Source organism: Chelonia mydas, chromosome 10, assembly GCF_015237465.2.
Source record: "Chelonia mydas isolate rCheMyd1 chromosome 10, rCheMyd1.pri.v2, whole genome shotgun sequence".
Lineage (NCBI taxonomy): Eukaryota > Metazoa > Chordata > Testudines > Cheloniidae > Chelonia > Chelonia mydas.
The window spans coordinates 64,593,652-64,665,740 of NC_051250.2; the positions used below are offsets into that span (position 1 = coordinate 64,593,652).

At 41.1% G+C, this 72,089-nt stretch overlaps 2 protein-coding genes and 1 long non-coding RNA gene across 7 annotated transcripts; 2 read left to right on the forward strand and 1 right to left on the reverse strand.

Moving 5' to 3' along the window:
• Positions 1-1,218: 1,218 nt before the first annotated feature.
• Positions 1,219-37,883, reverse strand: LOC114021093. 4 transcript variants are annotated; one of them, XR_003565763.3, is made up of 5 exons: positions 37,743-37,883; positions 36,817-36,904; positions 36,063-36,176; positions 4,673-4,783; positions 1,219-2,447 (listed from the first exon to the last, which is right to left on the reverse strand). It is a non-coding gene; the product is annotated as an uncharacterized LOC114021093 (long non-coding RNA). The 4 variants fall into 4 exon arrangements; XR_005227051.2 differs by lacking the exons at positions 1,219-2,447; positions 4,673-4,783 and adding exons at positions 33,178-34,275; positions 34,982-35,119; XR_005227050.2 differs by lacking the exons at positions 1,219-2,447; positions 4,673-4,783 and adding exons at positions 34,288-34,604; positions 34,982-35,119.
• Positions 37,884-38,648: 765 nt separating this feature from the next.
• Positions 38,649-57,464, forward strand: SPATA5L1 (spermatogenesis associated 5 like 1). Of its 2 annotated transcripts, XM_037910589.2 has the most exons (8): positions 38,649-40,042; positions 43,303-43,488; positions 47,022-47,180; positions 48,612-48,821; positions 49,273-49,500; positions 50,077-50,211; positions 52,659-52,784; positions 54,130-57,464. In XM_037910589.2, the coding sequence occupies exons 1-8, from the start codon at positions 38,966-38,968 to the stop codon at positions 54,280-54,282; spliced, it is 2,274 nt and encodes a 757-aa protein (XP_037766517.1). In that variant the 5' UTR covers positions 38,649-38,965; the 3' UTR covers positions 54,283-57,464. The 2 variants fall into 2 exon arrangements, 1 of the variants encoding a protein (XP_037766517.1); XR_005227049.2 differs by lacking the exon at positions 54,130-57,464 and having other exon boundaries at positions 50,081-50,211.
• A 2,971-nt stretch (positions 57,465-60,435) lies between these two features.
• Positions 60,436-63,931, forward strand: C10H15orf48 (chromosome 10 C15orf48 homolog). The gene is made up of 5 exons (XM_007066812.4): positions 60,436-60,668; positions 60,827-60,887; positions 61,223-61,311; positions 62,324-62,384; positions 63,000-63,931. Exons 2-5 carry the CDS (start codon positions 60,843-60,845, stop codon positions 63,066-63,068), a joined length of 264 nt encoding a protein of 87 aa, XP_007066874.1. The 5' UTR covers positions 60,436-60,668; positions 60,827-60,842; the 3' UTR covers positions 63,069-63,931.
• The last annotated feature ends 8,158 nt before the right edge of the window (positions 63,932-72,089 follow it).

The window sequence follows — 72,089 nt, forward strand, 5'->3', positions numbered from 1 at the left end:
AGCCAGGACTTGCACGACTGCCTGCCACAGAGCTGGGAGCCTACCAGCCCCCAGAGATCCAGCTCCAGCCTAAGCAGTGTGGGCTGGAAATCTCCTTGCCATGGAGCAGGAAGCCTAACAACCCCCATAGTTCTGGCTCCACCTGTTCCAACCAGCTCTAATCCACACAAAAATGGTGTAGCCACAGTAACATGAGCAGTAACAGCACCCCAAATGCAAACGTGCCTGCACCCCATTGGTACTCCTTCGGGATTACTAGCTGCTGCTGCCCAAGCTACCATGGCTACAGTACTATTTTTAGCATGCTGGCTCGGATGAGAGCTAGCACCAGTATATCCAGGTGAGCTGGGAATCACACCCCTAGCCTTTAGGATAGATATACCCTTACGGTAAGGGGGTGTGTCAGTGGAAAAGTGAGAGAAAGAGAGACTGACACGGCCCGAATAAGCAGCTCGTAGCACAAGCCTGAAAAAAGCTTAGAACAAGAGCTTTTGGGATTGCTGACTGAAAGAGTTTTTGGTATTGAAACCAAGGACACTGTTTCCTATTGTTGGATTCATCCTGTGTTCAGGGAAACAGGAATTTGTACATTCTTTGTAAATAAACAAGATTGCATCAAAGGTAACAGATTCCATATTCAATTTCTCCTCCTAGTTGGAACCCACACAAGGCCCTAAACTTTGACTAGCAGCTTGGGACAGAAAAGGGGTAAAAAGAGCATATATAGTTCAGGTCCTGACAATTAAAAAACAAAAACTTTACACAGCTTTTCCTCTGCAAGTGCTTGTTTTTCATTCGTTTAACTTGTATAACATTTTTCCTATCAGAAAAGGAGTATTTGTGGCACCTTAGAGACTAACCAATTTATTTGAGCATAAGCTTTTGTGAGCTATAGCTCACTTCATCGGTTAGTCTCTAAGGTGCCACAAGTACTCCTTTTCTTTTTGCGAATACAGACTAACATGGCTGCTACTCTGAAACCATTTTTCCTATCTAGCTTTTTGATATATGACATCATTCTGAACATTTCACAAAAGTATTCTTATTGATTTAGCGCACTGGAAGTAATCAGGCTGGAGAATGCCTCTATATATGACAGTAAATGACAGTGCAAGCATAAAGCAAATAATTCATAAACTAATACTGAATCAGATATAGATAAGGATTTAAAATATTTAGGGACAAAATCTGTGATCCTTAAAACTGAATTAAAAAAAACTTTTATTAAACAGTATTGCTTGCTCAACAGAGAATTTGGCCCTTGGATATTTGCAAATAATCTGCACTCTAGAACATGCAGTAATATAATCTGGTTTAAAAATAAAGTTAGTAATACAGAACAGTAGCATTAAAAATATATTAAAACAGACTTTGAAATTTACAACTCCAAAAGACTCATTTAAAGATTTTTCAAGTTAGATAAGTTTTTCTACTCTGAAATATTCAACTTTAGAAATAAACAAGGACAAGTTAATCCCAGGTGTAACTCCACTGAAGTCAGTAGGATTGCACAAAAGGATGAATTTAGCTCCAAATATTTATCAAAAATAGACTGACACAGAAAAGACTGCTTGATAATATCATGAGACATATAGATATCTCTATTAACACACCTGCTACATGACAGTTTCCATCCTGATTGGGAAATACTGTGTTTTACAATATAAAGAACACAGATACAATAATCTATAAAACAGCTATTTGTATTTTTAAGTGTGGATATTAATATTTAACACCACAGAAAATGAATTAAATATTGTGCTGACAGGATATATGTAATAGGTAGCATTCTCAAAAGCATAACACTATTCTGTAGCAAATTAAACATAGTTTAGTAACAAAAATAAATCACAATTTAGATGAAGAAAATATGTTTCCTTTGAAGTTTTAATTAGACATTTTTTAATTACAAACAATTATGGCATCATGTTTTTAAAATAATTTTGACATCCTAGCTGAGTTATAAAAGATGGCAAATCAATAAGTGCTGAATTTAAAGGTTTTATTTCTTCTGACCCCATGTATTTTCAACAGCTTGTCAATTGGCTCAGAAAAATATTAAAGAAAAAATATGTATTTTTGTAGGTGAATTACTGAGGAACGAAGGAAAGCATGCAAAACATTTACTACAAATGATTATCAAATTAGTGACCAGTGTCATGTATTAGAGTGAGTACCACTGAACCCGTTAAAAAAAATTTATACTGAAATGTTTCCAAAAGCAAGAGAGAGTTTTGTTAAATGGTTGCTGAAAACCGAAGAACCCTTCTGTTAGGAACAGTGACTTTACATGTAAGATTAGGAGATATAAGATGTAATCCTTCCATCCCTGTCACTGTCCCAACTTACCAAAACAATACAGTTGGCTCTGGCTCTCCTGCTTTGTTATATCATATCCCAAGAAAATCATGTTTTCTTTTTATCTCCTTGCTGCCAGATGTTCTACCCTAAAGAAAAAGAAGAAATAAAGTCTTCTGGCAAAAAGAATTTGGCTGTAGAAGTGAAGCCTACATTACTTATATTTTCAATAATAAATTAGAAGAACTATTGAATGGGTCTTGACAAACACATTCAACCATTCTAAGTGCTCCACTCTCAGGTAAAATCATTTCAGATTTCATATATGGTGGCCACAAAGCATGTCAATAGACTATTCATGTTCTCATCAGAACAGAAATTATTCCATTTCACGATATGTGAAGATACCGTGCAAGTCTGTAGCCATTTTAAGAGAGTTTATTTGTGTGGCCTTTAGTTAAAACAAACAAACAAAAAAACAAAAAACAGAAAAATGTAAGAACCTTTCTTTCAAGCCTCTGTGATTACACATTATCAATAACCAGAGCAAAGCAGCCTGCGCCACCTCCTGTTTAATAAATGCAGTGGTCCAACGTAAATTAGTCTCCTAGCTGCTATTTTTCTTCATTTCTCCAAAAGTACTGTACATGTATAGATAAGACATACAAAAGAGACTGATTTGTCAGTTCAACACTTACATGATCAGGTTTTTGTTCCATAGTCAAATTATGCCATTGCCATTATTCACTGCTCAAATGTCAAATACTTGAAAAATATTCCCTATTTTGCATTTAGGCTGTGATGCCACTAAACAATCTTTCATTCTTAACTATTGTGCCAATTGAAATTCAAATTTTTTCCACAAACAGGGCAAAGGTTTTCTAATATAGTTTAACTATTAAGCTTTCTGTTCTCTAAGAGCATTTGACATTTTTTTTAATCCATTGCCAATACATTTGCCCTATTCTACTATTCTCCAAATAAACTGGAGATCCAATTTCCCGTAAAAAAAAGAAAAATGCCTGCTGTACAATCTGGCATTACAAGTCTAGTGATTAGACTCTTTCTCTTCTCTAAAATAACACATACTATCCTGTACAAATATAAAAGCATATGCTAGGTAATTACAGATGAAGAAGAGAACGTCTAACGTTATACTGACTAGAGGGTTGAAACAAAGCCATTATCTGAACAACTGGCAACATGGCCACAGATGTTGCTTTAACAATACAGGGATTTAATGTAAAACTCATTTTTATATTAAATGCAGTTAAACTCTCACTTTTACACTTTGTCTTTATCTTACAGTTGCTATAGTGTAACAGTCACATAATGTAATATCAGTTACTATCAATATGAAATTTAAAAGATTTGAACTTTTGTAAAGTTCTGAGATAAGGACTGATAATAAATTCCGACCTGTCCTATAACACTATCAATCTAACTGGGAGCCTGATACAAATAGCTCATTAATACACCAAGAAGAGGTATGGCTTCCCTACAGAAAGCAACATGACCCACCACAAAATTTGAGGTTATAAAGACAGCTATGTTTACCCTGTCATGTTTTATTCATTCATAGTATCTCATTACGTGTCATTGGGAATAAGTCTGTGGATGTCCCATTTATTAGAAGAGACACTAGCTATTTCACCAGTTTTATTCTCAATCCCACCTCAAAATAGTAACTATAAATCACACCAGGAAGGCTTTGGGGTAGAAATTATATTACTCTTGCCCCATTTGATACTTTTTCCATCTACATTCCCCCTTAAAATGCTTTATTGGCCCTGGGCACGGGGGGGAACTATACCCAGCTCAAATATTCTGCTTTTAGGACAAAATTGTAACCATAGAGTCAAAAGTATGGCAATAAAACACAAGAACAGCCTAGACTAACAGACGTATTGGAGCATAAGCTTTCGTGGGTGAATACCCACTTCGTCAGATACGTCCGACGAAATGGGTATTCACTGACGAAGCTTATGCTCCAATATGTCTGTTAGTCTATAAGGTGCCACAGGACTCTTTACCACTTTTACAGATCCAGACTAACACGACTACCCCTCTGACACTTAAGAACAGCCTAGTTTCTCACCACTAAACAACTTCAATAAATCTTACCTATTGAGGACATATTTTAATAAAAGGAGATAAAAGTCACAAGTCACACACTTGGCCACTTACCACTGAAGGAGACTCTTAGATAAACAATCATATTCTTTCAACAGAAAAGAGTGAGGCATTGCGGGGGGGGAGGACTTTAAAGCAGAGGACTGAAAACAAAATAGTATACAGATGTGCAGAAAGGGCAACTTCTGCTTCTCCTCTTGCAGCTGCTGTCGCTGCTTTGTGGCTGCTTTCTCTACCACACCTGTTCACTGACACGGTGTCACAATCAGCGCGCCTTGGGACCCTCCTTTTGTTTCTCATCAAGAGTACAGTATATCATGTTCAAAGAAGACTTCCATGGAACCAAACAGACCTGTGTGAGAGAGGAAAATATGCTACCAAGTTATAAAGGAAAGCGTTTATCTTTAAAAGCTTTTACAACATTAAAATTAAAAACATGCTGGTACCGATCTTGTAATTAATTCAGTGAAATAAAAATGGCTAAACAAAAACAGCCTCAAAAAGAAGAAAAGCCAGGAACAAATACAGTAATGATATAAGTCAAATGAATTATCCTCCCCCTTTCCCCACCTACACACACACAGGAGAGCAATTATCCCTTTTCCTGGCATTAAAACCAGCGCCAAGGTGATGATATATTTTTAGAAAGCATTTTAATTCCTGGAATTACAACACCTATTAACCCTGGTAAAGCCAACTTACCAGTGGTACCACCTATACCAGAAAGCAGAGAGTGCTTTCCATATTATAAACAAATTATTTTAGGGTTCAATACTCTACTTACTTCAAATTGTCTCAGACAGCAGCTGTCAACTCTAAAGCAATGTTTTCTTTATTATATATTTTTAATCTATTCAATTATATTTTTAGTCATAGCATCAAAATATCCCATAATTTTAAAATCAGTTACATGGGTTTTTATTGGTTAGTTTTTCCACCAAGGTCAGTAGGATACATATAGGGGTACACATAGGCAAGCAGACTACCAGGCACCATGCTTCAAAATGAAATTAACAAAAGTCTCCTAAACACTTTACGGATTTTACCAAATTCACTTTGGTGTTCCACTCACAAATGGAGCTTGGAAAATTAGAGGAGAAGAGGTTCAGGAAATTGGGAGGAAGCATGGAATTCTGGGATTATTACTATGGCAAGTAAAGAATTATGAGGTTTTGTGAATGACAAGTGAGACACAGTAAAATACTGTTCCATACAAGTCAAACCTTATTTAAATATGATCTATAGATATAATGAAGCCCTTTGTGTAATGTTTTATTAATTTTGCGGACAGATAGTCCTGCAAATGGATTAAGCTTTTGCTATTTTGAGACAAATCTATTTAAACAGCCACGTTTTTTAAATTCCAAAAATAACTAATATAATACAATGCTATTAAAAAAAAACTCTTGTGATGTCATTCCATCCATCTCTCTAGGGAACTGTGTATTGTCACATTGTTGGAAAGGAATGGAGGAAATGAGAATGGGAATCATCTAAATTAGGGCAGGGTGATCAGTACAGTTTGTCAGAATTTTAAATTAACAATAAAACACACACAGAAGGTTAAAAAAAAACCTGTGAAAAACCTTTACTGAAAATTAGGGCTGTCAAACAATTAAAAAAAGAATTGCAATTAATCACGAGATTACAAAATAGTCACAATTAATCGAAGTTTTAACTGCACTATTAAACAATAATAGAATACCAATTTAAATTTATTATAAATATTTTGGATGTTTTTCTACATTTTCAAATATATTGATTTCAATTACAACACAGAATACAAAGTGTACAGTGCTCACTGTATATTATTTTTATTACAAATATTTGTACCGTAAAAAAGATAAAAAAATAGTATTTTTCAATTCACTTCGTACAAGTACTGTAGTGCAATCTCTTTAACGAGAAAGAGCAACTTACAAATGTAGATTTTTTTACATAACTTGCACTCAAAAACAAAACGATTTAAAAAACTTTAGAGCCTACAAGTCCACACAGTCCTACTTCTTGTTCAGCCAATAGCTAAGACAAACAAGTTTGTTTACATTTATCGGAGATAATGCCGCCCGCTTATTTACATCACCTGAAAGTGAGAACAGGTGTTCGCATGGCACTGTTGCAGCCAACATTGCAAGGTATTTACGCGCAGGTATTCATATGCCCATTCATGCTTCAACCACCATTCTAGAGAATATGCTTCCATGCTGAGGACTCTCTTTAAAAAAAGTATGCATTAATTAAATTTGTGACTGAACTCCTTGGGGGAGAATTGTATGATTCCTGCTCGACACTGTAAATAAGAAGCAGGCAGCATTAGCTCACGTAAATATAAACAAACTTGTTTGTCTTAGCTACTGGCTGAACAAGAAGTAGGACTGAGGGGACTTGTAAGCTCTAAAGTTTTACATGGTTTTGTTTTTGAATGCAGTTATATAAAAAAATTAATTTGACATTTGTAAATTGCACTTTCACAATAAAGAGTTTGCACTACAGTACTTTTATGAGGTGAATTGAAAAATACTATTTCTTTTATGTTTTTTACAATGCAAATATTTGTAATCAAAAATAATAAAGTGAGCAATGTACTCTGTATTCCGTGTTGTAATTTAAATCAATATATTTGAAAATAGAGAAAACATCCAAAAATATTTATAATAAATGTAAATTGGTATTCTATTATTGTTTAACAGTGAGATTAAAACGGTGATTAATCACGACTTTTTTTTAAATCTAGTTAATTTGTTTTGCATTAATTGCTTGAGTTAACTCCAATTAATTGACACCCCTACTGAAAACATGTTCCTGTTTCCCCCAATCAGCACAGTGATCAATTAGGTTTCAATCCTCCAATGGAATCTGCTAATATGAATGCTTTGCCCATGTGTAATCGCATTGGCCTTAACTGAATCCCACACAGACACAGGAGTCCACGTTATTGAATTATAATGCAGGACTAGGATCTTAAAAAACTAGCAGGAAAGAAGAACAGGAAGAAAGATGGGGGAGTTGCAAAAAAAAAAAAAAAAAAGGAAAAAATAAATATCTGATTTGGACATGGGCGGGGAGGGAGAAGAACTATGGTACATGAAAATGACATGGAGGGAGGAAAGTCTCAAAGTTCTCAGAAACTAAATTTAAACATCCAAACTTTGGGGGCAGGAGTTCTACTGAACTGTCAGTTTCATACCTCAGTACTTCACTTTTTCCATTCCAATGCACAAACAGTTCTGCCTGTGTGATAGCAGAGATTGGACATCATTTATAAATGCAGGTTTCAGAGTAACAGCCGTGTTAGTCTGTATTCGCAAAAAGAAAAGGAGGACTTGTCGCACCTTAGAGACTAACCAATTTATTTGAGCATGAGCTTTCGTGAGCTACAGCTCACTTCATCGGATGCATACTGTGGAAATTATTTACCACCAATTACAAGGGGTCCAAGTTTCCCTTGTGCTACAAGGATTATTATATTTAAGGATAGGAAAAGCTTTAATTTCTGTAGTATGAAGCCATCCGTAGCCCACTACCAACTTTAGAAGATGGCTTTGCCAGTGTCCTAAATAGAAGCTGAATGTTTACGTAAACCATCATATTACTTGACTTGATAACCATTTTGGGCCAAGTAGTCATAAAAAACAAACAGTTATTAAAATTTGTGTGCAAATAATATGCAAGCTTCAGAGTGTTCCGCACTTCCCAGAATCAGGCCTCGTGTCAGAACTGTATTTAAAAAATTATAAAGAAAACGAATGCAAATTATTCATCTGCTCTTTGGACAATTTACACCAAGATAACAACAAAACTACATCTAATTAAAAAGGCTATCCTCATGCTGACTGCTTTCCTCAGTGACCATGAAGCCAGCAAAGGAAGGACACACAATCTTTCAGATTAATCCCACAAGAGAGTTATTTTTAAAGCATTTTAAGGCAGCAAAGTCTACAGCAAGCAAAACAGTCTCGTGGATGATTAAATCTTAATAGAAGCAATATTCCAAATGTAAAATACGTTGACAATACAAGGAATGGGGTCTTGTATTAGTGAACGGAATAAGATAACTTTATTATTTACATCTGGCAGCAATTTATATAGGGCCCAATCTTGTAAAGCCAGAGTAAGAATTTAAGGCCCACAGCAAGTAACAGAACCAAAGTACTAGACCTTCTTCCACTGTGAGAAATGTTTGACTCAAATTGCAAAAACATTTTTTTTAAATCAGCCTTGATTGGACTTCAGTGAGAGTTTGTATAACACCAGTGGTTAATTAGGAATTTTCTTTAACCCACAAACTGAAAGTCAAAAAGGATTTTGTTACATTTTATGCTTTCATTGGGTTCTCAAACTTTAAAGTAACACATCCTATTTCTATCACAGCAAATTAGCTCAGGCTTCACATCCAGATGTGCTAGAGACAAAATTCATAGCCACTGTTGGTCATCCCAGGTTTCCAAAATGATGTGATCCCACCACACCTTGCTGGTTCTCCTGCATCAGAAGCGACAGTCCACCAAAAGACATACCATGGTAATACTGGTATTCACCATATCCATACCATGCGAACCGAATGGTCATTGACCCTCAAGGTCAGATGTCTTCAACATGTCACAAAGTTCTGCCCAAATTCTATTCAGCATCCCATCCAGTCACCTATTCCACTGCATAACTATTTGTCCTGCAATAAGGAGCAGAACCACATCAACATAGTCCCATTGCTCCATATCTTTCACCCAGTTTGGCAGGGAATAAACGAGAGGAGATGTGATCAGGAACTGCCATTGCAAATGTCTGAAGGTGGGGGACTGTGCCAACAATACAGAGCAAAGCAGTTCCTAGAATGTCTCCTGTGATGCACAGAACCCTGGGATACTGCTCTTGAAATGGCAGCACTAATATCATGTAACAGAAGAGGTCATGAGATATGGGTATATGCTTTTACACAGTGTTATACTTGTGTCCAGCACATCATATATGGACACGCAGTATGGGTACGGGGAGCATGTGCAGACATGAACACGGTCCAGTAACTGAGTATGTGCACCATTGTAGAGATAGCCTAAATCACACATGCTCCTGGAACAGGAGCTGGGGCGAAGGGGTGTCACACTTGGCCCCTTCACTCCTGTTCATGGAATGAGTCTTGAATTTGAGAGTTTAGTAGACACAGTCCAGACCAGTAGAGATTGTATGACCTGCAATGATCTTCAGAAGAGATAGATGGTGTTTAGGGAAGAAAAACAGGTACTGTATATGCTGCATGAACCCTTACACATTCAGTTTAAAATAGATTTATACATTCTTTTTGTGTCAGAATCTTGCATTTAAAAAACATTGTAACAAAAATAATCTACATTTGTAAATTGCACTTTCAAGATAAAGAGATTGCGCTACAGTATTTGTAAGAGGTGAACTGAAAAATACTATTTTGAAGTGGGTTCTAGCCCTCGAAAGCTTATGCCCAAACAAATTTGTTAGTCTCTAAGGTGCCACAAGGACTCCTTGTTGTTTTTACTATTTCTTTTGTTTATCATTTTTACAGACCAAATATTTGTAATAAAAAATAATAATATAAGCGAGCACTGTACACTTTGTAGTCTGTATTTTAATTGAAATCAATATATTTGAAAATGTATTTATTAAAAATATTTAAATAAATGGTATTCTATTATTGTTTAATTTTTTTAATAGCTACACAGCCCTACTAAGAAGTGGTCAGGGACCACAGGTCTTGAACACTGGTCCACAGGACACTTAGGAGCTAGTAAGCTCCAATCTGCCATCTAGTGAACTGTTAACAGTTGCTAGGGCAGAAGCTGAACCCCGACAGAAGATTCCAGTCCTGGAACCAGATTGGCAGAGTGCTGGGGTTCGTGATAGGTCCACAGCTTCTATATAAACACAGCACAGGAACAGGAATTGTGCATGCAACTGAGATCCACCCTTCTCTAGACTGTGTGCCTTATGCTTCCTGCTCCCCAGCCTGATTTCCTGGCATCCCGACCTGGATTGGCTTCTGGCATCCAACTTGTGATTCTGATTTCCGGTTTGTCCCCGCCTCTGACTCCCTGGCATCCCAACCTGGCCTGACTCTGGTTACCGATTCATGGTTCTGCTCTCAAATTTGTCTCCTGCTTCTGATCTCCCTGATCTGACCCAGCCGACTCTTGACTGCTGGTCCGTGACTCTGATCTTGGCTCCGACCTCAAGGTCTGGCTACCCATTACCCGGCCCTAACAGTTACTACCTTTTGTAATTCTCCCAGTTATTGGGAATTCTTATTTTGGCTCACATAATTATATCTTAGTTCTAAAAGGAGGAGATTGTTTCACTAAGATCATATTGCTTCAAAGCTGAAGTTTAGTCTCAGTTCTAGTTCTGGGAAGCCAAGTGACCATACAGATGTGTGCTGAATCTTCTCTGTAGAACTGGATTTGATTGTAGGACATTCTTGTTTTTAAGAACTTTCAAGGCCTGCTTCGACAACCATTCCAGAGGACATGCATCCATGCTTATGATGGGTTCTGCTCGATAAAGATCTAAAGCAGTGCGGCCCGATGCATGTTCATTTTCATCAGAGTCAGATGCCACCAACGAGAAGGTTGATTTTCTTTTTTGGTGGTTCAGGTTCTGTAGTTTCTGCACTGGAGTGTTGCCCTTTTAAGACTTCTGAAAGCATGCTCCACATCTCGTCCCGCTCAGATTTTGGAAGACACTTCTGATAATTAAATCTTGGGTCGAGTGTGTTTTGTCAAATCTGCAGTGAAAGTGTTCTAAAAATGAACATGTGCTGGGTCATCATCCGAGACTGCTATAACATGAAATATATGGCAGAACGTGGGTAAAACAGAGCAGGAGACATACAATTCTCCCCCCAAGGAGTTTAGTCACAAATTTAATTAATGCATTATTTTTTCGAGTGTCATCAGCATGGAAGCATGTCCGCTGGAATGGTGGCCGAAGCATGAAAGGGTACGCAAATGGTTAGCAAAGCTGGCATGAAAATCCTTTGCAATGCTGGCTACAGAAGTGCCATGTGAACGCCTGTTCTCACTTTCAGGTGACATTGTAAATAAGAAGCAGACAGCATTTTCTCCCGTAAATGTAAACTAACTTGCTTGTCTTAGTGATTGACTGAACAAGAAGTAGGACTGAGTGGACTTGTAGGCTCTAAAGTTTTACAATGTTTTGTTTTTGAGTGCAGTTATGTAACAAAAAAAGCTACATTTGTAAGTTGCACTTTCATGATAAAGAGATACAGTACCTGTATGAGGTGAACTGAAAAATACTATTTCTTTTGTTTATCATTTTTGCAGACCAAATATTTGTAATAAAAAATAATAATATAAAGTGAGAACTGTACACTTTGTATTCTGTGTTGTAACTGAAATCAATATATTTGAAAATGTAGAAAAACATCCAAAATATTTAATAAATTTCAATTGGTATTCTATTAATAGTGCAATTAAAACTGCAATTAACCGCGATTAATTTTTTTAACCATGTGACTGGGGTCCCAGTGGGGGCCAGCTGAGGTTACTTAATTAAGGTGAACTGCAAAGAATGGGCAGATAATCCCCAAAGCTAGTGGATATTTTCAATACTTAGATTTACCAAGACAGCATAAAACTGCTTCTTTATTACCTCACTTGTTGCCCAACAACACAGTTCCCTTGAAGTAGCCCAGCCTCAGGCCTCCATCCAAGTACCCAAGACAAATATGATGAAGTTTTCTGAAAATCTTATTTCATCATATAAAAGAAATGCTTCTATCAAACCCAAAGGATCAGACACATTGTCTCCCAGGTTAATGAATATTCCAGATCTTACCATCCTACAGCCAATTCTTATTAACTAAACTAAAATTTATTAAAAAAGAAAAGAGAGAGCGTTTGGTTAAAAGATCAATATACATGCAGACAAGAGTTCAATTCTTGAGGTTCAGATGCACAGCAGAGATGGTGACCTTTTAGTTGCAAAGAGTTCTTTCAGAAATAGTCCATACATTATAGTTTAATGTTTATATTTCAGGATGGTCCAGTCAGAACTGGGATCTCAATTCTTGTGGCTTAGGCTTCCCCTGCATGAAAACTCAAGCAGATCTGAGATAAACAGGATCAGGACCCAATTTTATACAGTTTTCTAGCAGCCACTTGACCATATAGTCCTGGCTAAACAATAGGCTTTTGATGTAACCTTCTGCTTCCTAAACACCACCAGCAATTAGTTACACAAATTAACACAGGACAATTTATTCATTAGGCAGTCTATCACAAACTTCAAAGAGACATATAGACAATGACATTACTTCACCCAAGATTCATCTAAATGTTAATATTCCCTTTTGATCTCTGAATTAATAGTTATAGTGACAGACAGAAACTGTCTGTTTACATGGCTAGCATCAAAGATACATACAATTAATATTACCTTTTACGTCTAACAATATAGGTTTGCATTTCAAAGTTCTAGCGTATCTACCATGAATGGCCCTAATTACCATTCGCATACCTTTTTAATATGACTTTAAAGGAGAGCTCTGGGTCATTCAGCCTGCAAGCTGCTTAACCCTTTCTGGCCATGAGTTGTATTTTGTATAAAATTTGCTGAAATTATATAATAGTTGTAGCAACAATGGTTTGCATAATTCTGTTTTAATTAGACAATGTCACAAACCGCGATTAATTTATTTAAGTTAATCATCTGAGTTAGCTGTGATTAATCGACAGCCCTATTTAGAAGTCACCTACTACAGGACAGGCCACTAGCTGTCCTGAACGCCACTAGCTGTCACCTTCAGCCCCCAACTAAAACCTCTCCAGCACATCATCAAAGATTTACAACCTATCCTGAAAAATGATCCCTCATTCTCACAGATCTTGGGAGACAGACCAGTCCTCGCTTACAGACAGCCCCCCAACCTGAAGCAAATACTCTCCAGCAACCACACAACACACAACAAAAACACTAACCCAGGAAACCTATCCTTGCAACAAAGCCCGATGCCAACTCTGTCCACATATTTATTCAAGTGACACCATCATAGGACCTAATCACATTAGCCACGCCATCAGGGGCTCGTTCACCTGCACATCTACCAATGTGATATATGTCATCGTGTGCCAGCAATGCCCCTCTGCCATGTACATTGGCCAAACGGGACAGTCTCTACGCAAAAGAATAAATAGACACAAATCTGACATCAGGAATCATAACATTCAAAAACCGGTAGGAGAACACTTCAACCTCTCTGGCCACTTAGTAAAAGATTTAAGGGTGGCAATTTTGCAACAGAAAAGCTTCAAAAACAGACTCCAATGAGAAACTGCTGAGCTTGAATTAATATGCAAACTAGATACCATTAACTTGGATTTGAACAGAGACTGGGAGTCGCTGGGTCATTACACCTATTAAATCTATTTCCCTAAGTTAAGTATCCTCACACCTTCTTGCCAACTGTCTAAGTGGGCCATCTTGATTATCACTACAAAAGTTTTTTTCTCCTGCTGATAATAGCTCATCTTAACTAATTAGCCTCTCACAGTTTGTATGGCAACTTCCGCCTTCTCTGTATGTGTGTGTATATATATATATATATATACACACATATATATCTTCTTACTATATGTTCATTCTATGCATCTAATGAAGTGGACTGTAGCCAGTGATGAGCTGCCAAAATCTTAACAACCGGTTCCTTCCTCATCCCACAAGGGGGTCGTGGCCCGCCCCGCCCCCGGGACTCCTTCCCCATCCACCCCCCTCCCCTGTCCCCTGACTGCCCCCAGAACCGGGCAGGAGGGTCTCGTGGGCCACCGTAGTGGGTGCCCACCCTGTCCTGCCCCTAAGAGCCAGAGGGACCTGCCGGGGGATGAGGTGGGGAGTCCTGGGAGTGCTTACCTGAGGCAGCTCCCAGGAAGCATCCGGCAGGTCCCTCTGGCTCCTAGGGGTGGGGTAGCATAGCTGGGGGGGGGGGGGAAAGCAGGGGGAGCGGCCGCTCCCCCACTGATCACATCAAAAGTGGCGCCTTAGGCACCGACTCCATGGGTGAGAATTTGATGGGTGCAGAGCATCCACTGGCAGCTCCCCACCCCGCGCCCAGCCCCAGCTCACCTCCGCTCCACCTCCGCCTCCTCCCTGAATGCACTGCCCCGCTCTGCTTCTTCGCCCCCACCCCGGCTTCCCACGAATCAGCTGTTCGTGGAGGAAGCCAGGGAGGGCTGAGAAGCAAGCGGCAACTTCGCACTCAGGCCCAGGGAGGCGGAGGTGAGCTGGGGTGGGGAGCGGTTCCCCTGTGCACCCCCCGGGTTACCTGCTGCGGCGCGGGCGGCCCTCCTCGCACCCCCCCCTCCCCCGCAGCTCGCTCCACTCCACCTCCTTGGGCCTGAGCACGAAACCACCGCTTGCTTCTCAGCCCTCCCAGGCTTCCCACACAAACAGCTGATTCACGGGAAACCAGGGGGAGTGCGGAGAAGCAAAGCAGGGCAACGTGTTCAGGGGAGGAGGCAGAGGCGGAGCAGAGGTAAGCTGGGGCTGGGCGCAGGGTGGGGAGCTGCTGGTGGGTGCGCTGCACCCACCAAATTTTCCCTGTGGGTGCTCCAGCTCTGGAGCACCCACAGAGTCGGCGCCTAAGGCAACACTTTTGGCCGGGCTTCTAAATTTAACAACTGGTTCCAGCGAACCAGTGCGAACTGGCTCCAACTCACCACTGGCTGTAGCCCACGAAAGCTTATGCTCTAATAAATCTGTTAGTCTCTAAGGTGCCACAAGTCCTCCTGTTCTTTTTGTGGATACAGACTAACACGGCTGCTACTCTGAAACCTATTTATTAGGTTCTTAGCTACCAAACTCAGTCAGACAGAGAGGCTAGGAGAAAATGTTTTTAATTTGATTTTACCAGATGAATAAGAGAGCTCAAATCAACCCCAGTTCCCCAAACAAATGAAAAAGGCTTCTGGGTAGCCTGAACTTCCTGATCACATTGGGTATGCTCAGCCAGTCGGAGACAGGAGACATACTATGTGACTTGCCCATGTGACGTACCCCTGTTCGTGCTTAAAAACTGAACAGCAGTTTTTTGGGAGTGGGGCTTGAAGTCATAGGTCTTCTGACAGAAGAGGCTCTCTCAAACTAAGAGTTGCATGCATCATAACTGGGGCCTGAACTGTGTTCTTTTATTTACAGTCTTTAAAAATGAGAAGGAGCAAACTGATGCCTAGGACTTCCTTTTAGATTTTTGGTTGGCTTGTTCCAGCTGAGACTAAAGCCTTTCCCATGTACCCAGCAGGGTGCAGGGATTGTTCAGTGTTTCACTTAAAGTGGCTCTTTGGTTCTGCCAACCATGCTGGTGCTAAAGGCAAAGAAATTTATTCTCCTCCTCCCTGTGGTCCCCCTGCTGGTGCCCAGCCAGAACGAAGTCACCAGAAAGCAATTGATAAAGGATATGGTGCAGTCAGAGTACTCCGATTTGCCACATGGTTTATTTGTTTGATCCCCACCATCCCAAAAAAAGTTTGTATAAATAAAACAGCCATTAAAGTTCCAGCCACCTAACTAGAAAAACCTATGCTGTGTGTGTAAGTTCAGAATTGGTCAACACAGTTTTGCTGGAAGTTAGGAAGAACCAGAGTTCCATTCAACCATGGAAATCTGAAGAACTATAAATTACTAAAAAAAATTCACCACTGTTCCCCATCTCAATCTACAGAGCCAAGTAAAACCTTTAAACCATAGAACTCTTCCTAACCAGAACATTTAAAAAATAATTTATGTATGAAAGAAAATCCTCTCAGCTTTTACATTTTATCAAACAGATGACACCAACAAGACAGCTGTAAATGGATTACTAACATAATGAGATACTGAAATGTAGAATTATTCACCTAGAAATTGTGGCTTCAGGGTACAAGTTTTGCTCTCACCTCTCGTTTTATTTTGTTTTTCTGGAACAGTCACTTAACCATCCATAAAAAGAAAAGGAGTACTTGTGGCACCTTAGAGACTAATCAATTTATTTGAGCATAAGCTTTCGTGAGCTACAGCTCACTTCATCAGATGCATACTGTGGAAAGTGTAGAAGATCTTTTATACACACAAAGCATGAAAAAATACCTCCCCCTACCCCACTCTCCTGCTGGCAATAGCTTATCTAAAATGATCACTCTCTTTACAATGTGTAGGATAATCAAGTTGGGCCATTTCCAGCACAAATCCAGGGTTTAACAAGAACGTCTGGGAGGGGCGGGGGTCTGGGAAAAAACAAGGGTTACCTTGTTACCTTGCATAATGACTTAGCCGCTCCCAGTCTCTATTCAAGCCTAAGTTAATTGTATCCAATTTGCAAATTAATTCCAATTCAACAGTTTCTCGCTGGAGTCTGGATTTGAAGTTTTTTTGTTGTAATATCGCAACTTTCATGTCTGTAATCGCGTGACCAGAGAGATTGAAGTGTTCTCCGACTGGTTTATGAATGTTATAATTCTTGACATCTGATTAGTGTCCATTTATTCTTTTACGTAGAGACTGTCCAGTTTGACCAATGTATATGGCAGAGGGGCATTGCTGGCACATGATGGCATATATCACATTGGTGGATGTGCAGGTGAACGAGCCTCTGATAGTGTGGCTGATGTTATTAGGCCCTGTGATGGTGTCCCCTGAATAGATATGTGGGCACAGTTGGCAACGGGCTTTGTTGCAAGGATACGTTCCTGGGTTAGTGGTTCTGTTGTGTGGTACGTGGTTGCTGGTGAGTATTTGCTTCAGGTTGGGGGGCTGTCTGTAGGCAAGGACTGGCCTGTCTCCCAGGATTTGTGAGAGTGTTGGGTCATCCTTCAGGATAGGTTGTAGATCCTTAATAGTGCGTTGGAGGGGTTTTAGTTGGGGGCTGAAGGTGACGGCTAGTGGCGTTCTGTTATTTTCTTTGTTAGGCCTGTCCTGTAGTAGGTGACTTCTGGGAACTCTTCTGGCTCTATCAATCTGTTTCTTCACTTCCGCAGGTGGGTACTGTAGTTGTAAGAATGCTTGATAGAGATCTTGTAGGTGTTTGTCTCTGTCTGAGGGGTTGGAGCAAATGCGGTTGTATTGCAGAGCTTGGCTGTAGACGATGGATCGTGTGGTGTGGTCAGGGTGAAAGCTGGAGGAATGTAGGTAGGAATAGCGGTCAGTAGGTTTCCGGTATAGGATGGTGTTTATGTGACCATGGTTTATTAGCACTGTAGTGTCCAGGAAGTGGATCTCTTGTGTGGACTGGACCAGGCTGAGGTTGATGGTGGGATGGAAATTGTTGAAATCATGGTGGAACTCCTCAAGGGCTTCTTTTCCATGGGTCCAGATGATGAAGATGTCATCAATATAGCGCAAGTAGAGTAGGGGCGTTAGGGGACGAGAGCTGAGGAAGCGTTGTTCTAAGTCAGCCATAAAAATGTTGGCATACTGTGGGGCCATGCGGGTACCCATAGCAGTGCCGCTGATCTGAAGGTATACATTGTCCCCAAATGTAAAATAGTTATGGGTAAGGACAAAGTCACAAAGTTCAGTCACCAGGTTAGCCGTGACATTATCGGGGATAGTGTTCTTGACGGCTTGTAGTCCATCTTTGTGTGGAATGTTGGTGTAGAGGGCTTCTACATCCATAGTGGCCAGGATGGTGTTATCAGGAAGATCACTGATGGATTGTAGTTTCCTCAGGAAGTCAGTGGTGTCTCGAAGGTAGCTGGGAGTGTTGGTAGCGTAGGGCCTGAGGAGGGAGTCTACATAGCCAGACAATCCTGCTGTCAGGGTGCCAATGCCTGAGATGATGGGGTGCCCAGGATTTCCAGGTTTATGGATCTTGGGTAGTAGATAGAATATCCCAGGTCGGGGTTCCAGGGGTGTGTCTGTGCGGATTTGATCTTGTGCTTTTTCAGGGAGTTTCTTGAGCAAATGCTGTAGTTTCTTTTGGTAACTCTCAGTGGGATCCACCTGCGGAAGTGAAGAAACAGATTGATAGAGCCAGAAGAGTTCCCAGAAGTCACCTACTACAGGACAGGCCTAACAAAGAAAATAACAGAACGCCACTAGCCGTCACCTTCAGCCCCCAACTAAAACCCCTCCAACGCACTATTAAGGATCTACAACCTATCCTGAAGGATGACCCAACACTCTCACAAATCCTGGGAGACAGGCCAGTCCTTGCCTACAGACAGCCCCTCAACCTGAAGCAAATACTCACCAGCAACCACGTACCACACAACAGAACCACTAACCCAGGAACGTATCCTTGCAACAAAGCCCGTTGCCAACTGTGCCCACATATCTATTCAGGGGACACCATCACAGGGCCTAATAACATCAGCCACACTATCAGAGACTCGTTCACCTGCACATCCACCAATGTGATATATGCCATCATGTGCCAGCAATGCCCCTCTGCCATGTACATTGGTCAAACTGGACAGTCTCTACGTAAAAGAATAAATGGACACTAATCAGATGTCAAGAATTATAACATTCATAAACCAGTCGGAGAACACTTCAATCTCTCTGGTCACGCGATTACAGACATGAAAGTTGCGATATTACAACAAAAAAACTTCAAATCCAGACTCCAGCGAGAAACTGTTGAATTGGAATTCATTTGCAAATTGGATACAATTAACTTAGGCTTGAATAGAGACTGGGAGTGGCTAAGTCATTATGCAAGGTAACAAGGTAACCCTTGTTTTTTCCTAAACCCCCGCCCCTCCCAGACGTTCTTGTTAAACCCTGGATTTGTGCTGGAAATGGCCCACCTTGATTATCTTACACATTGTAAGGAGAGTGGTCACTTTAGATAAGCTATTACCAGCAGGAGAATGGGTTTGTGTGGGCGGGGCGGGGGGAGGTGAGAAAACCTGGATTTGTGCTGGAAATGGCCCAACTTGATTATCCTACACATTGTAAAGAGAGTGATCACTTTAGATAAGCTATTGCCAGCAGGAGAGTGGGGTAGGGGGAGGTATTTTTTCATGCTTTGTGTGTATAAAAGATCTTCTACACTTTCCACAGTATGCATCCGATGAAGTGAGCTGTAGCTCACGAAAGCTTATGCTCAAATAAATTGGTTAGTCTCTAAGGTGCCACAAGTACTCCTTTTCTTTTTGCGAATACAGACTAACACGGCTGTTACTCTGAAACTTAACCGTCCATGTGGTAGTAAAGAAGCATGATTCTAAACACGCAGAAAGGCCACAACCACAAAAAGCACGAGAAATGACTCCTCCAAATGCCTCTATCTCTCACAATCATAGACTCAGTCTCAACTTCCGGAATACAAATAGACTGAAAAGTTGACCCACCCTAGTATTAAAACGAAACAGAGAGCAAAGTTTGGACACAAGTACTTCCATACAAACCAAAATGAAGATTAGGACAGATCCAAACATACAAAATGCCTTCAAAAGCAAACATAATGGGGTCTTATCCCAAGAGATGTAACCAGATACTTGATCACAGAGAAAACAAAACACCTCCATCCATCCCCCTACAATCAGTTATTTTGTATTTAGTTTAGCTCATCTTACACATATAACAGCAGCTTGTCTTTACTTTCAGCCAAGAGCGTCTAGCATATGTCCATTTTATCAAAATCTGCTGTATTGCAGGGCTATAAGAACTGTAATAAGTTACAAGTGTTACCTACCCAATTGGTTGGCCAAAAGGACAACCCCAGCAAGCCTCTCCAAATTGCTACATAATGAAAGGATAAGATAACACTCAAAAGAAATGGGGAAACTAATTCTAGTGCTACAGCTTTGCACAGACCCCTTTAAAGAAACGTGGGGAAAGGAGAAATCAACCTCCCTGCTTTATTTGTGAAAAAGCAAAAATCCCAATAGTGAACACAGACAGCACAAACTAAAACAGATGTAACCTAAAATGCATGCAAGATACTGTAAAAACAAAGCTGATTTTAAAATAACCTCTGCTAACTCAAAGGGTACGTCTACATTGCAATCAGAGGTGTGACTGCAGTATGCGTAAACAGACCCAAAGCTAGCTTTAACCTAGTTAGGGTGAGTACTAATAGCAGTGAAGCTGCAGCAGCACAGGTTTCAGAACAGGCTGCACAAGCGCACCCGATATCCCAAATACTAATTTGGTTAGTCCACACTGAAGTCTCATAGACTATCAGAGTTGAAAGGGACCTCAGGAGATCATCTAGTCCGTCCAACCCCCTGCTCAAAGCAGGACCAATCCCCAATTTTTTTTTTGCCCCAGATCCCTAAATGGCCCCCTCAAGGATTGAACTCACAACCCTGGGTTTAGCAGGCCAATGTTCAAACCACTGAGCTATCCCTGCCCCCCTGCCACTGTGGCTTCGCTGCTACTGGTACTTATTAAAGTTAGCTTGGATATGTCTACCCATGTTGCAATCTCACCTTCAACTGCAGGGCAGACATACTGTAAAGGCAGCTGGAGGGAACACCTTTTCCATCCCATGCACTCATAAACATTGTCTCCAAGCTGCATAACTGCAATAGGTCTTATTCAAATGAAACAAATATGCTTATCCTAAAAATCAGTTCGGATAAATGTGATATAGTGCATCTTGGGAAAGAGCAATGAAAAACAGAGATATTCAATCCTAGGAAAAAATCTCAAAAGACGTGGGGGGCCAAAAGAGATCTCCTGGGGTAATTGTAGACAGCAAATTAGGTAGGAATTTTCAACATGGTATATCTGAAGAAGAAAAAAAAGCCAGTGTTGTGTGGCGTTGTATATGCAGAGGAATCATGCCACAAATTAGAGAGGTGACAGTTTTCACTCTACGCACACAGCTTTGGCGAGATCACATTAGAACTGCATCAATATCAAAAGACGTGAAATTGGATTAAGTTCAGAAAACAGCAACAAAATGATTAGGGTGCTGAAAAGATTGATTTACTGAGAAAAATTAAATGAGCTAAATATGCATAGTTTGGCTATGCAATGATCAGGGTGGGACAACATAAACATCTACAAATATTTAAAGGGTATAAACACAAAAGAGGGACAAGAGGGGATAACTAAGAATAATGGATTAAATTAAGAAAAGAAAAAAATTAGGCTCTCAGAAAACTTTCCCTGACCACAAGTTCTCTTAGACTGTAGAACAGCCTGTGAACAAATTTGATAGAAACCCCACCATTTGGAAAATTAAAGCCAGACTGGACAAGACACTTGAAAATATATATAGGGCTTCTGATTTTAGGTTTTAACCAATAAAACAATCCCCAGTTTTTAAAAAAATCCAACGTCAGTGTTTAGCCAATAAATGCCAGGAAAAACATCAGAAATAGTTACTTGTAGCTATGGGCTTGTCTACACAGAGCACTAATGCAGACTACACTGGTGTGATTTTTGAAGCATGCTAACATGTTATGCATTAATTGGTCCGTGTAGACCCTGTTGGTGCACACTAAATATTTCCGAGTGTTCTTTAATGTGGTACTGTTGGAAAAAATACATTAAGGCACACGAGGGAACATTTACAGAGATTACTCATTTCAGTAGTACATATCATAATGAGCAAAGTATATAATCTATATTACTCATTACTAAGGCTAAGTTTTTGCCACGGATGCTTTTCGTAAAAGTCCTGGACAGGTCACAGGCAATAAACAAAGATGACCTGTCCCTAACTTTCACTAAAAGTATCCCTGACAAAAGGGGTAGGTGGGTTCAGTACCCACTGCTGCTGGGGCTCCCGGGTCCCCCACCGCTGCAGTGTGTGGGAGCTCCAGGGTGCAGGGTCCTCCAGCCCCCGCCGCGGCTAGGCAGCTGCGGGGGTCCCCTCACCACAGCTGGGCAGCTTCAGGGTCCTCTAGTCCTCTGCCGCCTGCTGCAGCTGCGGGGTCCCCCGACCAGGGCCGGGGCTGGGAGCTGTGTGGGCAAGGTTGGCTGGGAGCTCCAGCCCCAGGGCAGAAAATGTCATGGAGGTCAGTGGAAGTCATGGATTCCGTGACTTCCATGATCTCCGCAACATAATCATAGCCTTACTCATTACAATATATACAAAGAGAAAGCCCTGAAAATTCTTGATTTTTGGACATCTACATAAAACTCAAAAACTGCTAAAAATAAATTCGGAAAAATGAAATCAATAAATTCTGAAAAAACAGAAGCCCTAAATACACTTTATGAAACAGACTTACATTTAAATGGAAGGTACATGGGCTAGATAACTTAAATCATCTTTTTCCATCTATAATTTCTATGACTGACATTCAAAATGGTGAAGACCCTCTCCATACAAAATGTCTAGTCCACAAAGATTCTTATACCACATTAATCACCATAGTATCTGAGCACCTTCCAGCAGTGCAGTAAGCAATGTGTCTTAATGTCTGTCATGTGTTTTCTTCTCTCCTCCTCTTCCCAGGGGAGAAGTTTGAGCACTGGAGCGTTTTGTTTTTTATATCTTTTATATATACACTATATCAGGGGTAGGTAAATTTTTTGGCCTGAGGGCCACATCTGGGCATGGAAATTGCATGGCAGGCCATGAATGCTCAAGAAATTGGAGGTTGGGGTCTCGGAGGGGGTGAGGGCTCTGGCTGGGGCCAAAAATAAGGAGTTCAGGGTGCGGGAGGGGACTGTGGGATGGAGGTGGAGCAGAGGGGTTTGGAGTATGGGAGGGGGCTCCGGGCTGAGCCTGGGAGTTGGGGTGTGGAGGGGGTATGGGCTCTGGGCACGGATTCTAGGGTGGGGCCAGAAATGAGGGGTTCAGGGTGCAGGAGGGGGCTCCAGCCTGGGGCAGAGGGTTGGGATGCGGGAGCTCCAGGCTGAGACTGAGGGATTCAGAGGACAGGAGGGGGATCAGGGCTGGGGCAGGAGTATGGGAGGAGGTCAGGTGTGCAGGCTCTGGGTGGCGCTTACCTCAAACGGCTCCCAGAAGCAGCAGCATGTCCTCCCTCTGGTTCTTATACGGAGGCGCCGCCAGGCGACTCTGCGCACTGCCCTGTCCGCAGGCACCGTCCCTGCAGCTCCTATTTGCCACGCTTCCTGGCCAATGGGAGCAGCGGGGTGGCACTTGGGGTGGAAGCAGCATGTGGAGCATCATGGCTGACCCTACGCGTAAGGGCCGGCGCGGGGACATGCCACTGCTTCCAGGAGCCACACGGAGCCACGGTATGAGCGGAGCAGGGCAAGCCCCCAACCCCGCTCCGTGGCTGGAGCGCCGGAGCAGGGAAAGCCCCCAACCTCACTCCCCAGTGGGAGCTCAAGAGCCAGATTAAAAGGTCTGACGGGCCAGATGCGGCCAGTGGGCCATAGTTTGCTCACTCCTGTACTATACACACACACATACACATTGCTACATGTTTATGTTAGAGAAGGCAAGGTCAAAAAAATGCACTTAGCACTTGGAGTGGAAGGTGGTGACGTTTGTGACGGTCCTTAATTTCTGTGGGAGTTCATTCTGTAGTCTCAGACTGGCCCCAGAGAGAGCTCTATCTCCTCCACAGATGACCTTTACACTTATTGCAGAAAGTTCCATTGTGCCAGAGAAACGAAACTGTTGACCATGGACTTCATCTCAGAGCTTTATTAGAACTTTTAGATACTCTGGGCCCAAGCCATGGAGCAACTTGAAGATAAGGCCCATGACCTTGACCTTGATTCAGTATTCTATAAGAAGCCACTGCAAGGATGGAGGACAGGTTTGATGTGCTCACATCAGTGTTGCTAAGGAGATGTACTGCCATGTTCTATAACAGCTGGAGTTTCCTAAGCACTGAAAGCTTGATACCCAGAAATATTCCATTGCTATAGTCCATCTGAGGGGTGCCAAAAGACATGAATAAATGAAGCCTGGTCCCTGTTTGCCAGAATGGGATGGAGTCAGTAGTCAATACGGTAGATTTTTTTCACTTCTAAAAACTGGTGTTTCTTGAAACCAATAGAAGTAGAGTTACATCCCATCAAACGAATCTTCATAATGCTCTGGATCAGTCTCTTAGTCTGTGGAAGCCTCCAAGCCAAGGGGCACTTAAGTGGATATTGCTTAATAAAGACTTAAGAGAAGGAATTTCATTAGGCTGGAGCCATTCTTTTCATCCCAAACAAAATCTACATTAAGACAGCATTACAGATGTTACCTTATAACATTTGGTTGGGAGATAATTACAATATCCCTGTAATGTATTTTACCCTAACTTACAGATATATGCTCTCATCTGTAACTCCATTTTAAACAGTTTTTTCCCTAGGAATTTTCATGCTTCTTAAATATTAATAATTTCACACATGAACACTAAACAAGAAACTCAGAGAATGTTATTGTGTGATATTTCTATTAATATCAAAATATGAAGTATCTATACTAAATAGATCTTTACCAACACACTGCAGTTGCTTTATGTCACTCTGGAACCTCACAAAGCAGTCAGAGCATGCTGGCCAGTTTTGTCAGAGGAGCACAAAGCAGCTGGAATGTACCCTGTTTTCACATCCCACCCTCCCTGGCTTCCTGCATGCTACACTGTCTTGCACATGTGTGCACAAATACACTAGTTTCCTCATCCCTGCTGTTGAGTAGATCCAGTGCAATGATTAGTTTTAGAAATAAATAGTGAGAAACAATGGACATTTTCACTGTTATTTTTCATATTTGAATGTTTATCTGCCAGCAGAGGCTAGAGCATAAAATCTTCTCCTTTACAGAAACTCATGAAGAACTGCTCTTTTTCAACATGGCTACCCTCTCCCTTTGTTTTCAGTAGGACTGAGGTCACAGACTGATACGCTTTTCAAAACAGCCACCATCTCTCATTATTCATAATGAGAAAAAAGCCAGGGAAGCTGAAACCACCATATGGTATTCGAGAAATGAAGACAAGCAACAGATAGATACCTTTCTCAAAATGACTACTTGAGGACAAAAAGAACAGAAGTACTTGTGGCACCTTAGAGACTAACAAATTTATTTGAGCATAAGCTTTCGTGGGCTATCGCTTCAGTCTCATTAAAAATTAAGAAAGATGGCCCCCCATTTTGAAAGAGAGCAGTTATTTGGAAATTTTCTATAGAACATTTTCGTTAAGCCTCTGCTAAAGAAGTTTTCAGTTATGAAAAATAGTTGGGAGAAAAATTACCTTTAATCCTGAAAACAAATTCTTCAGATTTGGCACATGCACAAGATTTCAATGAGTTTAAAACTATATGGGAAGTGTGAAATTTCTGCTTCATTATTAATTTCATCTTAAACAACAACAAAAAGGCTGACCCCAGGTGCTAAAATTTCTTCAGTGGCTCCTTATTTAATTAAATTTGAACTCCTAAAGTATGTAATGGATTTTCTTGTACATTTTCAGAAAATATATTCTATTCTCAAAGATTAAGTGCTATAATTTTGGGGAGGATAGATGGAATTTTTCAAATATATATAAGAAGTCGAATCCCTGCTTTAAACATAAAAAACTACTCAACCTTAATTATGGAGACATAACTGCATGCTCCATAATTTCAACTAAAACATTTACTTTCTGCCTACCTACATTCCTCTGTAGTTTCAACTGGATAAAGCCTTGATCACCCATCAATTGATGTTAATAACTAAACTCTCAATAACTTCAGTGGCGCAATATCTAATCCTTAGTTACTCTTTACTTTTCTTGTTAAAAACCCTGTTCTACAGTGTGGCTGCCTGTCTCCACCCAGAAAAGTAGCTGCATTTCAGTAGCAATTCCTGTAAAACAGTCTATACAGTACTTTTGGGATTCTTCAAGAGAAAAGAATTTTAAAGAGATTATTATTAAGAGAACAATTGTCTATTGCCTCACAAACAAGGAAAATCCTCTTAGCTTCTGTTTCTGACCGCACTGGCTCCCTTTGACAGTTTCTTTCTTCTTAAATGTCTTCTAATTTAAAAGGCGCTGAGCAACTTTAATCAACTAGAACAACCCTTGTTTAAAATGTTTGCTAACATCCTTGTGGTTTCATCCTCTGCCCCCATCAGACAGCTATTTTTGTTGAGAAACCTGGTGAGAGGGCCTGGGCCCAGGAAAATTCGCACAAAGCAAAATACATACCAAAGATGCTATAAAACCACTTTTTAGGTGCCTTTTCTAGCAAAGCTCCATCACCCACAACAGGCTTACTATACCTAAACTATGTTTAAGAAAGAATGATCACTCTAGTCATGTGCTGCTGGCTCTAAAAACAACTAATTCAAATAAAGGTAAGGGGTAGGAATTAATATCATAAACTCACACAGCGGACACTGTAATCTCTCAAAGACAGAGGTTTTGAATTACTATTTATTCGCATTGCCATAGCACCCAAAGGCCCCAAGCATGAACAGTGTCCAGGAACAAAAGGCAGTCCCTGCCTCAGAGAGCTTACAATTTAAATCAGGGAATAGTACTGTATAATTTCTCAGGAGCCAATAAAATAGGCTTGAATGTTTTCATAAAGTTTTTATAGTATCACATGGCAGTGGAAAAATAGGATATATTACAGTCAGCATTTGTAACAAAACAAGAAATACCTCAAAACCCTCCCCAGTAATGTAGTGTCACAGCTGCCATTTAAAAGTTCTTATGTCAGCAATACTAATAATTAAACATTGTATGAAACAGTCCTCTCAACAACAGAATAATATTTTTCAATTTTGCCATATTTGGTAGTATAGAAACAACATACAAGTTGAGGTTTTCAAAGATGTTAATGAAACTGATCCTTCTCACTCATGACACAAATTTCTTAGCAGGGACGAGCAATTCAATTGGGATCAAATAATAACTTCATTTTCAAGATTTAAATAGGTTTAGCCGGCTTCCTTGCCTACCCACCCTCACACACACTTTTTTCCATTTCTTCACACATCTTTTCTAATCTGAACTAAAATCTCTTCCTGTGTAGAGCTGGTCATAACATTTCTCATGAAACAGAGTTTAAAAAAAATATCCAAATTATGGACTGCTCCCAGCTAGGTGACCCCAGGATTTCAGACTCTTTCTGAAATGAAATTTTTTTCAAGACTTCCAGTTCATGGGAAATTTCAAAATATCAAAACTGGAAATCCTTAGCTTCAGACAGTTCTATTTCTACAGTATTTCCGGCCTGACCAGAAAATGGAAATCTCATGAGAAAACCTGTTCCCATAATATTTCTATATCAAAGAGGCTCAGAAGGTTCAAATGAGCATCCCAATATACAGCCAAAGTTCTCGAGGAGTTTTCATCATCAGCTATTAGCACCATGTGCATATTGTTCAACATCATATTCTGAACATTTTAGACTAGAGAAAAAGTAGAGATGTCTCAGTGTGCAAACTACAAACTCACTTCCATTTTGTTTCCCAGGGACACCACTATGTTATTATGTACATTTTCTAGTTCTGCAAGTAGATGCATCACAGCCACAATACTATTTTTAACACATTCACTACCTATTTTCACTTTAGATATGGCTTCCTCGCTGCAGAAAGGCACATTTTTCCACACTATTGGCACAAGCATGGCACCTAGATGAGCAACAAAGCAATCTGATTCTGCATTTTTCACATTGTGTTGATTACTGTGATGCTAAACATGCATAATCAGTCATGGAGTTTAAGTAAACAGGACCACCCCATCTGCTTTTACAGTAGGACTTATGGAGGCCATGTGTTTGGCACTCACAGATACGCTGAATTGTACAAGCCAGAGATTACGTATTTAGTATTATAATGTATCATTTTCTGATTCTGAAAAGATTTCAAAGTAGAATACCACAATCTCCTTCTATACACTTGCTACCTATACATGGTCTGCCATTGAAATAACTTAGAATAACGACAGTAAGCACTGAGTAAAATTGTACCTTACCATGCACATCAGTGATTAGCTCTCCCTTACAAATGAAAACATGTTCTCTTTATAAACACAATTGCCCTGATTTTGTAAAAATAATAAATAAATAAAAATACAACAATTTGCATGTAACCGAAGGACAGAGAAGACCGTTGCTCCCTTTCCAATCTGCTAGCTGATGTTACTTCTGAAAGGATAGTTGGGGAGTGAAAAGAATAGGCTCCTCTTGCACCAGTTCCTGTGCTTCCCCTGCAGAGCCATTATACTATTATTACAGCCATGCTGATATTAAGGCACAAAAAAAATTAATAAAGCAGTTATTTTGCTGCTCCTCTATGTCTGTTTTGGAAAAGCTGCAATCTTTGAATTAGATGTATTTCAATATTGTATGGGAAGATATATCTATAAAAGTATTTTTGTACAGTTATTTTTTTCTTTGATGTTGCCTATGTGATCTGGTTTTCTTTTAACCCCCAAATTGTTTTTGCACATAGGCCACCTTTGTTGCATTAAGCATTTAGATAGTATAGTAGCTGTTGCTATTCAGAGTTAATGATTTTGTTGTTTCATTCTGTGCTACCTAAAGTAGGGCCCAAACTAAAACTCTGGATCAACCAACTCACAGCACTTTGGAGAAGATCAGATACATATCCAGACTTTATAGCTGGTTAGTCTCTCCTCCCCTTTCCACCCCCTCCGGGAGCCGAACACCCCTCAACTTTGGCATAATTCAGATATAAATAAAAACACTGCAGGTTAGGCACTTATCTAGTAATGCTATGTAGTATTCGTAAGACCACCAGAATGTCTGTGTTTCTAGAAAGGAAAGTTATTAACTCCCTTGGTTCCAAAATTTCCAGAACTTTGTATCACTAAACACCAATGAATTTTTCCAAGGAAAATCCTATCACTAAACATTTTAGGAGGTAATACCCTAACACGCTTATATTTGAGTACTTGATCAAATACTGCATTTTAAAAATAGAGTTACCTCTTCCGATTAACTTACTTTGGAAATCAAGAAATGTATGTTAAGACAGAAGATCATTTTAAAAGAAGAAACTGGATACAATTTTAAGCTATCGTTCTACGAAAATCTAAAAGCAAAAACCAGGTTTGTGCTATGACCTTATAAATAAAAAAGTTAAACATAAACTGTATCACATAAAAGCTCCTTTCACCCTACTTTAGGGAGCTCAAGCTATTATCCACTTCTTTCCCAGATCACCCTAGAAAAATGTTTTTCTCCCCATCTATTCCATTACTCTACTGTCTACTTCACCTTCCTTCTTACACAGGCGCTCTCTCTCTCTCTCTCCCATTAGACACCTTGACCACCTTCCATGCTTACAGACCAAAAGAGATGCAACTGAGTTCAAAGCCCTTATTACTGTTCCAAGAATTAATTGCAAACAGACGAATGTGGTCCATCTTTACTCCCCCAGTTTCCACAGGCCTAACAAACAAGAATGCAAAGATCAATTCACTGCCACTGTTGCAAAACAGACTCAGAATTGGGGTGGCAGAGGAAGAAACCTCTCACAAATGCATAACCCTTACTTTCATTTACATTATGTGGTTTCTGTATCTTAAATATCCTGTCTATGCCTCCTTCACACTAGGAGGGGTTTGTCCCAGTTCTACAACCGAAAAAACATGCCACCAGGGGCTTTGTTGTAAGTTAATTTTGTGATTGTCTTTACACCTTCACCACAGGGATGGCTGAATTTCATTGGTGAATGACGTTATGTTGGTTTCAAACTGGCTAGATTCACCCCCACTGGCTAATATGAAAATCACACCTCCCTTCACCACAGAGGCTTCCAGTGTCCCAGAGGGCATTCAATCTGACTCAGAACAAGCACTGTGTCTACCTTTGCCCTTCCTCAGGGGTTAAATTTGGGGAGGGAAGCTTTAAATTTCCACTGTGATCTTCAGAGGCTTCAGTAGGATACACTAAATTAGGTTAGCCCATCCCCCTGATTAACTTAGCTATGCACTCACACACACACCTTGGGGGCAACACTGGCTACCTGTAGGTTACCTGGTGTAGAGAAGATGGGATGCTCCCACACACTGCAGCAGCATCCTCTGTAAACTTTCTGTCACGAAGGGCCTTGTAACCAGTTTATTCCTGTGATGAAATAGCTGGCATAAATAAAGAACTAACCCATAGTCTGTAAAGTACTTTGGAATACAGGCACTATATAAATATAAGATATTACGGTACTATTCTTATGTTTTAATTCTACAGTGGGCACACTTTACTTTTCTCTACTATCTGAACTCCTTTTCTTTATTAGTCTACAGCAGCAGTTCTCAACCCACAGGCTGCATGTGGCCCAATTAGCACAGAGCTGCGGCCCAGCTGTGTGCTAAAGGCCACCTGGCCACACAGGGTCCGGGTTCCCACTTGCCTGGCTGCCCTGTGCAGCGGGGTTCAGGCTGCCTGACCTGGCGCGGCAGGTTGGAGTCGCCATAGGGTTGGGGTTCGGGCTGCCAGATGTCCCACGGAGTTGGAGTCTAGGCTGCTGCCCAGCTGCCCCACCACCCAGTCCTGCGCAGTTGGGTCCAGGGTCAGGGCTGTCACCTGGCCCACACAGCAGGGTCCGGGGTCCCTGCCACCCAGCCCCTCCCCCCCCAGGGCTCCACTCCTTGCCCCACTCTGTGGAGGGGTCTCTGGGCGGGAGACGCTGGGCATAGGGGTCTCTGGTTCTCAACTTGCAGCCCAGGTAACATGCGGCCCACAATGATAAATAGGTGGAGAACCACTGGCCTACAGGGACCCAAATGAGAAAAATATATTGATTAGGATGTACGTTCTGCAAACAGATTGGAAAAGCATCGATCAGAAAAGGGAGAGCAGTCTGAGTGTGCTACTTTGTAGACCCTGTTTAATTTTAGAATTACATTAGCTATATGAATATATCTTTTCTCCCCACACTTTTAGCCGAAGAGGTAAGAATCACTGATAACTGTTCCATGTGGTTCCCAAACTTGTTCCACCGCTTGCGCAGGGAAAGCCCCTGGCGGGCCGGGCCAGTTTGTTTACCTGCCGTGTCCGCAGGTTTGGCTGATCGCGGCTCCCAGTGGCCGCGGTTCGCTGCTCCAGGCCAACAGGAGCTGCTGGAAGCGGCGCGGACCCGAGGAACGTACAGGCAGCCGCTTCCAGCAGCTCCCGTTGGCCTGGAGCAGCAAACTGCGGCCACTGAGAGCTGGGATCGGCCGAACCTGCGGACATGGCAGGTAAACAAACCAGCCCAGCCCACCAGGGGCTTTCCCTGCACAAGCAGCAGAACAAGTTTGGGTACCACTGTCCTAGCATTATAACCTCTAAAAAAGTCTACTGAAAAATAGAGCTGGTCTGAGATGGGCAGGGTTAGCAGGTAAATTCCATTCTATATGCACTCCCAGTCACAGTAAAAGGGCAGGCAACAGAAAACCACAGACAAGCAAGCACTCCAAACAGTAAACACTATCCATCCTATTCTTTAACAAACACAGAGCCAATTTTGCATTCCTTGATGATCCAAAGTCCTCACTGACTTCAATGCAAGACTGGGCCTTCAGATAGGAAAGTGAAGCAAATACACTGAGTATGGCCCTGTATACCAATAAAGATATGTACACATAAAATCTCTCTATCTTCTCCAGGCCTGACCTCCCTTTACAATTTACCTATCAAGAATTTTCTCTGCAACTGAGCCTGGTGTTTGTAATGGGGAATACCTAAAGAAAGCAGAATAAAACAGCATTAATATATGTTCAATGAACTCTCTACCAATCCCTAAAATCTTGCTTGTTCTTGCTCTTTCTCTCTCTCACACACACACATTACTCTTCACATCATGCAATCTTTGCCTGGTTAATAATACATCAATAGAACCTTTTCAAATACATTTACCATTAAAATAAGCCATGCTAAACCAATGTCAGAGAGAGCTTTAATCAAATGTATCAATATTTATAAACCCTCTTTGGTTGAACCTAATAAATTTTAGCAAATAGATAATTGGTTTAATATCTTGTTTCTGTTGTATGAAGAAAATTCTCAAAACAAAACACACCTATCTAAATTTTATGAATTCTGGGAATGACTTGCAACATCTTATTATACCTAAACCAACAGACAGCTCTAGCATAAAACTAGCTATATTATTTCTCGTCCTTAACATAGTATTTTAGGGTTCTTCTTAAAAGAAGCAAACCATGCACATTCAAATAAGGAAGTGAAGGATAGATGAAGATTCTTTCCCAGCAAACCAGCAGTGGATCCCATATGAAAAAGTAGAAATAGTGATAAATCTGAAAATGATATGAACACTCACTGAATATGTTATCTGGTTTGATTTGAGATACCATCTGTTGAAAGATGGATTAGATTTGGTTTCTTCAAGAGTTGATGACTACTCCCTTTAAAATGACCTATCTGCAAGCAGACACACAGTCATTCCTGAAATTCAGCTGCCATCTAGTGGATGTTAAGAAAACGATTAACATATTAATTTAGGGGTTTTTTCGGACAGGCTTTTGCAGTCAGGTTCTGGGGAGCATAACTGTTCCAGTGGTGTGGCTGCCAGAAAATGGGCTCGCAACAACTACTTTTATTCTTTGTCTTTGGGTTTTAACCATAGACAAAACAAAATGCAAAGCACTGCCATTCAACCCCATATACTTTCCAGGTTTCAGAGTAGCAGCCGTGTTAGTCTGTATTCGCAAAGAGAAAAGGAGTACTTGTGGCACCTTAGAGACTAACCAATTTATCTGAGCATAAGCTTTCGTGAGCAACAGCTCACTTCATCAGATGCATTCAGTGGAAAATACAGTGGGGAGATTTATATACACAGAGAACATGAAACAATGGGATAACACTCCCCACTGTATTTTCCACTGAATGCATCCGATGAAGTGAGCTGTAGCTCACGAAACCTTATGCTCAAATAAATTTGTTAGTCTCTAAGGTGCCACAAGTACTCCTTTTCTCTTTGCATATACTTTCCAGGAACATACATAATTAAGGTCCTGATCCTGCAATTGGATCCATATGGGTAAACATTTGCCCCTGCATTAACTTCAGTTGAAGATAGTGGGGCTCCACCCTGCTGCAGTAGAGCCAGTTAAAAGAACGTGAAAAACTCTGCATTAAAGCCACGTTAAAGATTACTGTAATCCTGTACTGCATAACTTGTATATTTTATGTATGCTTTTTCAGATAAGTAGTAACTTATTAAGTGATAATTAACCAGAAAAAAATAAAAACAGGAACAGAAATATCGTGTATCAGCAGGGCCCAGTCTATCATTTATTTTGGAAGATTAAATTATTTAATGTGATTTTTAATTGCACAGACTTATTCTACATTTAATCCTTGTGTTTTTAAAAAGTTAACAGAAAAAATTACTGTTTATTAATGTTAACATTTTAAATTGTCCTACCTAAGCCTTGTTGTTCACATCTTATTGATGTGTATAGGACAAGGAAAGGCAAGTTTCCTCCTTTACTGCTATTATTTGACTTGAGACAGTTTTTATCTATTGGTTGTATTTTCACAATGAAGTTGGGTTGTTTGTTTTTTTAAGTAAAAGCTTAGCATTTATATAATGCAGCCTAAGTTATGGAGAAAATCTAAAACTTCATAATCCATTGCTCCTTCCCTCTACCCCATCACTTTCTTGTGTGCCTGATGTTACATTGGAGGGTAGTATTTTGTTGTATTTTAATGAGGCATAATTGCTTTTAAACAGCAGCTTTTCAGGCTCAAACCCTGATTCAGGCCCCACAGGGAGGATTATTCCTTGTGGTTAAGTGAGCAGCACTCAATTACACTCTCAGAAAGCATGACTGGAAGTGACTTTTGAACTAATTTATTATTAATAATAATTTTAATTTCCCCCCTAAACTAAGTAAAGACACTGCTCTTTATTGAGGATTACATTTATGCTTTATCTCAAACTTCAGCTGCTTTTGTGGTAACCCTGTTCGAAAGAACGGTAGATCTCCTTCCGCCAATGAAGAAAGCATTATTGCTGGAAAAGATTGTCCTCATGTTTTCGCAACCCTAAATAAATAAGTAAGTAACTATTAAGCAAATACCAAACACAAAAAAAGTTCAACCCATTCCCCGAAAATATGAAGGTTTTAGAAGTTTATCTGAATGCAAAAATGAAAGAACATAATGGAAACTGTGGAATATCATGCAATACCAGATGCCCATTACAGTAAAATGAAAAATATTCCTTCAGCTGCAGTGGCTGACTATCAGTTTGCAAATTCTCAGCAGTCCCAGAATGATTTTCTCAGCTGCAATTCAATGTCATTAATCACTGGGGGGTGATTTACTTTACTCAGCCAGTATCCAAGGCTTAAGTTTTTTCTTATCCAGGATTCCTAGAAAAATCAAGAAGAAATATCCATCTATTCTGTTCCAACTTTCCCTTCTTGGCTTTCTTTCTCTCAGACTCTTCCGCAGTCCAACTGGCTGGGGCTTTTCCTACCCTGGACTCTAATTCCTCTATTCCCCCACCAAGGGTTCTCAGCGATGGCTGAAAAGCTTCTCTGAGGATCCAACCGCATTTGCCAAAATAAGGAACATCCCCAGACTAAGCCCTAGTCTCTTCCTCTTGTGCCTGACTTTTTCCTACCAGACTGTACACACACTAGGTCTGGAATCAAAGAACTAGACTACAAATATTAGCTATTTTGCTCCAAATTTTCAGTGCTCTATAGTACATTCCTAAGCACTTGGAGACCTAGAATCTTTTTACCAGTCACAGCTCCACATCTTCAGCCATAACCCCTGCACCCTCATGGAGTCTGTTACACAACTGGAGCCCAAGGCTTGAATGGGGGTCCAGAGAAACAAGGTGGTCCTCCCATGAAGCTCCAATTGCGAGATCAAGAGCCTAAATAAAAACAGGATACAACAGCAAAGTGTAGGACAGAGTGGATGGAAAGATAAAGGTGACAAATCATCACATTACATCAAAACTATACTATTTAAAGATTTTAAAATCTGGTTTATTTGTTAGACACAAAAATGAACTCTGTAAACACCTTGAGTAGCAAATGAATTGACAAGGGAGGCTTAGGCTGGACATTAGGAAAAACTTCCTAACTGTCAGGATGGTTAAGCACTGGAATAAATTTCCCAGGGAAGTTGTGGAGTCTCCATCATTGTCTAACCTACTCTTAAAAATCTCCAAACATCTAGAAATGGTCTAGATAATACTTAGTCCTGCCACAAGTGCAGGGGACTGGACTAGATAACTTTCGAGGTCCCTCCCAGTTCTATGATTCTATGAAGATTTAATCAGGAGGAAGGAGAATAAGAGGAACAAGATTACTGGAACACAGAGCCCACTGGGTGTCTATGGAATACTATCTGAATAAGTAGCAGGCTGAGAAACAGACAGGAAGAAGAAAGTCTCTGAGAAAATGAAAGATATATTTTATTCACTGAACTAAAACAAAAGTGCTCTTCCCTTCCTGAATGTTGTAGAGTGTGGTATGTTATGCAAACTGTTTCATTTGTTTTAATATGCTATTCTCTCTCTCTGGCTTTAATAAGGCTATGTAAGTCTTAGACCATTGCTCGGGAGATTTTTCATAGGCCATCCCAAAATAAGGAAACAACCCTGATTTGGAAGTCTTGTTCAAAAGGACACAGACCAGGGGTTCCTCTTTTCATAAGGTATGTCATGTATGGACCTGCAGACACACTAATATTGATCTTGGTTAAGGACCATAGATGAGACACAACTGTAGTGGATGGTAGTGACAGACCTTGGTTATCTGTCGATATATACGTATAGATTTTTAATTAAACCCAAAACCATCATGACTTACGGTATGGGAACAGCAACAAATGAGGGGATTTTTGTTTATTTTGTTTTTGGTTGGTTGGCTAGTTGAGGATTTTCCCCCGTCTTTTCTCTCCATCTTCTCCTTCTTTTCTAGACTCTTTAACATAAATAAAACATTATTATGATATTGTTTTACTAACTGAATGTAATTCCCATTACCCAGTTTTCCACACAGTATAGCGATGCATGCATTTTCAGTGTTAAAATTTTAATGGAAACAAATAAAGCATCCCATCCATGCACACATCATTCAAAAATCAACAAGAAAGGGCCTGACCTTGCTCCCACTAAAGTGAATAGCAGCCAAAGTCAACAATTTTAACAATTGTTATTTGGAACTCTTTGCCACTAGAGATTAGAGTTTGCAGATGTTTTTCTTTGTCATCAGAAATCAGAGTTTCCAGATGTTACAAGAAGTCTGTTCTAAAGAGCAACTATATTTGAACACAGGCCATAGTGCCTGGTTTCAAATATGCTCTTTTTTTCCTAAACACAACCTTTTAACACCAAGCAGAGGATCTGCCACTGCCAATTTGGAAATCTCTCCATCTCAGAACTAGGTCTGTTGCCCTTTTAAATAGAATATTTTGTTTGTTTTTCTTAATTGAATATGGACTCAAAGAAGTTCATGTTCAAATATGATGTTCCTTCAGAAACCTTCCGCCCCCCCCCCCCCCCCCGCCCCCCCCCCCCCGCCCCCAGGATGTTTTTTAAAAGGCTGGGCTTAAAAATATTACCTCTTTGAATGCAAGCTTCAGACAATTCCTGGCCTGCCAACCTGGCAATCGGACTCACAGCAAATGGCTCACTTTTCAAGTAGTAGATCTGCACGACATAAAAAATATTTGTACATACTTGCATTGAAAAGTCTGCTATGAAAAAATGCTCGAACTGATACAAAAAGACAGAAGGGGGGCAGAAATAAGATAAAGACAAATGAGAGGATTTGATCAGGAACTGAAAAAGAAAAAAGTGCAAGAGAGAGTAGGTGGGACTACTCAAGCAAGAATTAATTAGAAGGGGAAAGCTTCCCAGTTTCCCACAATAACTGGGAGAAGATGCTGTTCTTCTCCTGCCTTAGCCATCACCTTTCATACTATGTTCCTGCCTAACATTTACAGTCAGCTGAGGCAGGTCTGTTCAGAGGGCCTGATCCAAAGCCACTGAAATTACTTAGGATTTAGTCACTCGGTTCAGTCAGGACTGGGCCAGTACAGGACTTTCTCCATCAAGAATTCCCACGTAACAGAGGAGGTCTGCAGAATTACAGTGCTGGTTGCCTTTAGGGTATGCTGCAAATCCCAGTTTCTATCTGACCATGCATTTGGGCGAGGTGATTTTTTAAATATTGTTTTATATTTTAGGCCCCGTTCCTTCTAAGTATATCTTTACTCACAAGAGTAGCCTTATGGAACATTATGGAGCTACTGACAGACTGAAGTTCGCAGGAGCATGCTTTTAGTTTGGATTCTATCAAGCCTAGATACCTTTTCATAAGACCTATGAATAAAAATAAATAATTGGTAGGGCAGAAGGCTAGAGAATCGATTCCCTTTAAACAGACAGTTATTTCCTAGTCAGCGATGTATTCTTCTTCTCTTTAATATATATCTTATGTGCTTTGCATTATTAATTACTGGACTCATTATGATGTACTATTTACCTCTACCTTCAGCTTCCAGACATCCGGGTGGCTTCCCACTTCCCTGAAGCTGGAACTAAAGCTGCTCTGTCCCAGAGAGAAACCATGAGCGAAGGCGTTGGTAAATGCGTTGCCCTACCCTCCACAGTGCAAGGGGACAGACTGAGGGGGCACTGGAAGTGGGTGAGGTCTAACCCCAGCAGGGGGTGCTTGAGGCACAAAGTGCCCCTCTGAAGGGTGGAGGCGAGCTCTCGCCCTGCGGCGCACTATCCCGCCCTGCGGCGCACAATCCCCGAGGCGATTCTCACACAGCAGGGGGTGCTCTTTGGGCACAGGATCCCCACCGGGGGTGCTGGGGACAAGAGCTCTCGAGGCAGGGAGGGCATTTGAGGGGTGTGTCAGGGGGGCGAGCGAGGAGAGGCGGTCCCCGCGGGTACGTCTCTCACTGCCAGGGGGGTGCTGAGGAGGTGGATGGGTACAGGCATGCCAGTGTTTGGGGCCAATAGAAGAGCGAAGCAGAGAGGGAAGTCCCGTTAGCTGCCGGGAGGGCGCGTTAAACGGCAGCACACACAGCCACGCTTCCCCATCCCACTCCGGCGCGCAGTGGTGGCGGCTCCCTAGCAGGGCTGAGGCGGTGCGGCGCATGCGCGAGGCGGTGACGCAGACAGGACGCATGCTCAATAGCTCGGACGCGGTAGAAGCCAATGTTTTCCTGACGCTGGTGAGCTGCCGGTCGGCCCCGGGTGCTGCCGGTAGCGAGCGCCGAGCGCGTCTCCGCATTGCGAGAGACCTGCTCAGCCGCTCGACTGCGGCTGCCCCGCAGCTCTGCTCCCGCGACGTGCCCTGGTCTCTGGCGGGCTCGAGAACCCGCCCAGCTCTTCCATTCCCGCCTGTAACGATATAACGGGGGGGGAGGGGCGCTCCGCCATCCCCAGGCTTGTCAGGCGTGGGGAGGGGGCCGGCGGGTCTGGGGGCAACGAGCTGCCTGTGCCTGGCTGGGGGCTCCCCTGTATGTTCCGCGGGGGGACGGGACACCAGTGCAGCCTCTGTGTGGGTGGGGAGTGACCCCTGGCCAGCTCCCCGCGGGGGCGGGTGGTTTGAGGGGTCGCATTGGAGAGTGAGAGCCCTTGGCCAAAGGGTCCCATGCACACGTAAGATCCTTGCCCTTACGTCGGCGGCCGGCTGTGGTGGCGAGGGGGCTCGCTTTGCACGTGTTTTGCCGTCACCCCTGTGTAATATCGGCTATGGCGGCTGCTCTCCTGAAGCTGCTCCCCCTAGACCCAGGGGACGAAGGCACACAAAGATGCAGGATGGGACCTGCCACGTTATCCACTCTGGGAGCCAAGCTCGGGTCCCCACTTCGGATCACGGTTCCTGGTGGCTGCTGTTTATGCACCGCCTGGCCCAGAAATGATTTGGCTGATGGTTACCTGCAGCTTGATCTAAAATGCAAAACTTCAGGCTTAGCTGCAAGCAAGTTGAAAGGTCTCACGCTGAGTGTCAGTCACTTGAAGCTTTTGGCCTGTCACCGGTTGAGAAAAGTAACCGTGAAAGTGGTCCTTAAGAACCTTACTGTGAAAAAATCCACCCCAGAAGAAACACTACAGGAGATAGTGAAAGAGCTGCTGAGAAATGTGTATGTTTCTCTTCACCATGTTGTTACTGCTTCCCCAATTCCTGGAAATCCAGTGGTGTGTGTTGAAATACTGGCTGTAGATGCTTCCACAGAACAAGCTGGCCTGATAGTTCCCAAAACTAATATAAACATTAAGGAGGTAGTCACTTTAGAATGGTACAGACATTTGTCAAAGGACACTGCACAAATTTCAGTTGCAGGAATGGATGATTTGGGCAGCTCTTTGAAAGAGATGATTGTTTTGCCTTTACATTTTCCCAAAACCTTCAAGAAGTTGGGTCTTTCTGTCCGTAGTGGAGTACTGTTGGTGGGCCCTCCAGGTGTGGGGAAGACTCTTCTCGTAAAGGCAGTTGCAAGGGAAGTGGGGGCATATTTGCTTTGCATTAGTGGTCCGGCTATATATGGCTCAAGGCCTGGAGAAAGTGAAGAGAATTTGCGAAGAGTTTTTGAACAAGGCAGGGAATTGTCCAGTGAGGGACCAACTATTCTCTTTATTGATGAAATTGACTCTTTGTGCCCTAAACGGGGAAGTTCAAACAGCGTCCCTGAAAATCGTATTGTTGCTCAATTGTTAACACTTATGGACGGCATAGGTAGTGAAAATGAGATGGTCATCATGGCAGCGACAAACAGGCCCGATGCCTTAGATCCTGCACTGAGGAGGCATGGTAGATTTGACCGAGAGGTGAGCATAGCCTGTTCCTCATGTTTTGTTCTGACGCTTTAATACCATTTATCTTTCTTCTATTGAAAAATTGCTGAAGAAGGGCCTAGTGGTGGTGTTCTGCAGTGTCATGTCAGCTGATTGGGTTTGATGCCCTATTTCTCACTATAGATCAGTGACCTACAAAGGAGAAGAAAAAGTTACCTTTTTGCTGCTTTATAATGATGCTTCGAGAGTTTTTTCCCCTTCTTGCTTTTTACATCATTGATTAAAGGTTTATATTACTAAACATGAACTTAAACTGATGTAAGGCATTTAACTGTACCACAAAACATTTTGATAAAAAAAACTAGAATGGTACAAAATTAACATGGCACACATTAAATGGATTAAACTGGCTAGCTGACAATTACATTATGAGACCTGTAAATGGGGAATCGTGGTCGATCAGGTTTATTTCTAGTGGGGTCTCACAGGGGTTGGTTCATATTGTCACTGATAAAATTTGTAGCTGACGTAAAAGTTGGGAGAATTATAAATAATGCAGAGGACAGGTAATTGCTCTGGATTACATAGTAAGATGAACACAAGTAAGCAGTACGAGGTTTGTCTAATACAGCCAAATGTAAAATTATATATCTAGGAATAAAGAACCAGGGCCATGTTTACAGGATGGAGGACCCTATCTTGGGAAGCAGTAGCTGAAAAAGACTGGGGGTCGTGGTAGATAATCAGCTGAACACAAACTCCCAGTGTGACAGTGGCCAAAAGGGTTAATGCAATCCTTTGATGTTTAAACAGGAATATTGAATATGAATAGGGAAGTTATTTCTGTATTTGGCAGTGGTGCAACTCCTTGTGGAATACTGAAGTTTTGGTGTCCACAATTTCAGAAAGGTGTTAATAAATTGGAAGGGGTTCAGAAGAGCTACCAGAATGATTAAAGGATTGGAAAATATGCTTTATAGTGATAAAGTCCAGGAGCTCAATCTTCTTATCTTAACAAAGTGAGGTTAAGGGGTGATTGCCATCTATAAGTTTCTACATGGCCCAAAAAGGAGGGTGGGGGGGCTCTTCCATCTAGGAGACAAGGGTATAAAATGATCCAGTGTCTGGAAATTGACTTTCAGACTGAAAGTAAGGCATACATTTTTAACAGTGAGGGTAATCATTGACACAACTTATCAAAATTTTTGTGGCTTCTCCCATCACTGGAAATTTTTGAATCAAGATATGGACATTTTTCTGAATGAACTGCTTCAGTTCAAACATGAATTCAGGGAAGTCCTGTAAGAAGCCTGTGTTATACAGGAGGTTAGACTGGATGATCACAGTGGCTTTATAATCTGAATCTATTCCCTGTTTTTCCAGGAAGTCTCAGTGGACACCTGCTGAATTAGTAGTCCTATGATATCAGATGCCATGCAAATGAAACCTGATTAACTGAGGCAAGGTCTACACTCAAATTATAACAAAATTGGTTATAGTTGTGAATTATTTTAACAACCTTTCTGTACTTGCAAAAACCCTAGTGTACATGCAGTTATGCAGCATAAAAGTACTTTTGCTGTTCATCATTTTGCTTGTTGAACTGGTATAAGTTCTACTGCAAAAGTACTTTTTTGCCAGTATAAATTGTATCTACACTAGGAGTTATACCAGTAAAACTTCTAGTGTATACCTGGCTGGGAGCAATGAGCTGAGCTGGCTGGTGATAGCAAAAGCGGACAGTATTAGCAATAATGTATTAAGATAGACAAGACTAACTTCTGTCAGTATGGCACCTTTCATAAGCACTAAATCTACTTCTAAAATGTAAAAGTAGTACATTCTAGGGACTCTTTGGACTGTACATAAAGTGGTGATGTTCAGGTACAACCATGGTAATTCACACACAAAATTGACACTTTTTGCCCCTTGCATGAAAGATTTAATAGCAGAGTGCTCTAGTGAGAGCTCATTTTAGTTAATGTACTAATTTGATTATTTTTACAAAATATATCACCTTTGCTTGTGTTTTAGGATCTCTCTCGGACATCAAATACTAACTTACAGTTGTCAAAATAAATGGACAAAAAATACAGTCAGCAAAGTGATGCATCCTTGTTTCCTTTATTGTCTGTCTATGTACTCACTAAAACCTTGAACCTGCAACAAACTTGATGCAAGGGTCTATTCCAGGATCATGGCCTAAAATCAGTAATTCTGAAAGATTATCCCAGTCAGTTCAAATTTGATATATTCTTCTGTACTGCATTCACACTTTTATCTAAATTTTCAGGATTGGACAGAATTATTAACAAGTGAAATACACAATTTTGATAATATTTTAGCAGGTTTTCAATAATTTATGCACATTCTCTACTCAGTTTTATTTTATACTTACGGGCTTGTTGGTCCTTTTTTTGTGCTACTCAATTACATTTTTGTGCAGTCATATTTTCTTTGTTTATTCCATGTGTTACTTAATTTTATAGCGATTAGCTTTATTTAACAGGGCACAGAGTAATCATTCTCCATGGGTTTTTTTTAATCTGATTTGTGTCCTGTACAGTTTTTAAATAGAAAAGTGTTATCACTAGGCCAGTGGTTCCCAAACTTGTTCCGCTGCTTGTGCAGGGAAAGCCCCGGCGGACTGCGCCGGTTTGTTTACCTGCCACGTCCGCAGGTTCGGCCGATCTTGGCTCCCAGTGGCCGCGGTTCGCTGCTCCAGGCTAATGGGCGCTGCTGGAAGCAGCGCGGGCCAAGGGACCTACTGGCTGCCACTTCCAGCAGCTCCCATTGGCCTGGAGCAGCAAACCGCGGCCACTGGGAGCTGTGATCGGCCGAACCTGTGGACGCCGCAGGTAAACAAAGCGGCCTGGCCCACCAGGGGCTTTCCCTGCACAAGCGGTGGAAAAAGTTTGGGAACCACTGCACTAGGCTTTTGTGTTCTTATGTTGTAAGGAAATAATTATTTCACTGTTAAATCTCCTTTTGATTCATCTTTCAAATATGACTTTAGACACTAGGTGGCATTCTTTTATAAAACATCTATTTGTTGAAATGCTACTAACCTGGAAAATTAAATAAGTGTAAATGAAAAGTACTCATATAGTGCTTTATATTTTCAGAGTATTATAGAGCCATTAATTAGTCCCTTCTGAAACAATGTGAGAAGAGGAGAATTTGCATGAGGGAGTCTAAGATACAGACAACACAAGTGACTTATCTAAGGCTAAAGAGTGAGAGAGAAATATAGCAAAACACTGATAAATTTCCATTTATTGTATTTATTTTAGGTTATCATTGGGACACCAACACTTAAACAGAGAAGGTCTATTCTACAGCTGATTACTTCTAATATGCCTATTTCCACTGATGTTGATTTGATTAACCTAGCAGAAATGACAACTGGATATGTTGGAGCTGATCTTACAGCACTCTGCAGAGAAGCTGCTATGCAGGCTGTCCTCCACAGCTGTTTGGTAAGGAGTCAGATTAAACCAGAAAGATGTCATTATTCACATTTATCACTTTTTCCACACTAATATCACTCTACTTTAATATATAAAATGACTAATTCAGGGATGAGAATATTCAAATAATACTCAAATAAGCTAGAAAATATGTTATAGATGTAATTATAAGCTTTGCTTCTGTCTTTCAATCCAGTCATCAAGTGACTGCCATTTCCTTGAGTGAAAAGGTGATGTGGAATATCTTTATTCTCTCCATGAGCTTTTTAGTGTTGTACAAGGGAGAGAATGTAAGTTTTTGTTTTTGTTTTTAATTGAAGAGCAAATTGTATACATTTTTCCACCTAAGGTCTCTTCTATAAGCTACAGGCAATGTATATAAAATTCTGTTCCTTAATAAGGTGAGTCATTTAGTAGTTTGTGTTGTGGTTTGCACAAATAGAGACTTATTTTGTGTGTCTAATATTGCATGAACATATTGGCCAGAAGAGAATAGTTACAATTTCCTATTGTGCAGCAGTAATGTTTCTGGGATGTTGTAGATCTAGGTCTCAGGGAAGCATTATTTGTTAATCTTTCTTCCCCCTCAGTCAGGACTGCTAGGAGAAGGGGAGCAAAGGCTTCGATTGCTCCCTTGTTCATCAAGGTGGAGTGGAGGGGCAGAAAAGAAGTCAAGGAGTGCTTCTGTGAGATCAAGATCCAGAATATCTCTGGAATCATAGAATCTATGGGAGATGCTGGAGCACTTTACCCTCTTCCCCAGATGGTGTTAACAGGGGAACATTTTATTTATAGAACCTCCATCACCATGTATCCTGTACAAAAACTGAAAATGATAATTAAAATAAAGTTGAACCCAGTAGCCCTGACAGAAGCAGCCCTTCTGTCAAAAGATGGACAAAGAAAAAATAAACCAAATTGCTGGCCTCTGTGCTGTGTACGCTGCCAACTCCTCTGCAAAGTGTAGCTTATTAAGTTTTATTATGAAATCTGTAGACTTCAGCAAACATAATATAGGGGGTAGCTTGCCAGGCTTCAGGAAACTCTCCACGGGAGGGAAGGAAGAAGGTCCAATATCTCGCAGTCAGTGGGGTTTTTAGCCCTGTGCTGAATTTCTCCACTATGATGTGGAGAATACAGTGTCCCTCAGATTCATGCTCTGCCTGTAGAGCTATATCTATCCAGCATTTTTTCAAATGCAGCCACCGGCCACATATGGCCACAAGGGGCTTTTCTTGCAGCCACAGCCTCAGGGACAGGGTAAAGCAGTGGCCCCTCCCCTGAGGCTGCCAGCAGGGATTGGGTCCTGCTCCCTTCTGGAGAGAGAAATGCTGGAGGAGCAGGCTGCTAGTGAGTTCCTCACCTTCCCTGGTGTCCCATCCGTTCCCCACTGCTGCTCCATTCATTCTCCCCATTCCTCTGGCCCCCACTGCCACTGTACCCACCTCCCTATTCAGGGCTTAATTTGTCCCTGGGCTTGCCAGCGCTGAGTAAGTCTTCTGCTGTGAAAAGTGCTATTTGTATGTTTGTTAATATCACTTTTCACAGCAGCAGACTCACTAGCCAGAAAGTCTTTAAAAAAGCAACTCAAAGCACACAATAAACAAGAAGAAAAAAGACAAGAACATGTTTCTGTTCTGTTTAGTTCCAATAAAGAATAGAGACAAGTGTACGTTATTTTTGCTATTGAGTCTGCAAAAAATCCCAACATAAATAAATTGGAATGATTTGGACATGTATATGTGCATATTTATTTCTGTCTTTCTTAAACTTAATTAGGAATTTTAGTTAAAATTTTAACAGCGGCCACCAGCAAGAGTTGGTGGCTGCACTCTGAGGCCACTAAAAAATGTGTCCTGAGAACCCCTGGCTATACTAACAAACTCGGTAATCCTAAGTCACCACTGATGGTAGCAACAATGGAAGCTACTAGTAGTGTAGACAGGACTCATGTGGGGCATTTTTAGGTGACATGGTAGGAAACACCTGAGTCCTGTCTACCTTAAAGCTTCTACCTCAGATGTCATTTGAGGAACTGCATTGGTGGTGAATTATGGCTACAGAGTTTGCTAATATAGACCAGAAGAATATGCAGAGCATTGAACAATACCAGGGATCAGCCTGGCCTTTGATGAAATTTAGCATGAACTGAGGATGAAAAATAGATCCATAATCCAAGATTTTTGCAGGCCTGTATTCTATAGAATGTTTGAGGTGAGGGGATATGTTGTGGTGGTTGGATCTACAAATTTACCCTAGTTGTGAGCTTAACTCTAAAAAGGACATGAAAATTCATAAGAGATCACAGTAGCCTATAACAACAAATTTTGATGGGAAAAGTTATGAATAGGAAACAGACAGAATTAGTCCAAACAAAAAGGCCTACTGATAGAACTCAAGGACTGTATTAAGATCATGCCTAGTAAACAAGAAAAGTTTGAAACCAGAAATCAATAGACCAAAATGGATATGTCAGAAAGTAGGCCTAACTGGTGGACAAAATAATGAATGGATGGGCTATTTTGCCCACAGTTTCCTTTGTGGGTCTTTAAAGAAAGAGACTTTGTGAAGATAAATTAGCTACTAGAACAAGCTTCACCATAATGGCTATCATCCCTATTTTTTCCTGGAACCCTGATCTGGGCCAGAGAGAGGGAGCCATATGCCATCATCACCTCTACCAACTCCAGCTGAATCCCAGACGCGATGGTGGGATCCAACTTCAAGAACAGCAGCTCCAGCCCATCTCAACTAACTTCTGTTTTCCCCAAAAGGACAGTTATTGCCATCTCTGATATCATCTAAAAGACTGTCAAAGAAGGGTATTCTCCATCTGAAGACTTTCTCCAGCTAAAAGTAAAGGGAGCAAGAGATGCTGTTAAAATGAAAGCCTTATATAATATTTTACATTTCAAATGCTTTAACTGTTTTTCCTTTCTTTTGTTAAAGGTTAAAAGGATTTTCAATGGAGTATGTGCCAGGGTACTAAACAGGCTGAGGTCTATGTATACCAAACCCCAGACCTTATTTAACACTGTTTAATGTTGGACAGTGACTGGGTTATGTTAATGCCTTTGGCCCATATAGTCGATCTAAATGCATTCTGCTGTATTTACTGGAACAGGTACATGAGTAAATGGGGACCATTCTCTCATATTTGAGAGAGAACTAGGAATCCTGTATGTAGTGACCCTAAACCCTGGATTTATCAGCAGCTTCCCTCACTAGAGTCCCATATGGTGGAAGTAGAGTAGATTCAGGAGAAAATCAAAGATACTCTCTCAAACATCAGTTTCTTACAGAAGTGTCCAGCCCTGTGCCATAACAAAAAATGTATCCAGCCACAATGAATGCACACTATTTTGTTGGTACGTGTTTGTACTTGTGTCTGTCATACATAGGATAGGAGTTCTCTTCTTTGTCAGTTACATTTGACAAATTGTAAAATGCTGTGGACATCTAATGGAGCTATATAAATTATTAATAATGCAAAGGAGAAACAGTGCTTTCCTTTTTTATTTGTTCTTTGTGCATTTCTTCAGGATTCAGTTCACATGTTGATTAACATGGCAGACTTCCATGAAGCTTTTAAAAAAATTCAGCCATCTTCCTTTCGAAGCAGTGTTGGACTAACTGACTTTAAACCCGTTACATGGGAACAAATTGGTGGTCTTGAAGATGTAAAATTAAAGTTAAAACAGGTAGAGTGCAGAATACATTTAAACAAAACTATAATCTCTCCCATCTACCTCAAACTGTTCTATACGGTGCAGTATTGAAAAGTGTTCTTATGGGAATTGCATCGGTCTTTAATTCATATTTAAAATTTTATTCCTAACTACTTTAAAGTATTAAAACACGTTTTTGTATTTTCTTAAATCAAACTAAAATTGCCTATACACAGGCTCTAGCACTTTGTGTAATTAAATTTACAATCTCAAAATATCACCCAGGAGCATACCATAGAAAATTAACACATCAGCCAGTAGAGGACAGTTACTGCTTCAGCATATGCCCATCTCATTCCAACTACCCTCAACCCTTTAGGGCAGTGGTGGGCAAACTACGGCCCCTGAGCTCCTGGCCAAGGAGGCTAGCCCCCAGCCCCTCCCCTGCTGTTCCCCCTCTCCCGCAGCCTCAGCTCACTGCGCTGCCGGCGCAATGCTCTGGGTGGCAGCGCAACTGCAGAGCCGCAGCCTGACCCGGTGCTCTGTGCTGCGCGGTGGCATGGCTGGCTCCAGCCAGGTGGCACGGCTGCCTGTCTTGGTGCTCTGGGTGGCACGGCTGTAGCGCCGCCAGCCACCAGTGCTCCAGGCAGGGGGGTTGGATAGAGGGCAGGGGAGTTTGGGGTGGTAGTCAGGGGACGGGGGTGTGGATGGGGTCGGGGCAGTCAGAGGGCGGGGAACAGGGGGGTTGAATGGGAGCGGGGTCCTGGGGGGGCAGTCAGGAAGGAGGGGGGGTTGGATGTGGCGGCAGGGGGCAGTCAGGGGCAGGGGTTCCGGGGGCAGTCGGGGGACAGGGAGAAGGAGGGGTTTGGATGGGGCAGGAGTCCCAGGGGGGCAGTCAGGAATGAGAGGAGGGGTTGGATGGGGCAGCGGGGGGTAGTTAGGGGCAGGGGGCCCAGGGGCAGTCAGGAGACAGGAAGAGTGGGGTGTGGATGGGGAAGGAGTCCTAGGGGGGCCATCGGGGGTGGGGGTTGGATGGGGCAGGAGTCCTAGGGGGGCTGTCAGGGGGCAAGAAGCAGGGGAGGTCAGATAGCGGGCAGGGGCCGGGCCGCTCCTGGCTGTTTGGGGAGACACAGCCACCCCTAACTGGCCCTCCATACAATTTTGGAAATCCGATGTGGCCCTCAGGCCAAAAAGTTTGCCAGCCCCTGCTTTAGAATCTATAAATTTTGGCTATTTCAGACTAAAGGGGAAGTGAGTTCTAGTCAACCAGCGTGCCCTCTCGGAGAATGCCCTACCCACTGCCTTATCTCTTTTATAACAAAGAGGGTCAAATTGGAGTATGTCCATTGACCTCCACTGTGGTAATGCAACAAGGTAAAGGGCTGTAGTGTGACCAATAGTTTTACTGGCTAATGTGTCAGTAGATACATCACTGCAAATGTTTCATCCTTTCTGTATTTACAGAGTATTGAGTGGCCTATGAAGTTTCCTCAGGCTTTTGTGAGAATGGGACTGTCTCAGCCAAAGGGTATTCTCCTATATGGGCCACCAGGATGCGCCAAAACCACTCTGGTGAAGGCTGTGGCCACAAGCTGCCATTGTTCCTTTCTTTCTGTTAGTGGTGCTGACCTTTTTTCACCTTATGTTGGAGATTCAGAGAAGATTTTGTCTCAGGTTTGGTTTTTAATCACATATGATGTATAATTTGCTTATTTTTGTATAAAGTATTCATCACTCCTATATTTTTACTTTTTAAGACTTTGAGGGCTGATTCTCATCTGGTGTAAATGGATACAGCTCAATTGACTTCAGAAGAGCTATTGCCATTTACGTCAGCTGAGCATATGTCCCCAAGTTATTTTTCAAACTCATTTCTTTAATCTATCTATTATGTATGGCTTTTTGTTCTTTGGTTGACCTTAGTATTAGGTTAGGCACCTAGAGTCTGCTATACAGTAAATGTAAACCTGATTGGTCTCCACTGAGTGTTGTAAATAAATACTTATTTAAAGTGAATTAGTTCAGTAAAAGTATAGAAAATATATTACAAGTGTTTTCAGTTGACATGGTGGAGCTTATACATGCATTACAACATTTTAAATTTATTTTATCAACCCAATAAAAGGTTTTTCGTCAAGCAAGAGCACATACTCCAGCAATAATATTCCTGGATGAGATTGATTCTATCCTAGGATCTCGATCAGCCTGCAAAACTGGACATGGTGCCCCAGAGAAGGTTCTTTCTGTCCTTCTTAATGAATTAGATGGTGTTGGCGTTAAAGTCACAGAGAGAAGAGGAAATAAATTACAGCTTGAAGGTGATCGTCAAGAACAAAACGAAAAGGAGAGACAGGTATGTACACTCACATATATAAGAAGAAGGGTAGATTTTATTGCTAAAGTGCTCCAGAAGTTTAAACCATTGGCTTTCACAGATTAAAACATTACCTTTCTGCTGCCTTTGTCAGCTTCTTGACAGTACCCAGTATTTTCTTTTACATACAACATTGGGCATAGCTAACATGCTCCCGCTATGCTGTTAAAATGGATTTCAAGGTGGTGAAATTAGATCCTCACCCCCATTCTGGCATACTGAAGAACCCTCCATCACCATCTTACATCATCTCTGCACTCAATCTGACACACACAATCTTGCTAGACTCTGACCACAAGAAAGTTCCATATGCATTACCAGAATGGATATTGATGATTCTTCTTTGTATGACATATTGGTATATTGGCCTACACAAAGTAGAAAGGTTTGTAGTGAAAAGGAATATGACTACATATGGATATATGCATTTATTCATTGTATTGCCTCTCTTTTTCTCCTCTTAGTTGACACTTACAAATTATACTTGTCCTGTAGCCCAAAGCATATAAAACACTGTATACCCATCTAATTTGCTGCATATATAATCTCATTAAGCTAGAGTTTCAAGAAGTTTTGAACAAAGATGTCATGATAGTTGCTGCAACAAATAGACCAGACAAGTTGGATGATGCGTTGTTGCGCCCTGGAAGGTTAGACAAGATCATCTATATTCCACCTCCAGATCAGAAGGTAAAGCATTTTAAATCTGTACACAAATTTAAGTAGAGGTGTGAAGTTGTAGGTATACTGTTTCTTAACAACAACAAAAAGAGTTATAGTACTATAATGTATGTAAGAGTGGGTAACGGTTTGCACTGAAGATTAACTACTAAAATGTCCAGCTTTTAAAATAAATATGAAAGCAGCCTGGATTATAAAATAGCATTTAAATGTATATAAAAACGTACACTCTTCAGACACTCTGACCAAGGCACAGGCATTTCTGGCACTTCCTGACTTTTGAATGCTTGATGATGATATATTTGCAAAATCAAGCATTCAGAAGTTAGGAAGTGCCAGAACTGCCTGTGCGTAGGTCAGTTTATATTACAGTAACTCCTCACTTAAAGTCATCCCAGTTAACGTTGTTTCGTTGTTACCTTGCTGATCAATTAGAGAATATGCTCGTTTATAGTTGCACAATGCTCCCTTATTATGTTATTTGGCTGCGGCCTACTTTGTCCACTGCTTACAGAAAGAGCAGCCCGTTGGAGCTGGTGGGGGCTCGGAACCAGGGTGGTCCGCCAGCCCCCCCTATCAGCTCCCCTAAGTTCCCTGTGCGCAGTTACCAGGCAGTTCAGGTGTCCCTCCCCCCACTGCCATGTGCTGCTCCTGCCCTCTGCCTTGGAGCTGCTACCAGGAGCCTCCTTCTTGCTGTGCAGGGGGGTGGAGAAGGGGGGTGCTAATGTCAGGGTGTCCCCCTGCTCCTGTACCTGCATCTCCACGAAGCAGGGGGACACACACCACAGGGCTCAGGATAGAAGGAGCTTGCTGGCAGCAGCTGCTGATGCAACTTCCCTGATCTACTTGAAAAGGCAGTGAACTTAGAGAGGGGTCTGTCTACTTAAAGCGGTAATGTGCGTCTCTCTCACACACAGACACATAGTGTATGTCTCTCTCTCTCTCTGCCATGGTGTCTCACCTCCCTCCATTCGTGCTGCCCTGTAGAGCGTGAGGCTACATTAAGAACAATGTGTTAACCCTTGAGGGCTCAGCTGAGTGCTAGTTCATCATTTAGCAGTAAGGCATTCCCTGGGAAATATCCCACCCTCTTTCACCCTCTGAATTCACCACCTCAGTCAAGCTTTACAATCATCATTGCTTTGTACAATATTAAATTAACACTTTACTCTGTCTGTGTGTGTGTGTATAAAATATAGTTTTGTCTGGCAAAAAAATATTCCCTGGAACCTAACCTCCCACTTTTTACATTAATTCTTATGGGGAAATTGGATTCGCTTTACTTTGTTTCACTTAAAGTAGCATCTTTCAGGAACATAACTACAACATTAAGCGAGGAGTTACTGTATTAGCCTTGTTCTTGGAAACTGAACTGTTTCTCTGAAACTTGCTAGAAAAAGTCAGCCTGAAGCAGAGGGCAAACATGGAATATTTCAGTCCAAAAGGTTAAAATGTGGGTAAAGGTATAAGCAATTGAAAAAAGTGACTTAGAATGGAAAGTATTAGACAACCTTAACCATAAGCATTGCTGAGAGATCTGCTTATAGTATTGCCAACTCCTTACTTAAAAAAAAAAAAAAAAAAAAAAAAAAAACACCAACAGCCAACATAGCACTGATAGGTTTCAGAGTAGCAGCCGTGTTAGTCTGTATCCGTAAAAAGAAAAGGAGGATTTGTGGCACCTTAGAGACTGACACATTTATTAGAGCATAAGCTTTCGTGAGCTACAGCTCACTTCATCAGATGCATCTGATGAAGTGAGCTGTAGCACACGAAAGCTTATGCTCTAATAAATGTGTCAGTCTCTAAGGTACTCCAAGTCCTCCTTTTCTTTTTATAGCATAGATAGTTGAGCATTCTACATTCTTTTGTGGTTTTCTTTGTCTTGCATTCTAGTTCTTCAGATAGCCTATACCAACTTAGGGGTGGGAGCACGAAGGTACAAAAGAAAACCAAAAAAAAAAAAAAAAGGGCAGCAAGATCCAGTGATTCGTGATTTTACGAAATCGTGAGATGATGTAAAAATTGTTGGAATTGGTGAGGATATTGCCGGAAAACTATACCTTAGTGTCCTACAGACCAGTAAGATACCTGGCAACCCAACTAGATTTTCATTCAAACTGCTAGCGTTCAGAATTCAAGTCAAGTTTGATTATTGATTATTCATTATTGATTATACATTATTGAGCTGTGCCAATAAATATTTTCAACTGCTGTCTTACTGTCCACCTTCAATGCATCGTATGATTACTCTGTGGTAAACTGAGTTTTTGTTTCTTGGCAGTTATTGATCACAAGCAGAATATTGTGTGTTGTTACTGTACTGTAGTATATTTGAGTTTAGAACTTGCAGAGTAAAGTACTAGTCAACATGAGTAAAGGTGGCAGAAAATAGGCCTAAACAAATAGTACATAAGTGACTGTCCTTTGTCTTTTGTAATGTGCTTGTATCATAGGGAAGGCTTTCTATTTTGAAAATTTGCACAGAAAAAATCCCAATAGATTCTGATGTGTCATTAGAATACCTAGCAGCTCAAACCAAACTCTTTTCTGGAGCCGATATTGAAAATCTCTGCAAGGAGGTAAGGAGCTTTTTGTTTAATCAGTGAAGTAATCTGTAAGTGAATACTTTAGATGGAGAGAGGCCAAATTATAGAATATTCTAAGATATTTGTACTTTTCCTCAATTTTTAATGAAAAGGGTAAGACAAATGAGAAAAATTTTATACCAGTTGATTGAAAAACATATGTTGTACCAGTAAAATACACCCAGTAAATAAGGGACCTGCTAGTACTGAAGTTGAACTAGGTGCAAATTTAGAATAAATTGTTCCTGTGGAGGCATCCAAAAGAAGCAGATAGTTTGTGGAGCCTGGAAACTCTCCCTGCAGCAGATGGTATGGAGACGGCAGGTGATGCAACTTTACTAACTTAGATTTTTGGGAAGGAGGGTAAATCCAGTCCTGCAGAAAGATAGTTCTAATCCCTCTCTTCCTGTCAAGAGCTCCTATCCTTGGACAAACACACAGTGCTCAAAAACACCTTCAAATAATGCAAGTAAGGAGCCTGAATTATTTCTGTTTAGTAGAAACAACCTAGGCACATATCCAATGTGTAAGGAGATGAGCACGCTGTGAGGAATGCCTTCTCTTCCTGTACTCCAGACCTGCCCCTCCAAAAATCATAGAGCATCTTGGGAGCATGCTCCCAAAGTGGCTCTGTCCTTCTTACCTGCATTTACCAGAATCTGCTGGGTTCTGTTTACTCTCTCATTGAAGCAGAGGGAGCATTTAAAAGAGTGAATGATAAGCAACATGGGTTAATTTACAAAAAAAATAATGCCAAACAAACCTGATGGATTTCTTTGACAAAATTTACAGGTTAGTTGGAGTAAGGGACTACTCTAGTACTTGCTCCAGAACTTATCCTCTTGCTTTCCTTTTCAAAGCCTTACTTAAAATCCAGATAAATTGTTTCCTTGTACTACACATCATAGAATTTATTGCTGAAATTAACATTGATAAATCGGGAAAAAAAAGCCTAGGGCAAGAGAGATGTGTCCTCAAATATTTGAGGAAGGGGGAGGTTAGATAGAACATCTGAAGAATTAAGTGACCAAGAATATGTCTTCTATCTCAATCAACTAGATGCAGTGAGTGAAACAGTATTAACTGAATTTGGAATAGAAGAATAGAGAAGGCAAACTAACATTTGTATTATCTGATAAATTGACTTCATCTAATGTATACCTATTGGTTTTTTTTATCTTGAGTCATACAGTACTGTGTCGAAACACTGGACATAAAGTTCATTTTTATTTTTAAGTTTTGAAAAGATTGATTTGTAATGTCGGAGCTCCTGATAAAGCTGAAAACATTTCAAATTCTCTAAATCGTGTGTTTTTTGTTTGTTTGTATTTTTTTTAAGGCTGCTTTGCAGGCATTACAAGAGAATGGACTTGAAGCAACTTGTGTGAAACATGAGCATTTTGTAAAATCACTGAAGATTGTAAAACCATCATTAACCCTCACAGATTTGGATTTTTATGAAAAATTATTTAATAAGGAAGTATCCTCTTAAATCAGAAAAATCTGAAGAATGATATGCAAAAATTGGTGTTTTTTAATATAATCTTTATATAATCTTTTAGAAATGCATGATTTTTTATAACAATTCTTCTAAAATTGTTATTAAAAAACAAAGGGCAGAAAAGTTTTATAGTACCCATTTTTCCTTCCTTACAGTATAGAAAGAAGGATTGAAAGGCTTTATATATATTCATTCTGCTGGTTTTTGACATAGAAGTATTAAGCATGGTCTTCCATGGGACCTTCTACCTCCGAGTCCCAGTCAGTCAGCACTTCTGTGAGCCAGAATGCGACTCTTAAGACCAGTACCAGTAAGAGGTCTGACACAGTCAAAGGGGCCATCCACAACAGCCAGAAATCTTTGAGGACTTGCACTGTGTATTGAAAGCTGCCTTTAACTGAAGGCACAAGGGTATTAAATCTTTAATGAAGATTCATTTTCTCCAAACCATTGGATGATTGAATTAAGTAGGTGTTAACAAAATTAAATTTTTAAAGTCTGAATAAAAGTCACTTCTCATCTCAGTAAGATTTTTACTACTTTTGTACTGTAATATTGTCATGATCGTACTAGCTCCCAGTGGTCCATAGAATATTCTAAACTAGACAAGAACTAAATATCTAGTGCAAAGAAGAAAACGCTTAGAAAAAATGACCTTTCATGCCACATTTATACTTTATAAAGAAATTAAAAGGGGGCATAAATGACTTTTTTCTCATGCTGTTCACCTTTTACACAAGGCTATATTTGCAATAATCATTTGAAGCATAGATTTTTCCCTATGGATTGCAACTTTCATTATATTGTGTGTGTACTGCTTTTTAATATTGCATTATAATTTTCTGGTTTTGTATGTAATATAGCAAATTTTTACTTGTTCTAGATTACAAAAATCTTTCACGTTAAAGGAAAAATAAAAGTTAAAATCTTGTTTGCATTAAATATAACAGTCTTTTAAAAGTACTGAATTTTTCAGACAGCATTCTTCTGATTAAGGCCTGTTATTGATATAAACTAAACTTGAGTGGCAGAGACTTGCTTAATTTTGGGGTCCCTTGCACTGTAGTTATTACATACTTTTCCTCATAGCTGATTGATTTGGACTACGCTTTTATTCTGAATTGTAAGCCAAGCCTTTCACAAACCAAAAAAGTCTTTATCCAGTAATAAGTTCTATCCTGCATCACAAAGTCTCTTTCTTAGGGTTTATCTGAAAATTTATCAAAATTGAATTTCCAAGTGTAGATGAGCCCTTAGAATAAAACTGTAAGATATATATTAGGCTGCCACAGACTTGCTTTGGTTTCAAGCAGTATATGTTCAACTCCTATAAGGACTCCTTTCCTGTTGTCCCTCAGCTCCCAAAATCAGATTGACAGTGCAGTGGATATGTACTACAGTTATGAATACTGTAGGAACTGCTACATCTTGATCTATGAATATTGATATGCAATAATGGTATGAACAATGTATATCTGACTAGGTCAGTGAGGGGATGATTTTTTTTGTACTGGGTTATAAGACTGCCCTGTCTGAATGCATTGTGCTAATTTGCACTGGTCTTAGTAGAATGTTTTATATGCCTATAATGCTTGAATTCAATGGGAACTGTACAGGACTGCAATACAATGACTTCCCAGATAAGAATACCTACATACACACTAAAGGGACAGTTGAGGCCAGGTGTTAGACATAGGGATCCTACATTTAGTCTCCAACATGCCATAAATCTTGTTTTGCCAGGCTGGGAACTAGAGATCAAAAGTTTAAAGTGTTAAAAAGCTTGCGTGGGCAGGGGGGTTGACTTATCAGCGAGCTGTCTAAGCAGACAAGCTGTATAGAGCAATCAAGGAAGGAAGGAGCCCAGAGGAATTGGGGATTCTGAGATTCACAGAATGGTAAGCATTAGGAGAAAATAGGCATGGACTTTATTCTGATTTATAGTTTTTAAAATGTTTAATCTGAAATGGTTTTGGTCTAAATAAATTATACTTTGCTTTAAAGAAGCTGATTGGTCACTAATTACCACTGTCATTGCCCCAGAGGGACTAGAACGGCAGCCGAAGTCAGACCTAAGGTGATCACAGTTGATACAGAGGTTACTGCCACCTAGCACCTGGTCTGAGAATAGGAGAAACACATGATTTCACCCCAAGAAAAAGAGAATTGCCTGAGGTCCAGAGGGGGTGTACTCAAAAAGTTCAAAGTGTATGAGGTGTAGTTAGCCTGGTAATCCTGGTACAGATCATTCTCACAAACAAGTTGCAAGAAATAGTTCTACTGAATAGTGTCAGTTAGAATCTGGGGAGGCTAAATAGATGTCTTGGTGTAAGAGGAAAAACTTTGGGGATGTCTATTATCTGAACTGACTTACTTTCACCCTTTAATCCATTTCCCAGATTATTTGCAGAAGTCACTGTCAGACAAATATTGCATCTCTACAAGATAGTCCAATACATCTGGACCTCAGATAAATTAAGATTTCAATCATCTATAAAATGAAACAGTGGGACAGTTAAGGATTTTTAATTTATATCCATACTTAAAGGTCTATTCTGGCTTTTGGATACAAGATCTTCAGGAGTAAAAGGCTTTTCTATCATTTAAAAAAAATGAATACTGCAAAGTGCCAGAGGATCCTGAGGACAAAATGCTTGTATTAATAAAGTATATTAAGTGCCATTGATTGTGGGAACTGTGAGCCCTAAAGTCATGTGTACGTTCCTTGCAATCTGCAAATATATATACATGCATCATATAACTTGTATAGTATTTTTAGCAGTAGGCGTGCCAGAAGCACTTTTGGCTATTGTAGGTATATAGCATCACTGAAATGAAGCTGCCATTTGGTGGTCTGTCTATTTTTGTGAATTTGGAAACCCATTTTGTCCAAAAGAATTTATCATCTGTTGTTGGATTAGTAATGAAACACAGAGATACCAATACAAGCACAAACCTATTTAAACAAGACAGTCCAGAGGTAAGTAGTAATTGGTGCTGTGGGGAAGAGTAGTGTTTTTACTGACAATCTTTTTGCAGTCTGAATTTTGTCAATCAATCCCCAATTTTCCTCCTACATTCCATCATCCTTTATGCATTTGCATTGTAATTGGAAATGTTTGTTAAAAATACACTGATATCTGGAAGGGCATGATTAAATATTTTTACAAGTGGCTCTTTGTTTCTGCTTTTAACTTGGCAGGCAAGGGGTTTAGAAATGTAATCTTGTTTCTGTCAGGGGAAAGCTTTTGGACTGTTCTCCTGTAGGTGATGCAAAGAAACGCAAATAAAATACAAAAACTAAGGTTAAAATTCAGAATGGGGCATTGTTTTCTTTTTTCCTATTGTGTGTAATAAGAAACCCCCCAAGCAGGTCCCCTAAATAGCATTACCCCAGATTGTGGCTGGAGTGAGATCACGGGGCCTTGAAGATTCCATGGCAATTGGAGACAAATATTGTGAAGAGAACAGCTGGCCACAAGTTGGAACCCATTACTCTGTGAGAAAGGGGGTGGATTATGACTGTCATAATTTGTTAGCTATGCTGCTGCTGCCACCCACCACCACATTACAAAGGAGTAGCCTGATGTTCTTAGTGTTGCTGGCACCCAGAAGTGTTACCATTTTTCTGCGGGGGTCCCTAAACCCCTAGGGCTGCTGTTGAGGGCCTATGGCGATGAGACACAGAGGTGAGAGTTAGGAGACTAATCCTTGCTGCTTTTTGAACTTTGAGATTACATCTTTAGAAGGAACTAGAGTTGAAAGCTTGCTGGTTGAGGGGACGAATAGGCCAGTGATTGCATCCAGCCTGCTTACAATTATACAGGAACCCACAAACCCAGCTGAGTGTCAGAAACTGATTCAACAACTTGCTGACTAGGAGTTGCTATGTAAGTAGCATCTGGGATCAGGACACAGATGTGAAAAAGTAAATGGTTATATTAATTTAGTGGATGTCTTTGCCATGGTGGTTCGCTGCTCAGCATTCTCTGTTCCTATGTGTGCGATTTCCCCATTCCTTTTACCCTACTAAGCTTTTGGAGAACAATGCCCATAATGGCATGAGAGCCCCCGGGCAGCACTGAATGTTTGAAGCCAAGATTTTGGAAGATGTGTCCAGTCCCAAATGCCCCCTTCTCAGTGACTGACAAGCAATTTTGGGGATTTGTGAGGTAAAACTCCTTAAATTTCTAGTGTTTTTTATCAATACTATTGTATGTTTTGCCTTTGTTACCCCCACATTCTTCATGGAGCTACGGTCCTGCCTGGTACAACCTGAGTGAGCTTCAGAATATTGGAGTTATGCTTAAACTTTAAAATAGGGATGAATTATGTTGCTGGTACAAGAAGCTGGGGAGATGGCCTTAGAAAGAACACGTAGGGTAAAACGTGGGCCCGGGTGAGCTTGAAGCACTACCTCAAGAAAATTAATTTTCCTAACTACTTCCCCCCCTCCCTTGCCTTTTTGGCTGTATGTGTGTCAAGTGCTGCTCCTTATGCTGCTTTTCGTCATGTGGATACACATCCAGTGGGGAATGGACTGAGACCACCAAACTCAATTCCCACAGGTTACTGAACACCCATCAGTGGTAACAATATCCAGTCATGGCAAACGTGTCTTTGATAAAGCCAGGAACTAGGGTGAATGGGTCTGTATTTCATTTTCCATTCAAGCCACCCACCCAGGCCTTTTGTTCCATTATTATTGGCTAACTAGTCAACCTCCCAATGCAGTAGCCCAACCCCAGCCTCCTGCTTGTGCTCAGGGTTGGTGCACCACTTGCTGCCCTGAGGCACGGACAGTCCTAGCAAGAGGCCAGCAACTGGTGCCCATACTTTAAATTGTGTTTGTGAGTCATCTCTGCAACGAATCTAACGGGGGTGGCAAGCCCATAGGCCGCTCAACAGCATTCTGGGGAGGGCGTGCAAGGAGCAAGCTGGGCTTTCCCTAGTTCCTCCTACTGGCTGCCAGGGGCGACTTGGAGGGAAACTGAGCTCCTGTTCTTCCCGCTCACCGCTCCGGCTTTGCGGCGCAGCACGTGTAGCTGCGGGGAGGAGAAACGCGCGGAAGGAGGAGGCTGTCAGCCCAGCTGCCTCGCACCTGCCGCCCCTCCCCGAGCAGTAGCTGCCTCCTGCGAAGGGTAACGGGGGAGCCCGGTAGGTGGGCAGAGAGTAGGCCCAGTCAGACACGCTGGGTGAGGGAGCCACAGGGGGCAATCAGGAGAAGCGGGAGAGGGAGGGGCCCAGGCGCGGGGAGGGAGTATGGACAGAGGGCGCGGCAACCCTGCCTGTCAGCGAGCCACCGGGAAGTGAGCGGCAGGGAAGAGAGCTGCCCCTCAGCCCTCCGCAGCTGCCCTCCTGCCGCGGGGCACCAGCCCGGCTCTTCCACAGCACAGCCCTGCAGCTGACAGCCCCCTACGCACCCATACACCACCCCCGTGCCCGAGCCACACACACCCCCCAACACCCCCCCAAATACCTCCGCGGAGCCACCCCATTTATACCATCCCCACCCCATGGAGCCATCCCCCCCAGAGGAGCCACCCCCCTTACACCTCCCACTCCCTCTATCCCCACCCCTCCTTATACCATCCCCCATCTCCCCCAGAGGAGCCACCCCCCTTACACTGCCCCCTCTCCCTGCTGATCCACCCCCCCCTTACCCCACTCCCTCTATCCACACCCCGGGGAGCCACCCCTCCTTATACACCCCCGCCTTCCCCATCCTAGGCAGCCAAGGGTGCACACACGTCCCTTCCCCGCCGCCCCATGCAGCTCATCCCGGCCCTCCACAACCTCTGCCCTTCTCCAGGCCACGCAGCCTATCCCCCCTTTCCTTATTCCGTCCCTCTGTGCAGCCCCCAGGTACGCGCACACCCGCCGCGCCCCCTACTCCCTACGCAGCCAACCCCTCCCCCAGGTCCGCTACTCCTTCTGCACCCCACACAGCCAACTCTTCCCGCTCCCCCGCTCCTTCTGCACCCCGTGCAGCCAACCCCCGCCCCCCACTTTTCCTTCTGCACCCGATGCAGCCAACCCCGCCCCCTACTCCTGCACCCCACGCCGCCAGCCTTTCCGGAACCTAACCCCTTGCTCTGCCTGCCTCCAACCTGCAAGCACAACTCTGCAGCGCTTTGGAGCCCGGGTCCCCACGTATTCCCGCAGGGGGAGACGCTGCCTCATGCTGCCGGTTTTGCAGAGACAGGAGACCGCAAGGGGAAGTTGTGCATCAGTCTGTACGACCTCCGCACTGGGCTACGTGACTTGGGACACAGCCAGCCTCCCGGGGTGTGCGCAGTACTATATAAGAGACTGGACACCTCCCCAAGCTAAGGCTCTGTCTGCAGTGCAACTTCTGCCCCTCTCCTCCAGGCCAGGTAAATGCAGGCTCCCTAGCCTCTAGCGGCAGAGTGTATCTGGGATAGTGGATTAGTGGTGATGGGGGATTATGTAGCAAGTGCGTAATAGCCTCTGCCAGTTGTGGTACCTAAATTGCCTCACTGATGAGATTGTAACTGGACACCCTTTATTTCAGGTCTACAGCTGCCGCTATGGCCAACCTGGGCTTTTTCCAAATGCTAAGGAAAAACAAAGAAGTAAGTTTGCAAAAGAGCTTTGTCCTAAGGTGATCCGATCTGCCTTCCTGGCACTGATGAAGAGTCCTATGAACAAGTGCATGTTGAAGAGGTTACATTAAAACGTGATATTTGCCAAATTAATAAAATGCACTTTCAAAAATAAAATGATGAATGCGCAGAAGTTGAAAACACACTGGAAGTGAGATGGTGCAATGGGCATCTATGTTATGCCTTTCTTTGCGGGTGGTTTCGCTTTCTTTAAAGCTTTGTAATTCATGTCTCCAGCGTGTATGGACCACCAAGAGAGACATCTTGTTCTTGAAAGTCTTGTCTTCTAACTTTTTGTCTTTCAGCTCATTCCTTTGGTTGGTTTTGTGGGCTTCGCAGCAGTTGGGGCTCTAGGTGCTTCTCTGTATTTCCTACGCACGAAAAGTGATGTGATGTAAGCATAATCCATTTGGTATTTCTCTGAGTTATATGCTTGGTATTGAGTTTTCTTTGCTAAACAGATACACCTCATTGACTTCAGGGTATCAGAGTGGGGAGGGGAGAATTAGGGAAGATCTGAAACTCAGCAGATTTTTTAAATTAATGTCTTTATCTTCAGATAATTAATTCTCCTATTATATTTTTGTAAAGAACTTACTCCAGTCTGTTATTCCCCGGACTGGATTAAGCTTTGAACTGGTTGCTCAGAAAATTTTTTTTGTCTTCACTATAAATGTAGTTTGAGCTAAAATGTTCTTGTGCAAAGTTCTAAATAGTGAATTCAAAGAGCATTTAATATGTCTCAGAGGAATGTGTTGAAAAGGAATCATTTTTACAACATATATGTCTTTTTACATTTTTTCTTTTGAGACAGAGGTACACAGATCACAGTATGTCATTTCCAGTAGCCAATAACCCAGGGTCTGCCTTCACTTCCTTTACCATCTCATTCAGTTTATTTCACATAACCTCATTAAGATATTTTATTAATAACTCCCTCTTTAAGATATTAAATCAGGTTGTTAAATAACAGACTGAGATTGCTTATATCTAGATACCCATTATCAGTCACTGCTTTTTTTCTTTAAAATGGTTTGACTGTTAATCTAAGGCCCAAGCTTGAAACATTGAAGTCTATGGCAGTTTTAAAATGGACCTGTGAGCATGACTGGGCCCTTACCCATAAGGCTAAGAATTCCAGTAACTGTTAAGTCTAAACCACAACATGATATTATTATTTGTTAAGCAATGACAGCATGTCTGAATACAAACTGCAAACAAAAGCCAGTCCCTCTGCCAGGTTTAATGGCCTAATGCTGTAAACCCCTATTCGTGCAAGTAGTTTTTACTCACGTCAATAGTTACACTGAAGCTAGTGAGACTACTCAGCTGATTAAGGGTGTGCAAGATCAGGCCCTAAAACATTCTTTGTTTTTCCTACAATGAATTTCATAATTCTTTTTTAGCGTTAACAAGTCTGGCAATCCAGAACCTTGGGAAAATGTGAATCCTAACCAGTCTCAAAAGGTAACGAATAAAATAATTCCGTCCATAAAAGTTGGTGTCGAGTGTAGTGCCAGTTAACTATATTCTATTTCATTAGAGATTAAATTAACTGAATGTATATACATAATATTTAGTGTATGAGTTAGCAGAATGTTAATATAAGAATACAATCAAATCTGCATTCCTGGTCTGATTCTGGAAAGTGCTGAGCAAATGCAACATGGAATACTTGGCTAAACCCTGTGTGTTCATAAAATCAGAAATAACCTAATATTATGTTCTAAAATACTTCATTCTTAAAGTCTTAAGATATTTGTGGAGAGTCAGGCTTAGTAGGCAAAAATTTATTGTGAGTGGTGTAACTATTTACTGTGCATAGATTGTAATGTTTTTTCATTTGAAATGCGAATTGTTTTATCTGATAATTAATAAAGAAAATATATTGCTCAATTGTACTTCTGTTTACTTGTAAAAAGAGAATGTAAAGTTATTTATTAGAAGACTTTCTTCATACACAAGATATTGTGTAAGTTGCTGAATAGTGTAAAAAACTGACAAAACTTACTATATATTTAGAGAGGATAACTGTTTGGTTTGTAATAATTTGCTCTATGAATTGTTCCATTTATTTTTTAGTTTATATCAATCAACCAGGAGTGGAAATCCATAGAGGAGCTGGAGAAGGTCAAAAAGATAATGAAGTGACAAGTTGCCATTGCCTCAAAAATGTACTCTATGAATCTAGTGGAATCATTTCTGCACAAACTCGACTACTGAAATCAGTGTGCGGAATTGCTTCTGCTACATTTTTAGGGTCTCCCTACATTTTTGGACTCTGGATGAGGAATTTCATTTTGCCTTAGTGGTTGCCTCAGAACATCCACACAGTCCAAAAATAAACATCTCTTTCAGGTACTCATTGTTTCAACAGTCATGTTTAACTTGATGTACATTGTTCAATATGCAGAGTTTTAAGGGGGTGGAAAATCCTTCATTCACATATGAGTTTTTTAGAATGCTGAATTATTTTTCTTAAACTATATTATAATTTTGTAAATATTCTAATAAAATGGGCACTTATGTTTAAATGTTTAGATTTATGCAGAATTCCCTGTGACTTCAAAAAGAGCAGGAGCAAGACGATAATGAGTGTGAAAGTGTCAATATTCTTTTAAAAGATCATCTCCAAAATAAGAACTCTGGTCTGTTGCTTCTTAGTTCTTTATACCATATTTCAGTGATGTATGCTAATTGTACCGAGATGCTATTTGTACATGGCAGCATAAGCAGTCATAGTAGAAAATTAGGCTTCCAGTTCAGATTTGGTGAGTCCCGATCCTACAAAGACTTACACATGTTCTTAACTTTGCACCGTGTCAGTTGTACCATTGACTTCAGAGGGACTACTCAGTGCATAAATTTAAGCACATGTGTAAGTCTTTGCAGGACCAGGTCCTAAGACAAATTATCAGCACTTCAGTATGAGTGAAACAAGAGCACATCTTTTGTATTTGTAAGTTCCTGCTGTTATTCCTGTGAAAAAATTATTAAAGTAAAATGAAGATTAATTTGGAGTGGACATAAAACTTTATTAGAATACGTTTTATTCTCCTCTTTTTATTGTACGTACAAGTTTAAGCATACAATGCAGATTCCCAGCAGACATTTTAAAATGATTTCTAGATAAAGCAAACAATCTTAATAGCATGTACCAAGAGAAAATCAACAAAGATTACATTAGGAATAGGATCCTATATAAGGCACTTCCTGTTTAATAATTTACATTTTTTCTGAAGATTGTTTAATGCAGAGATCTGTAGGTATTCTTCTCCTTTATGTGCCTATAATTTTGGAATAATCGCCATAGAGGGTATCCCTCCAGAAAGGTTTTCCTTCATTGTGTCACGACACATCCTCCCTCCAGACAGTATCACGTACTGACTGTATGGTTTCTAACTATATTGTATTTCTAAAGTGCATAAAATTTTCTAGAATCACAAGTTTGTAAGGGTGAAGAAATCAAAGCAGGAATCATTAGATGAGCTACACTGGAGAATGACTTGCATTCTGTGGGAATAACTTCTCTAAATTAGAAAAAAAAATCCCCCTAATGCTAGCAGTTGTGAAGTGCTATATACATTATTCAGCCACGGTGCAAACAAAACTGAAAGTAAACAATGAAGCCATACACCTAGACTAAGTTAATGTGGCTTCAGAGTTCTCAAAGTTTGTTTGATTTTGAGAAATAGAAAATAGTTACAATACCGTTGTGCTGCATTTTTTACAGATGTGGCAATAAAGTTTATTTTTTACAAGTAAGGATGACTCAGCAACATACAACTGCTGTAAATAACTCCAGTCCTCCCTAGCTTCAGAAAAATTTTCACGTGTAAGGACAAGAGGAATTATCAGACTTGTAAACTTTTCTTTGCTAAAATTACAAATTTAATAGGAATGGCATCAGAAGATCCCTAGAAGTGCAACCACAAAAATTTGCCTTCCAGTCCTCTAGAATATTGGCTTTTGTCTGTTTAAACAGAGAGACATTTTTAACATAATTCTGTGCAATCTAATCATCTACTCAGTGTTTCTACATTTTTTACTGGAATATGCTCATCAAAAGTGTGCTGTGCTCTGAGTAAATATGTGAATTCAACATTTTTGTCTGTCAGCAAATCACTTGTCTCCTCTGTAAAAACCGGATCTTGCCGTGAAAGGTCTACTTACACTAGAAAAATAAGTGTAGGGCAATGGTTATATATAATGGAGTGCTAGAAAGAGCAAATATAGGGGTATATCATTCTTATCTTGATGTGTAGGCATTCCCTCATATTTCTCCCTTACCCACTCCAGTAATGGTATTAGCAAGCAAGGCCCCAGAAAATATGAAAAATTCCAAGATCATTTTTAATTTACTCTGGAGCAAATGTACCATTTTCTCCACAGGAGAAGTTAAATGTACAGCAATATAAAACACAAGTGGGGAGGAAGGTTGTATAACTCAGTCAGGGGAAAGCATGTAAACACGAGCAATCCAACCACTTCACAGGACAAAAAGAAATCTCTGGTTTCCTTCACTACACTTGCAACTCTATAGCTCCTTTCATCCTGAATATTATTATTTAACGTTTATTTTGCAGTAGCACCTGAAACCCAACCACATTGGAGCTCCGTTGCGCTGGGCATTGTATGGCCTTCCAGAAAATGACAATCTCTGCCTGAAAGAGTTTACTTTATACTTCCATAGCAATTGAAAAGCACTTTACAAATATTAACTAACCTTTACTTACCTCATGTGAGATAGGTATTATACTCATTGTGCTGCTGTGGAATCTGAGGTACAGGTGTGAACTTCCTGAAGTCACACACAAAGTCTTTGGCAGTGCTTGGAATTAGAACAAAGAGTCCAGAATCCTAGTGCCCTGATCTAACTGGTAAACAACCTTGCCACTCTTTCTCATGTTAGATAACATTAACAACACCAGTAGTGGGAGATTACCTCATGTGGTTACTAATTGCACCCTAATGGACATGACTAATGCCTGAGCAGTTGACCAGTAAACTTTTGGTGGTGCATACCGTTTATGTGGCCACCTCATGGCACTGTGCCAGCATACTTGCTAGGCTGGTGCCAGGTGGGTTTGATGTCTTGATGGCCCCCATATGGCTCACAACATTGGGCAGGCGGATGATCAAGGGCTGTAATTGTGTATCAACTTCAGAGACAAGACAGAAAAAGCCATTGTGACATGGAGCTGTTTCAGAGGTCAGAATTTTAATGAAATCTAAGTCTATAAGGCTTATTGTAAGAAAATATTAATTCTGAGCCAGGCTCACATTTGTAAGTAAGGCTTACATCCTCATCAAGGAATCTTGGGAATAATGGCTTCGTTAGTCTTCTGCAGAAAGGAAAGGTTGAAAGCCAGTTAAGCAATGTAGCTGTGAGATCCCCCTATTTCCTTTTATTGACTTTGGTATCAAAATCGATAGTTTCTCTGTGGTAGATTAACTATTCTGTGGTCTGTGAAAGGTTTCATTGTGGCTAAAGGATTAGGCAGCATGTTGTCTGTGATAGACAGTTAAGGAGCTGTTTGAGTCTATCACACAAACTTTGTTTAGACGTCTCATACCAGTTTCTTATCATCATTATGGTATGGATAATTGCATTCAAAAAAATGGTAAATACCATTTGGTTTGTAATTAATATAATCTATACCACCAGTTAATCTTAAAGAGTAACCTACCTAAAAAGGTGTTTTAAGGCAAGTGTATGTACTGGAGCATATGTACACAGAGATGCATCAGACCCACGAGTGGCAGTACATACAGAACCAGCATCAATACAGTGTGTTCAGAACTGGTCAGAGAGCTGGGAGGTAGGATGACCAATCAAATCAATTACACAAATATGGTTAGAGGTCATATCCACAGTACAGAAAAATAAACTAGGCCTCTGTCAGAGAAATCCTGGGGCCCACCTCCTCAAAATATATTTAGACACCGAAGTCCCTTTGATTTCAATGCGTGATAGGCCGTTCCTCAAAGGTAGTTAAGTGCCGATGTGCTTACCAGCCATGCCAGTGACCATTTACAAACTTAGTTAAAAGTTGTAAAGTGGAGAGAGGATCCCTTAATAATTTGAGTCAATGGAAGCTGGAGCAGGCCCTTACACAGTGTTTTATTTATGGTAATGTCCTTTATTTCATCCTTAGGGCAAGATTCTGAGCCAAGCATTTAGAGAGAAAATATAGGGAAGCAAAAAGCAAGTTGGAAACTCCATTTTCTGCTATGCCTGTTGACAGCAGCTGCATTATCACACACATGTCAGTTGACTAGTCTAATAACCTGTAGAAGTTTCATTTGCCTACGTGCTGCAGAGAGAAGGAAGTAACCTTTGTTCAATATTTTTTCATTTTTAACTGTGCAAACAGACTGTGTGATTAAAGCAGGTGTGGCTCCTAACAATGATTGACAATGATTCTTTACATATTAATCATCTTAAATAGCAACATAAGTTAAAATTATTTTCAGTTTTACAGCTATTTGGTAGATACAACATTTCTAAACTGTTTGTTAATTTCACTCTACCAGGATATGTCTCTAACTGTGTGTGTGAGAAGTACTTTGGAAAAAGATACTGCGTTCTTCTCCCCTCCATTACAGCAGCTTTACAAGAGTTGATGTTGGTGGAGGTACTCTTGATTAACAGTAGTGTATATGAGAGAAAAAATGACACCTTTCAAACCTGAGTTTAAATTAGAATTCTAAATTATAATCAAGCAAGCAATCTTCTCAGCCAGAGCTTTCCTTTATCACTGCACAGCTTGCTACATTAATTACTGCAGCTATAGATTTTCTCAATGGCCATTTTGCATTTTATATACAAGAATCACAATACTTGGTGAAATCCTAGCCCTATTGAAGTCAATGGGAGGTTTGCCGTTGACTTCAATGGGGACATGTTTTCACCCTCAGTTTTGAAAAGTAAGGGCCAAATTTTAGTTGCTAAATGCAGGTAGGCACATTAACCGCAATTCAGGAAAGCACTTAACTTTAAGCATGTGCTTAAGTCCCATTGACTTTAATACCCTCCGAAATATCTTGTCCCTCCTCACAGGTAATGTTTTTGACCACCTCCTGTGTTCTGTTTTGCAGAAGGTAGGTGCTCACCCAGGCCATGTAGAGATCAGTCATTTTCTGTGTGTTTAAGGTTTCTCTGTCTTGGCCTTGTATCTGATTATGTGTGACAGCTACCATTTTGACTGACATATTGGGGACCTCCAGGCCTAAAAGCCTAAGCTGCTACAACTTGAGCTAAAAAGGCAAGATTCTGTATCTGGCATCTATAACAACTCATATCATTTGTGGCTCAGCACAGAGAGGAACTTGTAATACACACACAGTATTAGTAAGGACATAGCTCTGATAGTGCATGCTCACCCTTCAGTGCTCAGACATTTATATACAAATCCTGGATCATACAGACTATTATAGATACATTTTTAGAAGTATTATAATTGCTTCCCTCTGTAGATATCAAGGGCTTTTATGTAGTCTGAGGCTTCTTACAATGGCACTAATGCAATCCATAAATATTGCTGTACTTTTTCACTCTAAGCCCTTTAATGGAGAGTAATAATGTCAGCTGGATTCCGTTAGTTGTTGTGTACACTGCTGATAAAATCACACGTAATGGATCTTGTTTTACTGTACAAAATGTTGTATTTGTAATTATTTAAAAAAAAACAAAGTATCCATGGGGAAGAGGGAAGCTATTTTTAAAAAGAATAACTTTTCACACAGAGTTTTTTTTCTTGGGCCCAATCCTTCAGCCTGTGTTCATGTAAGCAGTCCTTATTTGAATAATCACATCAGACTATTCATGGGTGAAACTGACCTCTGGCATGGGGCCAGCACAAGGCACATGCACCTAAACCCAACCTAACCCCTCAAAATACTGTTAAAAGATCAGGTCTCCTGTGCCTCAGCCTTTGTGAAGATGCATATGGAGTAATGGGTGAACCTCAACGGGGCAGGATCTTGGAACATCCTGTGTGTGCCCATGGTGGCAGATATGGCAAATTTCCTGCAATAGCTTTGGGAGCCCTTTCAATACCTGGCCTAAATGATGAATACAGAATGTAATTCCTTTGGGGACGGTGACCATAGCCCCTTCAGGAACTCAAAATAGTTGGAGGTGATTAGGCAAATCCCACTCTGGAGGTGTTACAGCCTGAGTGTGTCACTTTCTTGGGGATCCTTGTCTACACAAGTTCAAAGTAGATTCTCTAGAGGCCAACAGACAAAAAAAGGACTATTGGATAACTAGACTGAGTTTAAACTGATTGAGATCCTCCTTTCTGATCCAGCAAACAGAGAGGACCTTCTGTTCAAAGAGAGAGCCCCAAACCTTAGGCAAGGGTTGGAAAGACTGACACTGACCAGTGCCTTGTGGAGATGGGGGGTAATTGCTGGTAATCTTATTAGCATGCATATCAGCTCTTTTATTGTTTTAGTATGTTTTTCTCTCTAATGCTTTTATCTTAACAATAAATGTGCTTGCTTAGGAAAAGCTGTGTGGTAACTTAAAACTGCGGGCAATTATACTGATTATAGCCTGTGAGGAGAAAAGCAAAGCAGGCCTGTTTGCACAGTCTGATGTGCTGGGGAACGCTCAGTGCTGGCAGGGAGCTGTGCAGCCACAAATACCCCAGTCAGGAGGAAGACAGACATGGCTCTTCGCCCAACAGAGGTGATGGCTGGGGAGCCAGAAGCCTGAGAGTGGGTGCCCTTCCTGGACCACAGAGTGGCAATACAAGTGCAGATGCCCTGCATTGTCACACCCACAATGCCATTGACTTCAGTGAGAGTTACAGCTGTTCATCAGCTCTCAGCATTAGGCCCCAGATTTGGGGGTCATATTTAGGTAAGAAGATGAATCTCTTTGGTCTAGGTCTCCAACTGGGAATTTCACAAGACAATTTCTGCTGAGAAAACCTGTGCTTCCCGATGGTGGGCATATTGGCTGCAATACAGCGAAAGCCCCAATGCTCACAGAATCTCAGTGCTTTCAGTCCAGGCAGCAGTCATCCAAAAAAGTAGAAAGTTAGCCAAACTTTTTAAAAGCTTAAGCCCTGTCCACCACCACTCCTCAAAAAAGGCATGACAAAACAAAAAACTGTCTGGTATGAGTGATAGGCCTGGGTCTAGGTCATTTGGTATTTAACCTGATCTGATTTTCTCCTTTTCAGTTGTATGTGTTGTGACAGAGTTGGGCCAGATGGCTACAGGAGAGTGATAGAAGGCAGATAGATTAGCCCCAGGCTAAGTAGGTCCCTTTTCCCTGGGTAAGGTAACAGGGAAGGTTTCAGAACAATCAGGAACCTTCAGGAGACAATTAAGACAGGCTGATTAGAACACCTGCAGCCAATCAAGAAGCTGGTAGAATCAATTAAGGAAGGCTAATCAGGGCACCTGGGTTTAAAAAGGAGCTCACTTCAGTTTGTGGTGTGCATGTGAGGAGCTGGGAGCAAGAGGCACTAGGAGCTGAGAGTGAGAAGCGTACTGCTGGAGAACTGAGGAGTACAAGCATTACCAGACACCAGGAGGAAGGTCCTATGGTGAAGATAAAGAAGGTGTTGGGAGGAGGCCATGGGGAAGTAGCCCAGGAAGTTGTAGCTGTCACCCAGCATTTCCAGGAGGCACTCTAGACAGCTGCATTCCACAGGGCCCTGGGCTGGAACCCGGAGTAGAGGGCGGGCCCGGGTTCCCCCCAAACCTCCCAACTCCTGATCAGACAGGAGGAGTTGACCTGTGACCGTTCACGAAAACGGCCAAACTGAGGGCTGCTATGAATCTCCGAGGCGAGCAAATCCGCCAATAAGCACAAGACCCACCAAGGTAAAGGAAGAACTTTTGTCACAGTGTATACAGAGATGGGGAAAAAACAGCATACTAATTAAGATAAAATGGAACCTAGATCTGAAGGAGATTTGTTTTTTGCAAAATCAAAATTTGGCCTCATCAGTCCATTTCCAAAGTGTACTGGATTGGATTTGGCCTACAATCTGCCCGCACACTCAGTATTGTTCATTCATGTAGATTATAAATAAAGGTTTGGTGCCTGGACCTGCTCCATCTGAGAGTTTTGCCTCTGACTTCCATAAAAAGAGAATTGGGTTCTTCAAAGGAGGAAGAGAATCGATTTGTAACTCATGGTTCCAATTCTAGTAATAGCCAGATTAATCTATCAGATAACTGCAAAGATTTCTTTATTGCACAACATTTTTATTTCTGGGCTACTAAACACTATGGTAAATACCTGTATGCAGAGTTTTAGAAATATTGTACCTTTGAGTACACTGCTAGCGTTATCCATAATTCTGACTAGTTCTGGATTTCATATCCATATGGAGGAAAGACATATGTGGAGGAAAGAACTGAGGATTTCAGAGGTTAATCTGGAGGACACACCGAGAACTATTACTGCATGTATCCATGGAAATAGTTCTATAAAATACCAGTAAAACAAAGTGTAACACAAAGGAATGAATTCTCTTTTAATAATTAACTCTGGAGTATATCGCGTATAGCTTAGAAGTAGAAGCAAAAAAGCATTTGGATTTTACAAGAAGTAGATCAATGAGCAGATTAATGTCCCATCTCTGCTGTATCTTTAGCTTAAGCAAATTTTAATTCACAGAATACTTTAGAGACTGCAGAAATCAAAGTCCACCTCTCTTTCTCCCTCCTTTGCCACATTCTTTATTCTGTCAATTGTTTTTAAATGAATCACTAACTGTCTTGTCACACCTGGCACCTTGCCTAGCCCCCTTCCCTAGAACAGTCACTTCTAGCTTTCATCTAAATTACAAACCTGAATCAAATGTTTAATGCTGTGTTTGTTTAATTTTAATAGGCAAGTAAGAAGCCTTGCTAACATCAGGCCTACATAATTGGAGTTCAGGGTCATGGTTTTCTCAGCACAGGTGGCTGATCATATAAAATACACTTTTGAAAGGAAGGGAAAGAAGAAAGGAGACCGCTTTTACGCTAAGTATACAAACTGGAACTATAGCCATATTCACTGAGAGTCATAATTCATTGCTAAAACTCCATGAACTGCTTTGTGCAACTCTGTAAATAAATGGACAAATTCATCACTTCAAAACAGCCAGCTGAAACTCTCAGCAAAACCAAAGAAACAAAATACTGTATTCAAGCTGC

Coding starts and splice junctions, on each gene's coding strand:
- SPATA5L1 (XM_037910589.2), top strand. CDS start 38,966: ATGGCGGCTGCTCTCCTGAAGCTGCTCCCCCTAGACCCAGGGGACGAA. Junction 48,822..49,272: donor CAGAGAAGATTTTGTCTCAG/GTTTGGTTTTTA, acceptor ACCCAATAAAAG/GTTTTTCGTCAAGCAAGAGC. Junction 50,212..52,658: donor TTCCACCTCCAGATCAGAAG/GTAAAGCATTTT, acceptor CTTGTATCATAG/GGAAGGCTTTCTATTTTGAA.
- C10H15orf48 (XM_007066812.4), top strand. CDS start 60,843: ATGGCCAACCTGGGCTTTTTCCAAATGCTAAGGAAAAACAAAGAA. Junction 60,888..61,222: donor TGCTAAGGAAAAACAAAGAA/GTAAGTTTGCAA, acceptor TTTGTCTTTCAG/CTCATTCCTTTGGTTGGTTT. Junction 62,385..62,999: donor ATCCTAACCAGTCTCAAAAG/GTAACGAATAAA, acceptor TTTATTTTTTAG/TTTATATCAATCAACCAGGA.